Below are 72089 nucleotides of genomic sequence, written 5' to 3'. Positions count from 1 at the left end.
TCATTATGAATGAAAGAAATATTTTTGTGGAGGGAAAAGAAATTGACAAGAAAAATAAATAATCGTCGAGCACATTTCAAACAAGCCTCGACAAAGTAAGCACCACTCGTTTAACTTCAGCATAGGTCTGGTTGAACCGTGGCAATGGAGTCTCGCGAAGCCGGTAGCCACATTCCTGCAGTCAAAACCACCTTCACGAGGCATGATTTTGGCTTATGAATGCACAATCTACGCATGACCTAATTAGCATTGATGAATGACGAATTCGGGGAGTCTGTCAATAATCGCGCAGGGTAGAATTTCAGATCGCAATTTAAGGAGCCAATTTTTTATACTTAATTTTAAATATTAAGAAAAATGTTGCCGCAATTGTGCCAATCATTGAGCGATGTGTGCAGAGCAGAACCCTTTCCACGCACCTGAACCCGCAACCCAACGTGCCTCGGCTGAACGTGTGCCCAAGATCATTACAAATCTGCGCCTGTAGTTGTTGCATGCTTGCGAGGCTGAGAACGGCCAAACCAAGTTCCAACCGTAAGTCATCAACACATTAGTTATTATTTCATGCAGTCATGAGCCACCAGCTTCGAAGTTAGACCAAGCTACACTGAAGAACCTTTATGACCAAAGAGGCAAAGCCATTTTTCATTCGTGGGCACAAAACCAAGGATCTCAGAGATACTGGCTCAGTCTCCTCAGTAGCGCTCTACTCCCTGAGTTTCCAAGCCACCTCTAACTCAACAAACCCAAATGGGTTTTTCGTAAGATCTGGCATCGTGCGTTTGTATTGTGGAAAGTGAATAGTGGTTGTCCTATGTAGAGACTAGTCACCACAAGAGGAATATTACATTTCCACCACTGGGTTCGGATGCTTAACGGAGGTTTTCCCCACTCAGAACCAATGGATCATTGCTCATCAATATAGACAATAAAATCCTCACTCAAGGGTCATTTTGCGAAGGTCCTGGTTGAGATGTTGCCCATTTCTTTAAGGAGTGTTTTACATGCAGGAGAAAACCTTACCACAGACAAATACGAGGGGCATCAATCACAAATATGAGCACACAAATTGGACAACAGCCTACTTGCTGCACTACCATCTATTGGTCACATTGTGGCCCAACTGGTGAGCATCCCGGATTACAGCTACGCATCCCTCAACACCAGGCATGAACACGATTTCAAGGAAGGCAGTCCATTTTGCGCACAGACAAACTGGTGGGGAATGCATCTTTCAATTTGCGAAATGAAAACTCGTGCGATCAGCATGCCAAGTTCAGAGCCGCCTCTCCATCTTCAATCGCGCGTCGGGGTGGTTGCCCATCTCCATCGGGGTATCTCAAAGCAGCGGTGGACATTTGGGACGGCGTTAAATCTCCCGCGGCACGCGTTTGACGAACCCCGGAGAGGCGATGGGCAACGTCGTTCTTCAACCTCCAAGCCAGCGAGTCGAGCCGCCCTCCCTGCATCCCGCCCCCCCCACACACTTTTACATCGCAATTGGTAAAACCCAATACTGTGGGCACTCGTGCGCAGCCTTGCCATTAGGACTCGCTCGGGTGGAATTTTAACACGGAGGGTGATTGTCGGATGCTTTGGCCACCTCGCGTCAGCGTTTGCGACTGCCAAAGCGTGGCGAGCCCCTCGCCCCGCTTGCCGGCGCGGAGTTCAGCGACAAACAGCGGCGTGAGACGCGGAGCCGCGCGCCGTAGCTCCGAGCGGAGCAAACGCAATTTCCCCGGAGCGTCCCGTTCGTTTTTGTTGTTGTTGCGCCGAATGGCAGTTGCGGTCTGCGCTTGTCCCAGTGATGAATTAGTCGGTAATGAGCACGTGTAAACAGAACACGTGTGATGCATGTTATTTACGCTTCGACCGATTGCCTCTGGACTCTGCGTGTTTAACTGCGGGGATGCAAAGGTGGGGGGGGGGGGGGTGACGAAATGTGCGCGCGTGTTTCTTGTTTCTGTTTGCAAAATCGGAAAAAATGAAAATAAATGTTACTTTGGTCGGATTCATATAAAAACGGACTGTGTTGGTTGTGGTGTACAAACACAACTCGTCACTGACATCATCGGCACAGTCTTAGAACAGACGCGTATGAAACGTTCTAATGTTTGGGAAACTGATAATTCTGCGGATCTGGTTGACCACTGAACATTTGAACAGCGATTGCATCGGGCGATCTTAGTGTGGCTCTCTTACAGCATTAATGATCATGGGGCATTCCGTGTTGGATACTGCTGTTTGTGTGCTGATGTTTTCATCCGTATTCAAAGACAGTAATACTAATCATTACCTGCGTCTAATAATGAAAACAATCTTGGCTGAGTGTTTTAATCATGATTGGGGATGAGCTCAGTCCATTCTCTTTCTGGGTAGTTAAACATGTTCAGTTAAGCATGTAGATATGCATGTTGAATTTATTTCGCACCGTACGTAACCGACCGTGCTAATCGGAGATGAGGTTATCTGTTTGGAGAGAGTCGTTCCCATTATAGGAATGTGGAATTTCCACGGCTGGCACAATTCCACCACAAGTATTAAACACCGACCAATGACAGTTTTAACAAATTCACTTTTACAGGATTTAAAATATTCGAAATTATATGTTTTTGTTGAATGGTGAATTTAGACCCGAGTACTATTCACTAAAGTAAAGCGATTTCATTGCGCATAGCTTACCACACTGTGCCGGTTATAGCTCTTGAAATATATAACAAAGTAATTAAAAAATATTGACGCTAGTAATAACAATCGACTGCTTTCGGTTAATACCAGTTGCTAGCAAGCTGCCCGTGTGCTTGAGTGTTTAAAGTGACCACTTGGCACAGGCAGATCAGCTACAAATAAACGGTACTCTGAAGAGGAGTTTGTTTATGCAGGCCACTGTATTGAGAGTGTCATCCTCATCATCACGATCCATGGGGTAGGTGTCCACTGCACATTTCGTCATTTGTTTCCACTTTCATCTCTCTTGTACCAACATGCTCAAGTGGTGCCACGTCTTTCTGGCAGCGATTCTCTGTTAACTCTTCCCCTCTTTTCGGTTCCTTACATTTGTCCGAAGGGGAGATTGTGAGTGTGCCCTGTACAATTGCTGGATCTGTGTAATGCATTGCAGTTTTCCACAGGTATCTCCGTCGCAAGGGTAACGAAATGACATTTGTTTGTTCAAAACAAAATCCGGAATAATTGCAATGTTACCGCCGTGGTGTGATGGTTAGAATAGTTGACTCGCAATCCAGAGGTCACCGGTTCAATCTCCAGGCGCAGAAGTTCAAAAAAGAAGGTGTTCGCTTCTACCCCCCCCCCCCAATGCCTCTGTCCCCCCAGCAGGTTACGTGTGGTGGGAAAAAGTGTGAGATATAGATAGAGGTTATTTTTGTCCTATTCTTGCACGCTGGCCAGCAGTCTTGGAAGAGGTGGGAGTAGCCGCACTTTGCCCCACCGCACGCGACCTGCCGATCGATTGAATTCGGTGTATCCAGAAGCAGCGTGGGTTAAATAAACATTCGCTTTCTTTCGAATTTAATTGGGATACTTGCAAGAGCCGGCTCATTAAAGACCGTCTGACATGAGCCGACACGTGAGAACACCGCCGGTGACGTTAAACACAGCGATAAGCAGCACGTGGTGCCCCCCCCTCCCCAGCCCTCCACTAACGCCTCCTGCTCCTGACGTTGATGCAAGCCGAGCAGGCAGGTGGAAGTATTTGAAAGCAAAGCGCGCCATTCCTGGACTCCGTGCCCTCAAATTTATGAAAGGAGCCCTCGGGCCAGAGCCGGCAGCATATCTCTCCCCTTTCCTGTTTTTGCAGAATAAAAATAGCATTAAAATTCCATAGGGCCCTTGAAGTGTCACGTGTATCACAGAGGGCACATGATTTAAAAGGGAAGCTACTAATCTTTCCGCCCTGTGCAGGCCTTTCTAAACCTCCTGCGCGTGTCCTGCCAAGGGGAAAAAAAGGGCCGGGAGATGAATTTGCAGGAGACCTTGGAACCCAGACGAGGGCAAATGCCAAGCGTCTGCACTCCCTCTTGAAAAACGTCATCGCACGGCAATGGAAACACTATGCTTTCTTTACGTGGAATTCACCATTCATTCATTTGGTCATTCATTATCATGCGTGGGTTTTCTCTAGCTACTCCCAGTTTCCTCCCACGTGTATAAAGGCTCATGAATGGTGTTGGCCAGATATCCCAATGTAGGATCACAGAACTTGGACAAATATCCGTGCCATTCCGAGATGCCTTCCCACCTGTCTATGGTTTCCTGTGGCTCCATGCTTTTTAGTAGTCCTGTATGCTAGCAATGAGACGCTTGTGACTTTTAAATACCATTTCGGGTGTATATTCTGGCCATATTTTTTTCTCGAAGTCAATAATACTATTTGCACACCGCTTTGTGGTAAGGTAATATAATTTGTCAATTGGGAATGCTGTTCCTCGTCATTCACATGTGGAATTTCCGGCATCAGATCAGGGCCATCGATGTAGATATTTTTCCTTCTTGTTGTATTTGTAGACAACCACCCCCCAATAATATGTTCAACATTTTAAAATATATATATATTTGAGTTTAACACGTAGGCTTTGTGCGATTTAACCCAAATTAAACCTCTATTATGGATATATATATTTGACTTTCTTTTAATGCTATCAAATATGACTGTTATGGGTTTCCATGCCAGCTATTTCCCATGATCAACTCTTCCATGCTGGCCAGATGTGCTGGGATATGTGAGAGTTACTGAATCAAGTTATAAGGTGAATACATACCTTCAGAAAGCAGATTTCTATAGATATTATATGCAAAAACATTAGTCCAGCAGAACACTATATTGTATCATGAAATTGATTCAGAATATTACACCACGTAACGACCAAATGTAAATTCAAGAGGCTTCTGTCACCAGACACTAGAAACCGCAACTCGTTCAATACGTTATATTTCACCTTTTTTCACTCTCAATTGCATTCCAATCGTGTTATTAGTGTCACGGCATGAAGACAGAAACGATTCCAGTCAGAATGCTCTGGACGAGAAGTAGATCACCCCGTGTCAGACAAAGGCCTCAGAAGATGATGTCACAATTACTTTTGAGATCACTTCAATCGCCATTGCTCCCCACAATCGGATTTTTTTCAAAGCCGCAACTTCAGGCTCTGTTAACAGTGGAATTGCCACATTTCATTTACCCAATAAATTTCGTTTAAACTTTAGCCCCCGTAACTTGTACAGGCCAAATTAGATATGATAATTTTTAGATATCTAATTATATTCCTATGCACAGGGCTTCATTTCAATATACACTTGTGCAAATTATATGGTGATCACCCTCAAATCGTCAACTGCTGATCGTAGTTTAATCACAGTGTTGCTGTCCGGATTAAAACTGCCTCCAATGCTCAGATATGATCATTGCATTGAGAGCCCCACGAGGCATGGGCCATCTCTAATTACCATTATCATTAACAGCAAAGGGTCAAACGCAGCCCCACGTAGTCCGACAGGAACATACAACCAACCCCATTCAGATATCCCACCACACCCCGTCGCCTTGGAGGGGGCAGAATGAAAATAATTGCATAATAATCATTGCACCTCTTCTCAACTCTGATCTCATTTTCTTCTGATCTCATTGGTGTGTAAAACTTATTATTATTATTATCAAAATCTCTTTAAAGTTCCGCACATTTTTCACTCGGAGCTAAACCAGAGACAACCTCAGTGTGCCGACTCCCACATCTGAAGCCTCCCTTCTTCTGAAGGTTAGATTCTGTGGGTCAATGCTTCTTGTCTGCTACTGCTTGTTTTTAGCTCTACCTACCTACCTACCGTATTTGCTCATTCCTTTAAAATGCACTACATTGTAATGTTTGGCTTAGAGATGAAACAGCTCAGAAAATAACGAACCGGTGTGATGTGTTCCCTTTGTCAAACAATATCGTGCCATTGCAATGCAGCAGTTCAAGTCTTCATCTGTAAATAATAATTTAAAAAAAAAACACAACAGCAATTTAACGTATGAAATCCCAACTCCTCGTCATAGGGTGGTAAAGAGCTTTCATGAATTTTCCAACGTGCCGCTCGCTCGATGGGTTTCCGAAGACCAACGTGGGGTGGCTCCCTCCTTGCTCCGTATTTCACGTTGTCGCCAGAGTGGCTGCTGATTGCTGATATGTGCGTGTGTATGTTGAACATATTTCGCACCGTACGAAGCCAGCCGTGCTAATCCCGAGGTGCCGGGGAAGGACAACATAATAACACATGAAATGCAGTTTTAAAGAAATGAGTTTTCAATCTAGACGATTTTAAAGTACACAGCTTCGGTGGCTTCCTGCTATCGAAAGGAAGAGCGTTCCAGACGGCCGCAGAAGCGCATCCAAAAGCGCGCGATGCAGTGAGCACCTATGTTTGATGGCCAGCCATGGCTATCGAGTGTGCAGACGGTGCAATTCCACCGGGACTCTGAAAAATGAGTGGCCCGGGTGCTGAGCCATGGAGAGGCGGGGGAGTGTGGGGGGATATTGGACATAGGGATCCCATTTGTTTCCTTGCATATGGGCCGATAGCAACCACTCGACGCCACTGGGTGAGAGGACTTCAATGCACCTGTGATTTTACTAAATGGACACGATTATTATGGCGATGAAGCAACATACAGCCACGTGACTGTGACTTTCGGTAATATTTCATTGTCATCAATGAATCTGCAAACTTTTTCTTGGACAACCCCTTGTGATACGAGGTGTCTATTAAACATAACTGCACTGCTATTGCTGTTGGTGTTGTTGCTTTTCTTGGGTTACGTGTTCCAAACATTTTGTTTGTTCTCAAGCCAGCTGGATGGTGCCATGGTGGATCGCTTGACTCACAATTGAAAGGCTTCACATTCAAATCCTAGTCACAGTAACGCCGCCCATCATATGTTCAGTTTTGGGAAAAAGTGTACCACAAATAAACAGTGAACATCTTCTTGACTGTACGAGCATTGCCAACCATTAGTGTCAAAATAAAGTCACTGCAGTTTAGAGTGAACATCAACCCGAATTTAGCACCAGCGATACTGACTGTGACCATTCTGTGGTTAAGGGACATCCTGATTGCAAGGAAGCCTTTCGCGGTGACAAACAGCGAAGCATTGCGTTATCAACAAAGAGGTTTGCGGTTGAAACATAAAAGGGATTATTGGCTTCTGAATCCAAAGGTTATGTAGCCTGACTCCCAGCCCTTTTCTTGAGACAACACAACTTTGACGCTACTCCCGGGGTTTTGTTGATAAAGGGCAGCACTGTATGCCCGTCACCAGTCGCAAATGTAAACAGTTTAACTCGAGCCAGCGTTTCCAATTCACGGTCGCTTCTGCCTTGCGGAGTTATAATTCAGGGACATCGTGGAGTTAAGTTGTCAAAATTCAACGTCACGATTGTGCTCCTATTAAGACGTTATACGGCAAATGAATGTTCTCCCATTGCCAGGCATGTCAAAGCAAGCTGTTGCCCGTAGGACTGGCTCGCATTGGGGGAGTGAGTGATAGCAGACCCATAGGCATGCAACGAGGGCTCATAATATAGTCCTGGCTTGGAGCCAATGATAACCATAACCTCGGCCATTCTCTGGTTTATAAGGCACACGTTGATCCATTGCCGGGATTTTCAAATGTCCTGTTCCAGCTGTGGGAAATACAGTGATTGCTTGTGTAACTCGAGTCAAATTCAAAGTGTATACCGGCTCAAACAGTCATCGGGCTGTTCTTATCTCAATTGGTGGCAGCCGTGAGTTGCCGGTGTCAGTGTCTTTCTTACATTCGTTGGCATGGACCAATCTCTCCAAAACAAATGACAATGATGGCCAAATCTAGATTATGCCATCGCCAGGTGGTGCAAATATAAGGTGATGTCACACTCCAGGCTAAGGTTATTTAAAATGCAAATAACCTGCAAATACACACAGATAGATAATCAGGACGAAGGCAAGGTGTTTCCCTACTCAGGTGGCTCTTGTCTGTAGAGGACATTTCACATTTCAATGATGAGGGGAGGTTTAGTAGTAAGTTACGTGCTGTTGACTTCCCACTATTCGGTACTTATTTTATTGACCCCATAAGGAAGATGATGCGGGTTGAACACCGATTGGGATTGGAACTTGGAAGCTTCCCATTGTGAGTGAATCACGCTGTGACAGTGCCAACAATGACTTATGTGTATTCACGAGTTTAATATGTATAAATAATGTACATCCTAGTGTCAATCCACTGCTGGATGAAGGCTTCCCCATGCTGTTTGGGTCACAGAGACTGGCGACCATACTTCACCACGCTGGTCAATGTGGGTTAGTCAAGGAGGCGGGTGCAGTACTGGCTCAGATGTCACTCGCCACCGATGTTGGCCATGGCTGGGATTAGAACTGAGGTCACCGGGATAAGTCAACTAACCACTGGTTTAGATTTCAACTGCATTTGTTTAACCAATAGTGACATGTATCACCAAAATTACAAAACCACCACCACTCCACCACATTTACCAATACGTATATTTAATTAATCAATCAATTATACCTTGCTCCAAATGTAAAAATCTACATCCCCTATACCAGGCTTTTAAACTATTAATCTATTTAAATATATATATATTTTACCAGGTAAGGCCCACTGAGCTATATAGCTCTTTTTCAGAAGCAACTTGGCCACACGTAATAATAGCTCAATTGAATGGCATATCACGGGGGTATGTATAGCAGCCAAATACTCTAAACGCATGTTTCTAAATGTGGTGGGAAAAAATCAGAGGACCTGGAGAAAAATCCACACGACCACGGGAAGAACATGCAAACTCCAAATATAACGGCGTTAGGGTCGCGATCGAACCCACAACCTCCCAGTGCCCCATGGTCTATACTTTCATGATTATCATTCTTTTTTTATTCATAAGGAATTCACTGCCATGAGGCAGAGGACTAAATAAGTCAGTCAGTTTTAGTTTGACGTGAAACGAACACCGGAGTGGCACCAAGAGGTCACCAAGCAAGGGGATGGCTATCGATGAGTTGTGAAATCTGGCAGAAGGAAGGAAGTGATGGCCAAGGTGTGGCACCTCTAGTTGCATGGGCCACGGCGACTTTGCCTACAGATACTCCACGCGTCAATTTGAGGTTAGGCGGGCTTCAGATGTTTGCCACAGAGGTGAACGTGGCCATAAAAGGGTCCTGAGATAAGGTTCACTCGATGCCCCTTGAAATGAGGTTCACCAGATGTCCCCATAGGCAATAGATACAAAGATAAATATCGGGCATTTAATCAGGTAAGAGTCCACCGAGATACGGACGTCTCCCGAGATTGGCAATCTGGGGTCAGTGTACAGAAAATACGTGCGCCCGTTTGTGCGTTCGAAAGACAACTGGCATAAATGCAATAATAGTGATCACCTAACAGCTCTATCATTCCCCCCCACTCCCCCCCAAAAAGGCATGTAATTATGATGATACGAAACAAACGCCCGCGACATTTGTATTCAAATACTGATAAATGTTCATCATTCATTGTAAGAAATCAGAATTGTCATGGAAATAGCTTTCAGCTTACATTTTTGTTCCTCAAATTGAAGTGAAGTTAATTTACATTCGCTGTGAATAAGTAAAACCTGCAGGTAAGCATGTAAGGCGCACACTATACAGTGCACGCACTTTCTTACTTCTGCTGTTTGACGTGTTGTTTCGTCTTTCGATGTATCGGTCAAAACGGCAAAATTAACATCGTGATTAATGTCATTTTCACAGCGGATATGTGGCACAGGAGTTGAAGCGTTGGTGCAGGGATTAACCAACCGCAACGTGAACCCAAGCTACCCAAAGCTGACATGGATTGCTCGCGACATTTGAAAATCTTCCTTGGCTCCTCCCTGCTTTGCCAACTCGCACTGACCAGCGCGGTGAAGTCTGGTCAAACAATCTCCATGGCCAATAAGTCGTGGGGAGGCCTTCATCCATCAGTGGATTGACTAAATGCACTACATTATTATGATTATTACTACAGATGATTACTATTATTATTTGAAAGATGTGTGCCGATATATGTCGCCAACAATGGGGGAAATGATCGAAGTCACGTGTGTTTCACCCATTGTGTAAATCTGGGCCAAAATCTTCTGAAGCTCTCTTCACCAGTGCTGGACATTTCACAGTCTCAATATGAAAATAATTCAGATGATTTTATTATTTGACTGATATATATACATATTTTCCCCCCATAATTCAACGTGGTCTTATATGTTTAACATTTGACTTCACAACTCTTGGGTTAAAAGCACTTGACTCACAATTGGATACGTGTGAGTTTAATCTCTAGCTAGGGTTCGATCATTTGTTATTAGTCTCTCAACCCTCCAGGATCGATACAACATGTAGCATACTCTCTGGATGCACCAAGAGCAGTAGTCACATGGAGAGACTGACGCTTGCCATAGGAATGTGGAATTTTCACCACTTGCTCTGGCCTGTGAGTTAAGAAACGCACTGATCCTGCAATCACTTAAGCGGTTAGACACTGTGAGTTGCATGTAGTTTATTTCTTACTGGATAAAATAATAATAACGAATGCTGGTGTAGCGGTTAGCGCACCGCGCTACGAACCCGGCGACCCGAATTTGATTCCCACTCACGACCAACATCGGTGACGATTATCTGAGCCCGTCCTGTGCCTCTCCGAGGTCGACTCAGCCGCAGATGAGAACACGGTGCGGTGTGTAAACATCGCCATTGGGGAAACAAAGGCGGCCGGCCGTGTTGCTGGCCACCCACCCCTTCTTGTGCCGCGTTGACCTTTTATAGGTGCTCGCTAACAGCACTTGCCCCAACAGTCTGCTAAGGCTATGAGGGGGATCTTTGTGTTGTCTTTGTGTTCCACACGGGGCTTTCGCGACCAATATTATTCGTAATATAGATTTTTTTGGGGGGGGGAGTTAGATCGCGTACATATAGATGTGTCGTTAACCCATCACCACCCGACACAGACCTTATACATTGGCTGTGTCGGGTGGTGGTGGGTTTAACGACACGTGAATATTTACGCGATCTAATCGCCCCACCCTCCAAAAACAAAACTTTAATATTAACCACACGGGGGAGCTGTTTTCACGCGTAACGCCTCCACCCGCCTCTTTGCTCTGGGATCGACGAGAATCCACCATCCGGAGCGCCAGCCTCTCACCGTAGTGAACATTTGGCGTCGCAAACTTCCCGGGATGTCAAATTTCGCGGCATTTTTTGGGTATTTTCTCGAATAAATGTGGTAAATTTTTTGGGGGGACCGACTGTCGGAGTTTGATGAAACTTGCGTGTCCAGGTCGGAATGAGGTCTCCAAAAAGAGCCAATAATTTTTTTTTGCATGACTGCATTTGTTTTATTTTGTAAAATAGCAAAAACATTCATCCCCATAGGAATGCACGCGCGCGCGCCCGTGCCGACGCACCAGGGCACCCACCGCCCCCCCTCCTTCGCCGTCAACGTGACCCAAGCGGCGCGTTCACCCCTCTTGACCCTGGCCCCCACCCCGCGAGTCCTGTGGGGGCCCAGCGCTTGTTAAGCGATTGTAGGAAGAGACGAGGCGTCGCAAGTAACTGGCGGTGCTCAGGTAGCGTCCTCAACTCTCGCCCCGAACGGCAATCAACGCCCCCCCCCCCCCGTTTGCAACGTTCGTGCGGACACTTTTTCGCCCTGATGATACCTCCTCCTCGAGACGGCCCTTTGCGCTGAAACGTCGGACACATCTCTAATCGATGAAAGTAATGGCAAAGTATTTCATTTCGATTTAAAGCTTTCGTGACTGCAGGGATTAATATTCTAGGTTCTTTCGATAAAGTCACGTAGAAGGGAAATAATAAAATAATAAAAATAAGCATGATAAAATAATATTATTTTATTATGTTAAATTTTTTAAATATTAAAAATAATAAAAATATAAATAAAACATAATAAAATAATATTATTTTCAGTATTTTTCACGTGAAAGTACTGTGCGGTAGTCATGGCTAAGGCATGTGGCTCACAAGGGACGTATGTTTAGCTTCTTCTTCTTCTGTCGCACCGTGTGTAACCAACTAATCGGAGGTGCACGGAAATAACACCAAACTAAAGACAAAAATAAGTTTTCAACTTACATTTAAACGTTCATAGCTCCAGTGGCTTCCTAATATCGGGAGGAAGAGCGTTCCAGACGGCCGCGGAAGCGCAACTGAAAGCACGCAATGTAGTGACCGTCTTTGTTCGACATGCCAACCGAAAGCCGCTGCGATGGTGACACTTCGGTAGGCAAATACAGCGTGTTTTAAAGTCGAATTGAAGATCATTTATATTTTGAACCTATGCGATACAATGCAATCTTACTATATTGTCAAGCTCTGCGTCTACGTTAAAGGAAAGCAATATTTGCGAAGCCGAATGGGCGTCACGCGATTTCTCATTCATTGGCAGCTGTGAACCAGTGATGTAGTTTCCACTTTGCTATGGCGGGAGCTATATTTTCTTGCATAAGAAACCACTGTTAAATAAATCTTGACTTAAATACCTTATAATAGGAAGTAGTGTGTTCTTACGAGCGATGCACCAAAGTCGATATGCAGGATCTGAATTGGAATGTTCTTAATACAGTACTGGACGCCTCTGATCTTTAATGATTTAGTTTCGACGTCACCGTTATTGTCCTTAAGCAAAATGTTAATTCATATCAGCTTTTTTTTCCATCAAACACACGTGCGATTGAATTGAATTCGCCTCGCTGTGTTTTGTACGAGTGCACCGCCGGCAAAACACGCGATGAACATCGCCGTTTGAGCTGCTGCTGCGTTTGGACAAAGCATGCGAAATAGCCTCTCCCTGTTCAAAATAACTACCTGTGACTTGACTCGGAGTTGAACTCTGCGGGTCACAGGGGGTGCCACCACCCCCAGCACCCCAACCAACGGAGCTTGGTGAGTTTAGAGACAGCTGCGAATATATTCAAATTGAGCAGATATTAAGTATCAAGTGAACCTATAAACAGTAAAAAATAAACTAATAGAGATAGCTCGTTAACGTTATTAAAAACAACAATTAGAAGTGAAATTCGTTTTGTTTTTTTCAACGGGCGATCAATTCGCAGCACCTACTGTGAGTTGTCTGGGACTCCACTTGGTTTACTCGGCCTAAAGTGAGTTCCCTACCTGGGGCGGTGTTGTCAATATTCACACTTGGGAGAAGATGCGGTCGGGCATGCAGTAGGCAGGCCCTCTGCAGTTCTAGCCACTTCTTTCACCCATCGCGTGCGGTAAATAGGTGCTCGCTAACAGCGCTGGACCTTACACTTCGTAAGGCAAAATGGGGAGTGGGATGGGGGAGCGGTAACATAGCGGCGACGCACAGAAACTCGAATCCATCACGGTCATATGTGTTGTATGACACAGCGCTCACCGCGTGATGTTTTAAACGTGCACGAGCACGTGGCAAGCGGCAGCGCATGCCTCCCCCTTCTGCCCGAGAGCTCCGGGAAGAATGCACGAAGCCGCCACTTTGCCAACCTGGATCCCCGCGCTTAGAAGCCCACATCTGGTCCAAAGCCACTCTTCATACGAATATGTGAGGGCCCAGGCAGAAATTGTGTTTGTGGTTAGCAAAGTAAAAATGTTTTACGCTGACAAATGTATGAGGACTGGAGTGTCTTGTACGTGTCATTGCGAATTCACGTGCAGCGTGCACCGTGTGTGCGCGCGTAAATGCATGCGCTGGGGTATTAAAGTGGGTTTCTATGTTTTTAATGTACGTGTTGCATACCTGCTAATTTAAATCCATATGTACTTACGGACAGCCTTTCCATAGGCATAGAAGGTAAAACTAAATAAACACGCTACGTTTTATAATACAATACAATCTGGGCAAATTGCAATTATTGTGTATTAAAAATAAGAACTGGCAGAATAGAAAAAAAAAGACGTTTGCCAATATGAACAGATTTCTGATAACTTACTTTGAAAAGTATCCAGTACAGGTGTTTATATCTACTGCACAGGTCGTCCTTCCCGTGGGATGGACTGGCCACATTAATGTGTAATTACCACCGCTGGACCCATGTCTGCCAACAGAAATGCACATTCTATCCAACGATACTCTTAACTTTGGTGCATTACCCATTGTATAAGCATTTTTATTGCAGGATTATTATGATACACGACTGCTCAATTTAACTTACGATTCGTTTAATAAACTACAGGGCCGTGTGTTTTCTTCTCAATCGTTCCTCTTTCGTGACTATTAAATTAATAACGGTAAATACGTTACTTGTACGCCTGTTATGGTTATGCATCAATATTATTGCAAGCGTGATGCCAGACGTGGAACAGCTTGTGCTTGTGTCGGGCTACGGCAGCGCGGCGTTTATGTGCAGGAGGCTGCTCTCTCTCTCTCTGTGGGAGCAGCCACCGACTCCCAAATATCCCGGCTCGCTCGTCCAAACGAAGGTGCGCATGATCCCCCCCTTGACTACAGTCTACCGACACACAAACGTTGGCTCAGAGGTTACCCCCCCCCCCCCCACGGTGGCAAGTGCTACCAATTAGTGTATTGCCACGTGCTGTCTCCAGATGACAAATACGCATGGTAGCACGTTGGCCGTGGTAGGTTTCCAATGATAAAATTGGTGTCAAGGAAGAGTTATCGTAGTTTGAGAGGTGATATTCTTTGGGGGGGGGGGGGGGCGAACAAAAACTGAGCGTGATATGACACTTTTTACGGAAGTTTAAAATTAATAGGTGGTGTCATCTTCTTGGTTCTTTCGGTAAAGTCACGTAGAAGGGAAGTAATAAAATAATAAAAATAAAACATAATATAACAATTCTCACGACGTTTCGGCCACAACGCAAGCAGCCGTCCTCAGGCGAAGAATGAGAACATTATCAAGCTAGGAGCTTATATAGGTGTAGCGAGGAGGAGCGCCTTAACAAAAGAATGTGCATATGAAGAGGAATTTAGCATACCAATGGGCAATGAGTAGGAGGTGGGCGGAGGGGTTTCAAAGTCCCATTATGCCCATGCATTATGCAGGATCAACAGCACCACGGGGGGGCGCAAGGAACAGCGTTAATAAAGGAAAGGAATGTTAATGATATGTAGCTGCATTTACCAAACAACCACGTAGAAAACCAAAGTAAAAACTACATAAAAAACTAAAATATAAACTGATACTTACTATACTCTACAATAAGCTGAGTTACTAACAACAAATAATAAATTACAATTCTACGTCGTAAGAAGTATATAATATACTTCCATCTAAACTTTATTCTCTTAGCATATACAGTACTATATACTGCCATAGATAAACCCAACGTTAAATTATATACTGTATTGCTGTAAACCACCCTATACTTTATACATTTTAATATAACACTATGTATTATTCAACTCACCCTAATGTGTATCGAAATGGTTTATTACGTCCTTCCAATGATTGCTAAGCCTGAATCCATCTTCTCGGTTAAAATTGTCTCTGTGTTTGTATATGTGGATCGCCTCATGAACGAATCTCTCATGATAGCCAGATGGCTTGCAGAGAACCTCCGTCTTGGAGAAGTCAATGTCATGTGAGCCCACTGAGTTGTAACAGTGGTCTGCCACGGCTGAGGTGTTTGTCCTACCGTGTTTTAGATCAGCTTTATGTTCACGAATGCGGTCTGAGACGTGTCGTTTGGTTTCCCCAATGTAACTGCTACCACAGAGGCAACTTAGTTTGTAGACGCCAGGGTACTGTATGTCTGGAATCACATCTTTTACAGACGGTACCAGATCACGGATTTTATGTACTGTGTTGAATCGGACCTGGATCTTGTGTTTAATCAGGATTTTGGAGATCTTTTTTGTGACCCCAGCAATGTAGGGTAAGGTGATGGTCTTGAAAGGCTCCTCAACAGGATCTTTCTTGATGGTTGGAGTGATGGCTTTGCGGATTGTGTAGTCGGAGTAACCATTAGCCTTAAGAGCTTGGCGTACGTGTTTGAGTTCACTGGAAATGTGTTCATGGTCGGAGATGCATTGGGCTCTATGATATAGAGTCTTGATGAGGGAATTCTTCTGGGATGGATGGTGGTGGGAATCCGATTTTAGATAAGCATCCGTGTGGGTGGCTTTCCTGTAGACAGAGTGGCTCATTGAACCATCAGGTCTCCTTTTGATTAGGACATCCAAAAAGGGTAGCTTGCCATCATTTTCGACTTCCATGGTGAATCTGATGGCTGGGTGTATGGAATTGATGTGGCCGAGAAATTGGTCTAGAGCAGGCCGGCCATGTGGCCAGATGACAAAAGTATCGTCTACGTACCTCTTCCATAAGGTCGGGCGTAGAGTGGCAGTCTGGATGGCGTCCATCTCAAATTTTTCCATGAAGATGTTGGCTACAACCGGAGATAGGGGGGAGCCCATTGGGGTGCCCTCAATTTGCTTGTAGAAGGTTCCATTCCAGGTGAAGTATGTATTGGTTAAGCAGTGTCTCACCAGGGGGGGTACCCCAGCATTTAGTCCTTGATGAACCAAGTCTTCAATGATTGCGATGGTGTCAGGCACAGGCACCTTGGTGAACAAGGAAACCACATCAAAACTGACAAGCAGGTCGTCTGGGGACAGGGCAATCCCCTTGATTGTCGATACCAGGTCAGTAGGGTTTAGTACTGCAGAGGTGGTTTTTCCAGTGAAAGGCCGTAGGATTTCGGACAAAAAACGAGCCAGTTTGTAAGTGGGGGAGTTGATAGTAGAGACAATGGGACGAAGAGGTGTATCTTCTTTATGTATCTTTGGCAAGCCGTACAATCTTGGTGGCCTGGCTGCAGAAGGTTTCAACGAGAACTGTTTGGTCTGATCAATTAATGCGGTTGAAGCAGAAATGATGTTGTTGGTTTTGGAGACAAGGCTGTTGGTGGGGTCTCTTTTTATTTTTGTATAGCTGCCATCGTTGAGTAGTTCTTGAATTTTGTTGTTGTATTCTATTTTGTCCATGATGACAGTGGCATTGCCTTTGTCGGCTGAGAGGATGACAATGTCCTCCCTCTTTTTTAATTGAGCTAATTCAAAACGCTCATCTTTGCTGATGTTGCTAGCTGGCATCTTAGCGTTTTTGAGGGTTACAGAGATTTCAGATCTTGCTACGTCTGCAGCGATGTGACTCAAGCCCTTGAGAGCTACATCTACTCGAGCAATTATATTGCTCGAGTAGATGTAGCTAGGTGTGACTGCAAAGTCACTCCAACCATCAAGAAAGATCCTGTTGAGGAGCCTTTCAAGACCATCACCTTACCCTACATTGCTGGGGTCACAAAAAAGATCTCCAAAATCCTGATTAAACACAAGATCCAGGTCCGATTCAACACAGTACATAAAATCCGTGATCTGGTACCGTCTGTAAAAGATGTGATTCCAGACATACAGTACCCTGGCGTCTACAAACTAAGTTGCCTCTGTGGTAGCAGTTACATTGGGGAAACCAAACGACACGTCTCAGACCGCATTCGTGAACATAAAGCTGATCTAAAACACGGTAGGACAAACACCTCAGCCGTGGCAGACCACTGTTACAACTCAGTGGGCTCACATGACATTGACTTCTCCAAGACGGAGGTTCTCTGCAAGCCATCTGGCTATCATGAGAGATTCGTTCATGAGGCGATCCACATATACAAACACAGAGACAATTTTAACCGAGAAGATGGATTCAGGCTTAGCAATCATTGGAAGGACGTAATAAACCATTTCGATACACATTAGGGTGAGTTGAATAATACATAGTGTTATATTAAAATGTATAAAGTATAGGGTGGTTTACAGCAATACAGTATATAATTTAATGTTGGGTTTATCTATGGCAGTATATAGTACTGTATATGCTAAGAGAATAAAGTTTAGATGGAAGTATATTATATACTTCTTACGACGTAGAATTGTAATTTATTATTTGTTGTTAGTAACTCAGCTTATTGTAGAGTATAGTAAGTATCAGTTTATATTTTAGTTTTTTATGTAGTTTTTACTTTGGTTTTCTACGTGGTTGTTTGGTAAATGCAGCTACATATCATTAACATTCCTTTCCTTTATTAACGCTGTTCCTTGCGCCCCCCCGTGGTGCTGTTGATCCTGCATAATGCATGGGCATAATGGGACTTTGAAACCCCTCCGCCCACCTCCTACTCATTGCCCATTGGTATGCTAAATTCCTCTTCATATGCACATTCTTTTGTTAAGGCGCTCCTCCTCGCTACACCTATATAAGCTCCTAGCTTGATAATGTTCTCATTCTTCGCCTGAGGACGGCTGCTTGCGTTGTGGCCGAAACGTCGTGAGAATTGTTATATTATGTTTTATTTTTATTATTTTATTACTTCCCTTCTACGTGACTTTACCGAAAGAACCAAGAAGATGAATCCCTGCAGTCACGAAAGCTTTAAATCGAAATAGGTGGTGTGTCGATCAAACGAACAGTAGATACGCTGATATTTCTCCTCGTGGTGGATATTTCTCACGTTGCAACACTGATAGCATTTGTCACCCCAGGTGGTACCGACCAACCGCCTTGGCACACACACACACACGTGCGCGCTGCCTGTGACATATTTATGCAGGCAAACTGCGTTCAACACGTGTTTATTTAGGTGGCGGTATTTCCCAGAAACAATTCCAGAAATCAACGTAATGGCGAGTGGTGGCGCAGTGGTTAGGACACTGCCCAATGAACCTGACGACCTGAGTTCGATTTCCGGCCACGAGTTCGGTTGGAAATCTAAGCTTTGCATTTTCTTCAGTAATTATGCTCCGTATCTCTCTCTATGTATTGCAGTTTCACATCCATAGTATTTAGGTATAAGCTGTATCGCAAACAAAACCATTGTCATATATGATAATTGTTTTTTTACCCTTTTATCTGGCAACAAAACTGACACCTTTTTTTACAAGGAGTCATGTTTGCATAGACCACAATACCTGCAGTCGTAATGCAAACAAAAAACATAACTCTGATAATGTATGCACTGTCCTTGAAGTTGATTGGTCCACACCCGAGACAGCTTTCCTTAGAGCCTAGTTTCACATGGTGTTGGACCAAATGACACCATGTGAGACTAGGCTCTAAGGAAAGCTGTCTCGGGTGTGGACCAATCAACTTCAAGGACAGTGCATACATTATCAGAGTTATGTTTTTTGTTTGCATTACGACTGCAGGTATTGTGGTCTATGCAAACATGACTTCTTGTAAAAAAAAGGTGTCAGTTTTGTTGCCAGATAAAAGGGTAAAAAAACAATTATCATATTTTTTCTTCTGGCAAATGAGGTTCCAATGGTGCATTGTCATATAGTCCCTGGCACCTGGACTCTGGAACTCTCTGCTAAAGGCTGTTAAAGGATCCCGGCTCGGTTGGGACCTTCAAGCCCCGCATTAAAAGTATTACTCTTTCACAAAGCACACCTCCCATTGTCATTCATGTGAAACGCCATGAAATTGTCTGGTGCAAGGTGTCATTTAAGCTGTAATTAGTATTACTATTATATGAAAAGACGACTGTGCTCAGTAAAAACGCAAATGTTGGACCAACCTTGGTCCAGCATCAACCAACGTTCGACCAACGTTGCCTGTTTACCGGATAGAATGTGGAATTTACACCGGCTCAAGTTCGATCGCCAACCTGAAGCGATGAGCGCAACTCCACCGCTCATATATTAGCGAGGTAACACTCGACTCTGTGGCTGGAGCCTTCCTACAAGCCAGGGCCAGCATGTGGAACGGCAACTACGGCACGGCAAAGCGAGCAGCAGCAACGGAGTGCGAAAAATAATCTGAGGATTAACTTCATAACCGACGCTTGGAGAGCATCGGAGGTTGTTGCTGATTTAACTGAAATTGGTGAGCCTCCGTGCATTTCGATTTAAAGCTTTTCGTGACTGCAGGGATTCATCTTCTTGGTTCTTTCGGTAAAGTCACGTAGAAGGGAAGTAATAAAATTATAAAAATAATAAAATAATAAGATAATTCTCACGACGTTTCGGCCACAACGCAAGCAGCCGTCCTCAGGTGAAGACCAGGTCTGTCGGGGAGACAGCGTCTGAATGAAACACCACCACGCTTGGAGCGTATATTTAAGCTGGGTTGGAAGGGGGGAAAGGCGCCTTGACAAAATAATTTGCATATCAAGAGGAATTTAGCATATTTATGGCAAATGCAGGTATGTGATTAGTACTACTTGTGAAATGCGTAGGAGGTGGGCGGGGGGTTTCAAAGTCATATTATGCCCGTGCATTATGCAGGATTAGCAGCATCAAAGGGAGGGGATAGGGGTAGCATTGTCACGGAAAGCAGAAGTTGTGTTATTTCTTCTCGAAGCGTTACGGTCAAGCAAACGAGTGCACTGTCTTGTAACCTTTCGACTGTAATTTTGGTCGTAAAATAAACGACTTTGTTAATGGCTCGAGAATTTATGTAGCAGTAGAAGTCTGCACGTCGACACGTGCGTTTGTTTGTGTAGCCTACATACATATGTTCTCGTAATGTACTTCCTGTATGTTAGTTTGTAATATATAACATTATAAATCACGACTTGCCGAGGACAGACCCAGAGGCGCAGGACGCCCAGGGGCCAGTAACAAGCAGCACTCATTAAGATGTGAAATCTAAGAGTAAATGCATTGTTTTTGAATTGAGTAAGGTTATACGAATGTGGGAGAAGAGATCATTGGAATAAATTCCAAATTTACCTTGAAGACTGAGAGTCAGAGTGGAAATGTTAAAATAACATGATTATGAAAAAAAATGCACGTTTGAACAGAATCTGTTTTTGTGAGGAAGTTTCGCGCAGGTAATCCCAGCATGCTCTGCTGAAAAATAAAACGATTAACATGAGCAACGCGTGTGCCCTGTAATCCGATACGCGCCTTTAATGAGACGACTACCCCATCCTAACCCTGCCCCATCCTAACCCTGCCCCATCCTAACTCTGATGTTAAACTCCGCTGGGCACTTCCATTGAGCGGCGAGCGAACAGTTCTATGCGACGCGATGTACTACGAGACTCATACTATGACCAACTATGTGATTCATCCTTTGTACATACATATGTAAGGAATAATTTAATATGTATCCACATAATGCAGGTTTGGTCACATCTTCTACCGGCACTCTGATGTGTTTTTCAGGTCGTACCCCGTGTGTTTCGGCGTGATGTCCGACGTTTTGCTCCACGTTCTGGGAGTTTTCTTTCGAGAACCAAATACCAGTTTTCAGTTTTAAAAAAATGTCTCAGATGTCCGCGTGAGCTATCAAGACTTGTCATCACATCTCACGTTACCGTAAGCCATGTAGCGTGAGCGCGTGTCCTAATAAGCGGGCACTACGAAGAGCACGTGCTCCAAGTGTGTACGAGGAAGAACGGTAGATCCCTACGCCTGTCACACCCACAGCAGGTATTGACTTCATGCTATCACATCAACTGGTAGATTGAAAATACGTTTTAATTACAACAACCATCGCCCGGTAGGGCTCTATCACAATCCGTCTGTTCCACATTAACAATATATATATATAAATCATATTCGAATAGTGCACACCAACACTCCACACGATACACACTCGATTAGTATGACATTAAACGGCGAAATGTCCAAGTACACCACTGGTGGCAGAAGGGCTTCCACTCGGGAGCGATATACTCAACTTTAAACTCAACTTGTATTTACCAGGCAAAGCCCACTGAGCTATCATCTCTTTTGCAGAAGCGACCTGGCCACGCATGATAGCTCAACGAAGTTGCTTACCGTGTGGGCATTTATAGCCACCAAATACTCTCAACGCAAGGTGATTCAAAATGTGTGTGTGGTGGGAGGAGCATACAAACATGAAATTTACATAGGTCAGGGTTGGGATCGAACCCACGACATCCTGCATACCAGGTGAGGGAGATAACACCTCGCCATATACAGAGCCCCTTCCAGCCGCTGGTGTGGCCTACACTCTCCCACGCTGGCCGGACATCCTCATTAAGTACTCGACTTCAAATTGCTATCACCTCGTGTCAAATAAAACAACAGCAGCAACAGCAGCAACAGCAATAGCTGAACAAATCATTTCGTGATGATGCTGCTTTGGCGCAGTGATCCAGAATATAGGGGTGGGATCACGTAAATATAACAATGTAGTTGAACCCGCCACCATCAGAGACAGCCAATTAGTCAGGGTTGTAACGGTAACAAAACGTGCCAATTCGTTACTAGTACAGCAACACCGGTGTGTTGGAAAGTAAACCCACGACATTTACATTTCTAGCACGACGATTCGCCAGCAATTACAACCAACATCATCATGCGGCAGCCAGATTTGTGGAGAAATCCTCCTGTTTCGGTCTTAAATAGAGGTCTTAAGTACAATTAAAGCATATATAATATGCGACGTTTCAGACAATGCCCCTAGTTCACATTTTTACGTGCTCATTTTGTAGGATGATATGAAGAAGGAGTATTTCCCCTAAACGTCGCCTATTATAGATGAATACAGGACCCTTCAAGAAAATGTGAACACTTACATGGGACTATCGTTTTAAATGGAAAACGAACGGCTAATACACTCTGTAACATGATAACAAATCGTATGTTAATAGATTCAAAAAGTCAAAGAGTCTCCCACTTGTTCGCCATCATTGTCAACGCGTGCTGGAATCTTCTCCAGGTGGTCTCCAGAGCCCAGGGGCACATTTCACGTGGCATTGTTGCACATTCTCAGAAGTGTCAACATTGTTTTGAAGCGCCACCTATAAGTATGAGGCCGCGGTGCTATTGACGAGAAATAGTCGCAGCGAGCGCTTGAAGGTGACCCCCCCCCCCGCCCCCCGCGTGCTATGAGAAAGAGGCTCTCGGCTGCCTCGCTCAGGGCGCGCGACTTCGCGCGTCTCTCCGCTGTGCCTCGCCACGTTAATTTATGAACATTTGCTCCGCTGAATCGTGTAATACGCGTTTAATATAACGCATCAAGCTGTGCCGTGTACCGGCACGGCTTGTTATTTACGAGCACTGTAATAACCTCTTTTCACGCGCTCCGTATGCGTCTCACATCTGTAATTAATATGCACCCCTATTGATCACGTGCAATGCATTGCATCTCCTCGCTATGGATGTGCAAATAAACGCGCCACGATGGCGAGGCTTGGAGGAAACGCGTTGAAGAATAATGTGCGCGCGTGTGCGCGTGCGTCTATGCGTGTGTGTGGCGGCGGTGGCGGGTAAACATCAGCACTGGGGAGACAAAGACGGTCGGGCGTAGCTCAGGCCACCAGCTACCCCCACCCCCTCGTGTGCAGTGCCGGCTTTCATAGGTGGTCGCTAACAGCACTTGACCCAACAGTTCGTTAAATGTAGACGGGGGGCGCCGGGGGGGGGGTCTTTGTCTTTGGAGCGTTGGTGCAGTCAACGCAGTGCGTTCCGAGGCCGGCCACCAGAGTTCTATTCCCGGCAGCGGCGAGCGATATCTGAACCGGCCCTGGGCCACCCACTGGCCCAGCACAGCGTTGCTCTGCGTATCATCATCATCATCATCACCATTATCATCGCCATCGTCGTCATCATCACCATCATCATCGCCATCGCGCACGGACACGGGGACCCTGGTCGCCCTCATTTCGCTGCAGCATCCGTGGGGCCGTGAGTGACTCCGAGGTGAAAAGTTCACGGTGGGACACAACTGGCAGGCCGATGCTCCCTCCTCCCGGGTGATGAGGGGCTACTAGAAGCCAGCTCGGTTGGGGAGGGGGTGTGGGGGGTAGGAGAGGGGGAGGGCGGGGGAAGAGAGGGGGTTAGGGGTAGACTTCGATCTGTGTGGCAGCCATGCCGAGGGGACAACAAGCCGGTCACTGCTCGGGTCTCTCCGCGAATTAATGCCGTCACAGCTCATTAGTGTCAGCGGTCTATATTTCCCGCATGAGTCAGTGCGTGTGTGTGGGGAGCGGTTGTGTCGCGATTTGCTCGCTGCGCTACGAACCCGGAGACCCGAGTTAGATGAATTGCCGCTCACAGGCAAAACACCAGTGACGATTATCTAAACCGGTCCTGGGCCTCCCCTACGTCGACTCAGTCTCAAATTAGTTCCTGGAACGATGTATAAAACATTGCCACGAGGGAGACAAAGGCGGCCGGGCGTGGTGCTGGCCACCCACCCCGTCGTGTGCCGTGTCGACCTTGCTCCAAAAGTCTGTAATTGCTATGCGGGAGATATTTGTTTAGTGGTGTGTTTGTAAAACACATGTATGACGTGCTATGGGAGTCAGTGTATGCATGTCATGTGTATGTAAACACGTATGATGCATTGTGCAAAGGCTGAGTGTTTTGTTACTCGTATGTCTGCTATCGTATACTCATGTATGGCCCTTTCTCAACCCACTGTTGGATTTAAGGCCTCTCCACTGCCGTGTTGGTCACGAGAATTGTTTGACCATACTTCACCACCTTGGTTAGTGCGGTTTCATGTTGCTGGTCGCCCAGGGCACGGTTATGATGACACTTGCCACTAATGTCAGCCGTGGCCTGGAAACGAACTCAGATTCGCCAGCGCGATAACTATTGCCATTTCTGCATGTATCCACAGACGTCTTAAGAGTGAAAACTTTGATTGAAGAAAACCCACGCATGCGAGGCGATAACCACATCGACGCTCTCCACAAGTTGATAGGGAACAAAGAAAAAAAAACGATTTGCTATGCTGTCATCCCCGACCCATGTATGTCAAACATATGCAGTGTGTACATTACAACATACGCATAGTTGCAAAATTATATGTCCGCTGTAATGTTGAGGCTCATTAACAGGCTGCATGCATTATATATATTTTATTTTGAGCTATATAGATATTTTGAGAAGCGCCCTGGCCACACGAAGATGCTCATAACGTGGCAATGTATCGCAGCCACATACTCTGAACGCGTGTTTCTAAATGCAAGTAAATCCCGGAGTACCCAGACCAAAAATCCACACGACAACGAGGAGAACATGCACACTTCAAATATACACGTGTCAGGGTCGGGATCTGGATCAAACCCAAGATCCTCCTGCATACCAGGCGAGGTAGTTAACATCCATTATACTGGTAGGAACCTCCGGGTTACACCAGCCCACATGGGATTATTGTGTCCGTCTGTCTGTCGTGCATCCAAAAATGGGAGGGGTGGGGCTGGGTGGAGGGTGGAGAGGGGCTGGGTGGAGAGGGTGGGGAGGGTCTGGGTGGGGAGGGGAGGGTGGGGAGAGGCTGGGTGGAAAGGGTGGGGCTGGGTGGGGGGTGGGAGGGTTGGGGCTGGGTGGAAAGGGGCTGGTCACCCCGTGGTGCCCTTATAAAACTCAACGTTTAACCTACTCACGCCGGCTTGTGCCCGCCCTCACAGTCGGGCATATTTGCGGAATACACCACGCCGCTATTGACCCTGGCCATTGACCGAGCAACCCAACGTTCCTACCAGCTCCCTCCACAGGAATGTGTTAGAGTGTTGGGGGTATTGTTGCAATGTGACAATTGAGACCTTGTGCTTGCATGTATGTGTACATATCCAGAGTTTACGTGTATACACGTCAAATGTGCTGGCTAACAGTAGCACTTCCTCTGCCGTGACCGTATTTATGTTTGTGCTTGACAGAGACGAAATTACTTATTTGTATTAACAGGATACATTCGTTTCGGTAGTTTCGTATATACATAACACTCACGATGATGACAGCCCTTTAATCATTCAAGAAAGCTCCACTGAGTCTTAAAAGCTATTTTCGTGGGGGCTGTCCATTCACGAGTGCTTTGGTACGCGCGTAGGCTTGCGTATGTAATTACATATGGTTTGTGTTTGTGGCCATGGTCGCACGTACGCATGTACGCACGTTCGTATGTGTGTATGTGTCCACCTATGCATCTGTGCCCGTGTATTGCACCGCTTTGAGATAGTGTTGCGCCGTATTTACGAGCAAGTATTAGCATAACTCCATTCTAAACTGAACTATGATTTAGTTATTTTTACCAGGTAATGCCCATTGAGCTATATAGCTATTTTTCAGAAGCGACCTGGCCACAAATAAGAGCTCAACGAAGTGGCTCACCATGTGGAAATGCATAGCAGCCCAATACCCTAAACGCACGTTTCTAGGTGTGGAGGGAAAAGCCGGAGGACCCGGAGAAAAAAATCCACACGACCACGAGGAAAACACGCAAACTCCAAATATACAAGCGTCGTGGATCGAAACCACGACCTCCCGTATACCAGGAGAGGAAGTTAACATCTCACCACCGCGGCGCCCGATCTCTGCATACAACAACAACCGCCATTCGCCACTAAGTGGCGGTGACGTCACCACGACACTTGTGCCAGGCTATGTGCACCTTGAGGCCACGTGAAGTGTCGAACGCCCGCTAGCATGCATATATATGCATGCATGCATCTACATGTCCCTCCTGACCGACTTTACATTGCAATTCGACGATTAATGCACCGATGTACACGACTCTACAGCATTACATTGTCACGTGTGTAAATTAAAGGCAACGGTACTCTTCGCTTTGTGCAATCTCTGTTATTTTTCCTAAACGTGTTAAGGTAACTAACGTGGCGTTGCGTGACAGCCTCAGGATTGTACGCAAGTGAATATCCATACCCGTATCCAGACCACGGGATATGTACTAATAATATTAATAATTGCGACTATTTCTGTACTCCAGAGCTAGGCATTTGAGGTAAATGGAATAAATTCCAGCGTCAGCTCGGTGTATCGTTTACATTACAGTGACAATAATATCAACGACAAATTCCCTCTCGCTTGGCCATTCAATATAACAAAAATCATGATTGCTTTAATACGAAAAAATATCTCAAATCGTAAAACGAAATGAAAAATTATATGTATTTTTTTTAAAGTTTTTTTTTTTAAAGCTGCAGTACGATACACACGTGCACACATAAAATACAGCACCGACGCGCCACTTTACAAACACCTTTGTATTGTTAACATATCACCATCACACACAAAGGACTTACACATTTAATATGGCGCGTGATATCTAAACACACTACATAATGTTTTATTATTTGGAGCCTGTTTATCCTTCGCTACTGTCTCTACGTTTTAAACAAATACTCAATCGCCCAGGGAACAAAACAACATTAGTCCTGCAGGCCAGAGTCTGTGTCCGTGTGCATAAGTGTGTGTGTACGTGTGTACGTGCGTGTGTGTGCGTGGTGTTGGCCAATACACGCCCTAAGTGTGGCGTGTTGGCCTTCATCTGTGCTGTCTAACAGCACTTGCCACAAATGCATGTCTAGGCTATACGGGGGTTCTTTGTATATTTTTTGTGCGTGTGTGTGTCATGGGGAGCGGTAGTGCAGTGGTTCGTGCGCTGCGCTACGAACCCGGCGGTCCGAGTTCGATTTCCGCTTTCGGCCAACACCAGTGACGATTATCCGAATCGATCCTGGGCATCCACTAGGTCAACTCAGCCTCAAATGAGTACCTGGCGCGGTGTGTAAACATATTGCCACAAGGGAGACAAAGGCGGCCGGGCGTGGTGTTGGCCACGCACCCCATCGTGTGCTGTACCGGCCTGTATAGGTGCTCACTAACAGCACTTGCCCCAACAGTCTGCTCAGGCTATACAGGGGATCTTTGTCTTTGTGAATGCGTGGTGCTGGCCACCATATTCCCTCGTGTGCCGTGACGGCCTTCATAGGTGCTACTCGCTAACAGCACTTGCCCCAACAGTCTGTTAAGGCTACACGGGGGGTCTTTGTTACTGTGTGCGTGGTTGACGGCTGCGCGCTTATACGATCTATTACTATATTTTGCCAGTGGCAAAATATAGTAATAGGTTTTTACCCTTTCAACTGGTACAAATACCAACAAACAAAATCAAGCGCCTCTTTAACCCTCCGCATCTTGATAATGATGGTCCCCTGATGGCGAGGTTCGATGATAATGGTGATGGTGACGATGAGCGGTTATCTCTCTCAAGGCGGTGTTCAATAAAGATGTTCTCGTCGCGGAGGCGGATTTGATGAGTTTTGGGGGGGGGGGGGGTCGATAAAGCATGTACCACTTTGTGATATACGTCACTGGTTAGTATGCAATTCGTATGCACGTCTATTTTGAACGAACTCTTTCCCGACATATAAACACATTGTGAACTCTTCGTATCGAAGGAGATCGATATGAAACATGATACTTTTTTTTATCGTTTACCACGAGGTAAGGGGAAATAATGACGTCGTTGATAATGATGTAGTAGTCAACAACAACAACAACCACCAGGTGTTATCGGGGGTCGCGGGTGCTACGTAGTGGGCTGTTCCCCAACAAACTCGCACTGACCAGAGTGCTGAATTGTGGTCAAACAGCCCCCACAACCTGCGCGGCATCGTGGTTGTTTAATCAACCACTTGGTGAACTAAACAGTTTTTCATGGATATATATATGTGTGTGTGTGCAGGTGTATAGCAATTAAAACGCATCTTTAAATCGTGCATTCGGCGCGTCGATACAACTCCATCTGAACAGTGCGAACGCGACGTTGCTTGCCGTGGGCTAATCTTAAGAGATGAGGGAGATAGCGACGATGACCATTGCATGACGGAGAGAGCCAAGCACATATAATATCGGACTTAAATGTACCCGCGCGTGAACTGCGCTGCCTTTTATTGGCAGCAGAGTGCTCACAATCACACGACGCGCACCCGGGCAGTGCGTCTACAGCACCACGCGCAGGCTAAAGCCCCCCCCTCCCCCCCGTCCGTCGGAGCATGGCCCTCGTGTGGTGGGTGACAACGGCCCCATCCGAGTGACAATCGACGCCGCGAGTTTGTCGCCTGTCAGAAAAGGCAGAGAGGGACGAGGCGACACTTCGCGCTCAGCGCATGCGTGTCCGGGCCACCCGCTTGCCCACCCCATTCAAAACGCACAACCCCGCCTGGAGATACGGGCAGGCGGGGCGGAGCAGGGATTGAGGGTTGGGGGGGGGTGTGGAGGAGTGGGGGTGGTATCTGTAGAACAGCATAGGCGAGCGAGCGAACAGCGCCATTCACAATCACAAAGTGAAAGCCACGCGCGCATCGCTCCTCGTTAAACGAGACAGATCCGAAGCAGCACTTTGCAACAATAAAGGACGCCGATCGCTGCCTATACGTGCATTGCTCTGTAACACGCCTGCCTCTGAACCCACGGCTCTCCGCAGTGCGCCGAGCTTGCACACACCGCAACAGCCTCACGTTTGAACTCCGCGTGTTTCAGAGAGATCGTGCGCCCGCCCGCGCGAGTGCTGTGCTGCGCGCGCGCGCGCGCACATCCGCAGTGCGCGCGCGTGTGTTCCGCGCGTGCGTTTCGCTTCTTAATTAACGAAACAAACCTCGCTGGCTCGACTGGCCGGCTGGCTCGCAGCGCTCCCCGCCGATCGGAGCGGTGAGGAGGGCTCGCCCGGCCGAGGAGGAGCATGTCGAAGCCGTCCTCCCCGCTCCAGCTCAAGCGTCACGCGCCCGCAACGCAGTTGCCGCCCTGCGCCGCAGCCGCCCTGCAGGACGGCTCCGTCACTGCCTCCGGTGAGTTTCCACTGTTGATTTCCCCCACCCACCCACCTACTCCGCTTGTTGAGGTGCAGTCAACGCTGTGGTCTGTGTGAGTAGATTGTAACACAAGTCCCCAGCCCCCCCCCCCCCCGTCATTGTAATGTGGAATTGACACCACTTGCCCAGGGCCGCCAGTGGAGATGAATACCGCTTGAGAATGCGTGTTCGGCTTATGTGGACATGTTTTACTGAATGCGGTCCATTCGTCATCCCGAGCGTCAGGGTAATGTTTTGAAGATGATTGTCCATTGCAGCACGTAGGGGTGTTTTTGTTTCAATTCGCTGCCCGTTTATATCGCTGTTCATAGACATTACACATCGGCGTCCCTTCGCTCGTCTGAGTATGGGGACGCGGTGTGACTTTGACAAAGTACAGAGAGACGACAGGCGCATCGCATTTCCGAATGCGCGGTCGTTTATCATCCATCTACAACGCCTGCTTACCACGTGCGCGCATTTCATTTGCGCGGCCCATATGGGCCCAAGGTAGCATCCGGAAAGAGTGAGTCCGCTTAAGGGTGGAATCGATTAATGTTGCAGGTGTTATCGTTCATTTATGTGCTACGGAGAAGGGGCCTTTGCCCGAAACGTCGCCAATCATGCTCTTTCGTTTCGAGGCAACAGTGTTAATGTCGAGCGTGTTTAGCTTGTTATCGGCTATCAGATATGCTCTCTCGAATGATCGGATGATGATGGTGATGATGATGGATGGGGTCCTTTAGCCGCGTCGCAGTGGTCGATCAGACGCGCACTTTGCTCCGCTGGAGTGGTTTACAGCCTCCCGTGCTCCGGGCTAAGTTATCTCCGGCGGCGCTGTTTAAGGGGCCGCGGCTGTCGGCGGCTTTTTGCATGGAGCGCGCCGCCAACCGAGTCGTGAACTTTTGATCGTTGCCCCCGCAAACACACACGGCGCGAGCACGGTGCCCTTTATGATCCGCACGAACAAGCGACTCTCCGAGCTGCCGGGCTCCGAGCCGCCGTCGCGGCGCGGTTACGGGGTGCGGAGAGAGCCAGCGAGGAGAATGATTGCTCACCTTGTCCTGTGCACACACACACACACAAAACACACAGAGACAAAGATCCCCTCCCCCGTATAGCCTTAACAGACTGTTGGGTAAAGTGCTTTTGAGCGAGTATCACCTATGAAGGCCGGCACGGCACACGAGGGAGTGGGTGGCCAGCACAACGCCCGACCGCCTTTGTCTCCCCAGTGGCGGTGTTTACACATCGCGCCAGATAATCATTTGTGGCTGAGTCGACCTCGGAGAGGCACAGGACGGGTTCAGATAATTGTCTCCGATGTTGGCCGTGAGCGCGCTAACCGCTACACTACCGCTCCCCACACACACGCACACAGACACACACGCACACACACGCACACACACACATACACGCACGCACACGCAAGGACCGCCCTGTGTGTTCCGTCGTCTGATCGTGTCTCCGCTGTGTAAATTCTAGACGACTCACGCGACACCGGCAAACTGCCGTGGCTACCGAGACGCAGCCGATGCCGCGTGCACTTTAGCATGCTGCGGGTAATATGTCTCTAAGTAGCATAAACTTTATCTGGTTATCTTATCATTATGAAGCGAATCGTAAATACTTCGGCGGGCTTCAAACGTCGCTGAGGAAGCGACCTCCAATGCGAGTTGATTTTGCGCCCTCCTTTGATTTCGCACGCATCGCATTTTGCCGTGATGCTCCGTGCCTCGGGGTCTCGCCCGTGCTTGACATTGAGACGCCGTGGGTACAGCGATGCGACTCGGGCCGCTGCTGCGTTGCGCGTACAGCAGCCCGGCGTTTGTCATCAAGAGTTACGCAGCAGTACGAATGTTTAGTGGGGTAACTGCAGCGCGCACCGAACACAAACTCAACGCATTCGTCGGAGAGAAAGAAAATGGTCCTTAAAATCAAAATAATAATTATGTATATATATGGGGAAGTGTTATTGGCGGTGTGATTATTTACGAACGTGTTGAGTCGATTCTGTGTTGCCAATTGTGCTTGTGCACGACTGCCCAACGCAATAAATATAATCAGCAAGAGTTGGTTGTGACAGGGGCGGTATACGTTCGATTCCCCGTCGTGCCCGTGGACACGACTTTCATTCAACCGCGGAGCCGATGTGCCAAGGAGCTGTGATTTTGTGATTTCGCTCAGGGATAAAAAGCTGCCGCAGGGCAATGGAGGCACGCCGAGATCCCTGTGAAGACGTGTGCTAAGCCCTGGCTCTGCCACTGCGGCGCTGAGCGCTGTACATTGTATCGTGATGAGTAGCAGCATTGTCGCGGGCACCTCACGCAGGGGACGTGACTTTACCGAAAAAACCAAAGAGTATGAATACACGGGGCAAGCAGAAACGTCTCAGCACGGCACACTGTCGAATTGTTTCGCTCCAAACATAAGTTGGACGAGAGAAGGCAGCGCGAGACTGAGCGATGCATGCGTTGGCGTGCTTAGGAGAGCCAATGGCTTCGTGAGATATCTTGGGCGCGTGCTATATATATACGTGGTGTCTTCTGCGTAGGTAAGTTCTACACCTGTAGACTTATCGATATCATTTCTACCTAGGTTTGCTACGTACACGTGTCGCTAACGCGCAGCACGCAACGATTTCAATCGACACCATTGCAGGTCATACACAAGAAGACACATTTGCAGATTACACGTATAGACATATTTGTAAATTAGCCGCATTGAGATACTGTAGATACCTCTTTGATTCTTTCGGTAAAGTCACGCAGAAATAAAATAAAATAAATAATAGAATAAAGAAGTTTCGATTGCAACACAAGCAACCGTCATCAGGTAAATTTGAGAGAGAGACAAAACAAGTTCTACCTATTGACGCTTGCTTGTGTTGCAATCGAAACGTCGTATTCAATTATTTTACGTATTTTCTTTCGACGTGACTTTACCGAAAGAACCAAAGAGTAATTTCTGCAGTCACGAAAGCTTCAAATCACTGTAGATACCGTTTGTTTGCTATGCTCTGGGCTATGAAGAAAGGCCATTATCACAAAACGTCGCCGATTATATCCGTATATCCTGCATTTGTTCCCTTTAAGGCAGTGTTGTAGGCAAGTGTGTTGGACGTCGTCTTCATGGCGCGTGTGTGCATCACTGTCAACGCAGCGGCAGCAGATGACACGACGCCTGAGTGCGAGCTGCCGCTCTTAATAAGCGAGCCGCTGCAACGAATTAAAGAACAACAATTGCTTGCTGATCTAAGTCCCGTGTCGATCGCCGCGCACGCCTGAAGGTTTCTCAGTCATTATTTATAACGTGTTGATGTAGCGCGCGCGCGCCTTGTTGAGTGTGGTGTAGAAGCAGTCTACGCAACCAATGAGTGATAACTCATGATAGGCACTGTCAACAACGTTCGTTCAGCGAGGATTTACCCACGTGTTGAATTGGTATTAATCACCTACAGACTGGCTACATCTCTGTGTATACACTCTGTTTGCATATTGGATAGTTCTTTTTTTATGACACATTAATTAACAAGGGTTGTTTTTAGTGTGGGATATGTAATACGATATTGGAGCAGTGAAATGGGTAAAAATAAAATATTTGTCAAGTAAATTAATTCTATTTACATAGGAAATGACAGTTAAGGTATTTAAAATAATTTTAATTAATTGATAATTCAATGTATAATGCAGAGTATTTGCTCAACGCAGCATTATAAAACGAAATAATTAATGTGAACGAAATATGCTGTACACAACACGCAATGCGCTCATTTGATTTATCGGAATCAGAATATTTATTTAGACGGATATATACAGATACACCTACCGCTGAAACAAACATCTGTTAGAAAAAAAAAATTCCCTACAGAAAGTAGACACACACACACAACCCCTTGGCAAAATTTTTGTTATTTTAAAACATACCCCCAAAATATAAACATCCCTCCTTTAACTTCAAAGACCCTGGGGACGAGTGCCGTTTGCGAGCACCGACGGCCACGAGTCTGTGTGCGGGTGCTGACCACACACCGGTGAGGAGCGGTGGCGTAGTGGTTAGCGCGCTGCGCAACGAACACCGGGGAGCCACGATCCATTCTCGCTCGTGACCAACATCAGTGACGAATATCTAAAACCGGTCCCGGGGACTCCCGCTATGTCGACTCAGCCTTAAACGAGTACGCAATGTGATGTGTAAACATCAGCATTGGGGGAGACAAAGACGGACGGTCGTAGTGGTGGCCACCCTTGCACCCTCGTGTGCCGTGCCTTCATCGGTGCTGCACGGCTAACACCACTTGCTCCAACAGTCTGTTAAAGGCTACACGGGGGATCGTTGTCTTAGCCTTTGTGGTCTGCGCCACACACACACACGCGCGCGCGCTACGAGTGACGGAGATCTATTTTAGAACACGACCCGGCCTGGTGACCGCAAGGGGTGCAGGCCAAATCCCTGCGATATTCAGAGCTGAGGCCCCTGCGGCGCAAGGCGGTGGGCACGACGCGCGCGCGCGCGCTCGCTCGCTCGCCCGCACGATTGCGTGGCGCCGCCGCTAATCAACATCGACACCGCGTCCCTCGGGAGCGGCTTACGCACCCGCACCGCAGCGACGTAACGTGCACCTCAACCGCAAAGCCCGTTTAAGCGACGACTCAAAGCGCTGTCATCGTGTGGGTACACAACGATTATTACGCGCGACCTCAACATCTGCACGGCGAGCACACGATGATTGCCCTACCTGCCTGTGACGATTTAAACTTGCACGGCACGACACCGATGAGGATCGTGATAGCGCTCCCGTGCAGTCACACGCGCAGTGAGTAATCGGATCAGTCGCAGGCACGCGCCAATGCACTTGCTTCAGGAAGGCCGCACCACGTCGTGTGAAGCTTGTAGGTAGTTTGACCAATGCCGTAATTATAATATATATTGGGGGACACACACATACCCCCCCCAATATTCAAATATGCTCAAAATGTCCCCCCCCAATATATCGCTATAAAATATATTTCTGTTTGTATGATTGTGGTTATGGTTGTACTTTATTAATTCCTAATCTCTGCCATTTCATACAAGGAAACAAGAATAGGTAAAAAAGAAAAAAACAATGTAATACAATACACTATTAGACATTATTGTAAAAAATAAATAAAAAGTCCATCCCATGTGTTAGTGAATTTTTTAATATTTTAGGCAGGAAATTAGTTTCCAAATTTAGATATTTTTCTGGGGGATGGACCCCCCAGATCCCCTAGAAGATTTGGTCCCCCCCAAATGTTGACTCCATGGCTACAGCCTTGCGTTTGACCATGGTTACAGCTTGGTGGACGGGGTGTGAGCGGGAGGGGGACCGAGGTTCGGTTCAGATATCCTTCATCACTGACGTTACCAGGTTCAAAGCGTAATGCGCTAGCCACTGCACTACCGCTCGTGGCTGTTTAAATTGCGATTCACTCCCCACCCCCGTGTTCTACGTGCGCGCAGACCTGCGGGGTAATTTTTTTTTAAATAAATATGGCTGTAATACAAATCGACTTTGATTTTAAGAATAAGCCCATTGTCGGGGGCGCTTGTTTCAAAACATTTCTCCAGCAAGACAAATGGACCCGCGCGGGGCAAGGGAAACCCTTCGCCTATTTTTAACGCCTCCGCTCATTATATAACACGCACCGCCACGGGTAATACCTTACGATCGGTGCCGGCCTTCGAACACGAAAACATGCATGGGGGGGGGGTGGAGATGGGGGGGGGCAACACGTTATTTATCCGAGCGAGAGAGAGAAACTATTGACGCCGTACACAATTTAAACACGTGGCTCGCGCGCGCCGCGGCGGGCATAGCGCCCAGCAAATCATTGCGGGAGCAGAGCCGCGCATTGATATTCATCAGGGCGCATACACAAGTCTCCGCAGGTCCTAACTACCTTTTTTTTTTGGAGAACATAACAGAACGTCACGGCGCGGGTATGTTTGGGTTGGAGTTAACGCAAACATCGCGAGACGAAATGAGCAAAGACCCCGAGCGGCGGACGGCAAATGCGTCATTAATTACACTCGATGGGGGCAACCCCAACGAGCTCGATTGCTCTTTGGGCCAAAACATGAATATACAATATCACACACAACCGCAATCGACGCCGTTCCGTTTCCCAAGGTGGCGTAATTAATTCCGCTTTTGCAGAAGGACGGCTTGAGGCTCTTGCAAAGCGTCGTTTGGTCGATTTGAAAGAGAAGATTTGTGTTAAATCTTGACTTAAAGCTTCGTGACTGCAGGAATTCATATTCTTTGGGTCTTTTGGTAAAGCCACGTAGATAGAAAAAATAATAAAAAATAAATAACAATATCACGACGTTTCGATCGCAACACAAGCAATCGTCATCAGGCGACGTTCATGTCGCAACACAAGCAATCGTTGTTGAAAGAGTTTCACTTCAATGTATCATTCCTATGTCGTTTGCGTTGGGAAAAGAAAATGAAGGAATATTTTGAACAATTATTTGCGAACCCCAGAACCGATGGAAACGCAAATGAATCTCGCTCCAAAAAAAAGCCCTCTCCTCCGTTGCTTCGTGTTAATACGTATAATTGTGTTACGAATGTAAGGTTTATTGTTTTACACGCTTTCACGCAAATTTGCACTAGGAAAATAAAATTCCCGGCTGACAGCTGGATAAATGTCCCAGGAAACACTTTAACCTTATACTATTTCCTGCTGATAGATTTTTTTTTTTTACATTTTTTTCTTCGCTACGTTACTTTAAAATGCGCTCAGACCTCAAGGCCGCGTACAAGTTTGCACAGGCGCGTCGATCAAAATCGGCCACAACGCTACAACTAAGCCGTGTCCGGCGAGGCGAGTGGAGTTGGGGGTTCCTAGGGAGCCCCCCCCCTACCCTTCCTACCCCCCCCCCGCCCGGGAGGGAGCGCCACCTCCTCCTGTACCTCGCCCATCCCCCGCACCACCTAACATCGCTTGGCCTTGTTTGTTGCTCTTACGGATGAGAGGGCAGCGATGGATCGCCGCGCAAAGACTTCCCGGGATCCGGGATAGAGGGAGAGCTCGGTCGTCTCCCCCTCTCCCTCGGCTCGCCTTGTGTGTGAAGTGTGAAATTTTCCAGATGGCGTCCGCGATGCCGCTTATTTTATATTTATTCTCGTCTTTGTGTTTTTTTTTTACTTTAGGAAGTCGGTCCCACGACGGGAAAGAGTCAGCTCTAATGTAAACCGAGTGGCTAATTAACGTCTTACATTAGCGCTAATACGCTGATGGAGCTGCAGGTGGTAACCCCGTTGCGTGCGCCACAAGGACTTGTCTTTAACACCTTGAAGTCGCTCAACTCGACGCAGTTTCCTCTTTGCGTGTGTTCCTCGAATGCCTTTGATTCGCCAACCCGCGCCATTGCCCCTTATTTTTTGTTACGGTCATTCCGGTTCCAAAGAGACTCCGATTGTCACAATTGCGAGTGTGCAATGTAATGAAATGCGTACGCATGTTGACCTTCTTTCGCACCGTACGTAGCCAACTGTGCTAATCGGAGGTGCGGGTAGGTCGCTTGTGTAGGTTACTTGCAGTCCAATACGGAGTACAGCGTGATGTGTGCAAGTGTTGTGCATCTGTCCCCGTGTGTGTGTGTCAGAGGGCATAGCGGTTAGCGCACTACGCTACGAACCTTTCGACTCGCGTTCGATTCCAGCTCACGGCCAACACCAGTGACGATTATCTGAACTGGTCCTGTGCCTCCCCTAGATCGACTCAGCCTCAAATGAGTACCTGCTGTGATGTGTGAGCATTGCCATTAGGGAGACAAAGGCGGCCGGGCGTGGTGTTGGCCAACCACCCCCCTCGTGTGCCTTGCCGGCCTTCATAGGTGCTCGCTAACAGCACTTTCCCCAACAGTCTGTTAAGGCTAGACGTGAGTGTGTGTGTTAGATGCTCACTAACAGCGCTTGGCCCAACAGCCTCACGCCGGCTATTGGGGTCATCTTTGTACGTGTGGGGGCAGAATCGTCAGCACGGGTGGTGCATCTGACAATCATCGCAGTCTGTGCACCCATAACACCTGGGGTCCATCCCGTGACCTCCTGCCATCCAGCCTTCGACAATCCACGCAGCTTCAAAGTTGCATCCGCGACAATCGCCATCCGCCACTTAAGTGGGTGGTGACGCCACCACGGCGCTTGTGCCCAGGCTACGTGCACCTTGAGGGCACCATCGAGCTTGGCACACGCAACCGCGATGACCCTTTGGGAACGTCACTGGCTGCTGCTGTTGTTGTGTGAGATGACGTGCGTGGGTGTGAAGGGAGGGAGGGGAGGGATGGGGGAGGGATTGGGGGAGGGGCACTGCCGAAGTTGCCAGTGCTTGGCGATATGAACCCCCGTTATCTGGGTTCAATTCCATACACGTGGGGCAGAGCATCACTGGCGCCAAGTGGTATCATAATCACCTGCCCAGAGCCTCCCCTCTGTCCACTCTGCCGTTAACACAGGTGGTGGATGACTAGTTGTGCGTACATCACCCAGCACGAGACAAAGGTGGTGTAATTGCTAACCTAATTTAATATTGGTGTTTGCAAGTGCTGTACGTGGATTCCTTTTTACCGAGAAAAAAAAAACAACGTTCGTCTATTATTGTCAGTTTGTTATGTGTGTGTATATTGCACGTTCTAAAAATGATAAACTACATGACCGCATTCATGTATTATGAATTAATGACCATTGCTCTAAGCGAGAGGAAATAACTTAGTATGATATATCGGGATATATATAGAGAGAGTTCCGCTCTTTAAAACTATCACGTGGTGTATGTCATGGGGATTTAACATAATTTATGTTCGCAGGTATGTACGATCGTCACCGTGTGTTCGGATACGGCGGTTGTTGTGCTTCGTTATATCCTGTGATCCCGGCGATCTGAGTTAGAGTCCTCCCGCCACCGAGCATTAAACGAGAGGAAACTGGCGGTATGGTAACATCGATTGCGTGCGCTCGATTTTGGCCACACGAACCTCACCATGTGCCCGCCGTGTCGCCCTTAAACAGGTGCTCGCTAACATCACTTGCTCATACGGTTAGTGTCGTTTAAACGGGGGGAGAGTTGACTATGTATGCAATGATGTGTACGTACCACTTGACCTACCTTGTATAGCATTAGTTGTGCATTTACTGACAGTCGCGTAGCTTCATTAACTTGTCAATCCGGCCGAGTGGCGCTGTTAGCGTTAGGCTCGACTTCACAGTTGCAAGCCTGCGAGTTCGAATCCCATTCGGCGGGTCGTCTCAGCTCATCAGCCGTGCAGGAGGGGTCGATAAAATAACGGACCTACTTGTGAGCGCTCCAACAGCGGTTGACCTCCACGCCGTAGGAATGTGACAATTCCTCCGCTGGCCCAGGGCCACGATTCGCGTAGGAGCTGCCTTGAGCAATGGGGGTCTGGGTGCGGGGGGGGTGTGCAAGGTGGGTGGGGGTGCGCGTCCTGCCATCGTTAACTTGAACTAACGAGACCACCACCACCACACGTGCGTCTGTGCGTAGATCCGGGGTTCAGGGCCAGCTACAGCCAGCTGCCCACTCCGCCGCCCACGCCGCTCGGACCGTGCCCAGCCATGGGCAGCAAAGCTCTTCCGGCGCCCATTCCCATCCACCCGTCGCTGCAGATCACCAACTACTCCTTCATGCAGGCGGTGAACGCCTTCCCGTGCGCGCTCGACCAGCTGCAGGGCTTCTACGGCAGCTTCAGCGCCCTGCAGGCCATGCAGGTGAACCAGTGGACGCTGGGCTACCAGCAGCTCGCCGCTCTGCGCGGGGGCGACCTCCCGCCGTCGCCCGGCGGGTTCCTCGACGTGTGTCGCCTCCCGCTGCCGGGGATGCCTCTGTCGCCCCAGGCGTTCCACGGCTGCAAGGCGCTCGGCGTGAAGAAGGAGCGGCCCCGGTTCGACTTCGCGAACCTGGCACTCGCCGCCACGCAGGAAGACCCGTTCCCGAGCAAAGGAGTGCCGCGCGCCTCCGATCAGAGCCGCGGCGGGGGCGACCATGGGTACCCGCCCGCGGCCGCGGCTGGGGACGGCAGAGCCAGGCCGAGTCGAGGCCGCCTGCCCGTGAAGACGAGGAAGGAGTTTATCTGTAAATTCTGCGGCCGCCACTTCACCAAGTCGTACAATCTCCTTATACACGAGAGGACGCACACGGACGAGAGGCCGTACACGTGCGACATTTGCCACAAGGCGTTCAGGAGGCAAGACCATCTCAGGGACCACAGGTGCGCCAACACCACCACTGATTTGCAATTGCTGCTGTTGTTGTTGCTGTTGTTGTTAACAGTCGGTCCACTTCCATCTAAACGACGTAGACGTGAAACGCCGTAGCCGATTGTTAGACTGTGTGGCTTGCGCTCCTCTGTACTGAAGCGGCAATGCATTGGCACGTGCACGCGACGACTTTGTGAATCGACTGTGTCGTCTGGAGGAGGGTGTACGACACACGTTTTATTTACGCAATCTGACCCAACATATGATCAATAATGAGACAGTAACGGTTGCAAGAACAGATCTCCGTTCAAGAGTTGATTGATCTCTAATTCTTCCGGGGTCGATAAATCAGGTACCTCGCTGTGTGCGACGGATGTCAAACCGTGGTCGTCTCGGGAGTAAACTGACCCCTCGTCACAGCAATGGGGATATCTCAGCACTGACTTAGGGCCGTGCAACTGAGATGAGTTGCTGCCCGGTTCCTCGTTTGAGCAGGGAGACACGTTCCGTTTTGGCCAATGTGTACAGACATGAATCACTGCGTATCGTGCATTCCTAGAATGTACATTCTAAACCGCATTATAGCGTTGAGATAATAATAATAATGCAATTTATAACGCGCGCAAATTTGCGGACGTAACGGCCGCAACTCATAGTCTCATTGTGCCGCCCGTGCACGTGTACACTTGTGTTGATGCAATCCTAGGCACACCATACATTCTTCGTTATTTGCAACGTTTTTTTGCATGCTTAAATTGCATTAATGTGTCTTGTTTACACTTTAACGCACGGACACATTTATATAAAATATATTATTGATATGAGTTACGGCAATTGCTCCAGCAAGCACCTTATAAATATTCCCCCTTGTTGTTTCAACTGACAGGTACATACATTCTAAAGAAAAGCCTTTCAAGTGCCAAGAATGTGGCAAGGGGTTTTGCCAGTCTCGGACTCTGGCAGTCCATAAAACGTTGCACATGCAGGTAAAAGACTAAAGGAAGACGCTGTCATATGATTTCCCAGTAAGTTGTTGCAACAAAAAAAAAACAAAAATGTGTTTATTATGCCTTGCGAATCATTTATCTGCACGAACACATATTGGATTCATTCCCAAACGCTGCACACTTTGCCTAACGATCGCGATGCAACGCCATGCGTGAACACAACGCCATTTCCACTGATCCAGTTGCATTTAATGGCTAAGTGATTACAAATCCGTATAATGTAACTTCAATTTGCATATATTTTTTACACCTTATATATTAGACGGTGAACCACAATAGACGGGGGCTTTGAGTTAAAATACCGGTGGGTTGTCGACCAAGCACATCATCAACTTTCCAAGGTCGATAAAGCACATCCTAGTTTGTTGAACGTTATCAGTGTAGAAATCATTCTTTCCTGTTATAAAAAGATCCTCGTCGTGGGAATGTGGAATTTTACATCACATTATCCAGCCACCAATGGATTTCAGCACCGTACCGCATTCTATTTTGAACTTTGACATTGGATAGACACAATCTTAAATGTCAGACCCCGTTATCAATCTACTGCTCCGTTGGTAATGGGGTGGGGATGTTTGCCCATACTTCACCACGCTGGTCAGTGCGGGTTGGTGAAGTGGAGGAGGGAAAGAGGAGGATCGGTCCAGGTTTTACTCGCCCCTGATGTCAGCTGACAGCCGTTAATTGAACCTCAATCGCCGAGTTAATAGCCGCACTATGCCCAGCACTAAGCGACCGCTCGCCCATGAATAGCCTTTCCAGTATATACATAGTGTGGGACTTTATATAATATCTGGTTAATAAAAGTTTTGCAAACGTACCGCCACGCGCAGTTAATGTGTTTTTTTTTGCTCGTGTTAAATGTAGCTACCGATAGAACACAACTGTGAAACTTTAATTCAGCGTAGGCTTCGTTCGCGCTATATACATTCACATGAATATGCAGCTGTGCAGTGTATGTGGAGGCTATTAGTGTACGTACAGCAGTCGTGCGTTTGATGTTTGATTTACTATTATTAACACGACAGCATAGACACGCGCTTATTGTTGAGTTGAGTGCATTGCAATAATCTGTGCATATACATACACAGTAGCTGTTTTTTAACTGCTTTCGCATCCACAAACCATTTCACCGTGGATTGCGTTATGGGTTGATCTAGTTGCCTTTATTACGCAACCATAGCATGCGCATAGCCCATGCACCATTGTCATCCACATCAAACACACGTTAACTAGTTCAAGCGACTTGAGACACACGTTGTGCACATATTTGCTGTTCACGTGACAAACAAAAAGGCACGATTAGACGATAGGGAATCTGACACTGAACAAGTGGCATGCGCAAAGCACCGAATTAAGAACGCCACTGCACTGACGATGTCAACACATCGTAACAGTTACTCATTTGAGGCTGAGCCAACTTAGGGGAGGGCAGTGCAGCGTCACGTGCCACTTGCTTCGAATGTTTCGTATGGCCGGGAATAGAACACAGGTCGACAATGATCGGAGCGGAGTGACACAGACTCGATCGAACAAAACAAAACATCTCACGTTTAGACTGCTGGAGTGAGTGCAATTATTGAGCACCTATTAAAGCCTGCAACGACACACAAGACACGTATCTCGTGTTTAGCCTCGTGGACGTTAGTGCGAATTTATGTTTGCGCACACTTTGCTAAATACTAACACGACAATTACACACGTAAACGCGCGCTCATTTAAGAGCACAGTACATCTGGACAGCAATTGACTGACGTGTTGTCCTTCTGTTTGCACGTGCGGGTGGTGTGTTGCGAGTGTGTGTGCGTCTGCATGCGCTTGTGTACGTGCGTGCGCGTCCTACGCGTGTCTGTACGTGCGTGTGCGCGTGTGTGTGGCCGTGCGTGTGCGCGTGTGTGTGCGCGTGTGTGCGCGTGTGTGTGAGAATGTGCGTGTGCGCGTGTGTGTGTGTGTGCGCACGTGTGCGCGTGTGTTTGTGTGTGTGTGCACGTGTGTGCCGCGCGTTGCGTGGGGAGCGACAGTGTAGCAATTAGCCCGCTGCGCGATGAACCCAGCTGCCCGAGTTCGATTTATTTGAACCGGTCATGGGCTTCCCCTAGGTGGACTCAGCCTCAAATGAGTACCTGGTGTGGTTTGTAAATGTCATCACTGGGGAGACAAAGGCGTCCGGGGGTGGTTTTGGCCACCCACCCCCTCGTTTGCTGTGCCGGCCTTCACAAGTGCTCGCTAACAGCACTTGCCCCAAAGGTCTGTTCAGGCCATATGACTGGGGGGATCTTTGTCTTTGATCATTGTGGCGGTGTGCGCATGCGCAATCCCCCGCAGGAATCGCCACACAAGTGCCCCACGTGTGCGAGGACGTTCAACCAGCGCAGCAACCTGAAGACTCACCTTCTGACACACACGGACATCAAACCCTACAACTGCGAGCACTGCGGAAAGGTGTTTCGACGCAACTGCGACCTGCGGCGGCACAGTCTCACGCACAGCCTGCGAGACGTCTTCTGAAGAAGGTTGCAGACAGCAGCCTGGCATGCCCCCATCACCCCCCCCCCCCACCAGCTCGCGTGGCTCCTAACACCTTCACAACGCAACCACGATCAGGCCAAGCCCGCATTGGCGCCCGCCGTGCGACGCGGCTGTTTGTGCGCTCCCCGCTCGAAGCAAAGAGCACGGTGAGGAAGAAGTTGGAGGTACGTGGGTGCGTGCGTTCTCCCGCAGTGCCCCCTTGTCAGAGAGGGGCCTCGCCACTTTCTTTTTCGGGAAGGAGGATGATGATTATGATGATGATGACGACGAAGAAGAATCCAAGACGTTACATTCGTGGACGGTGCCAGACGGAAGAAGATTTGCGTCCATGGTAGACCTCTACAATGCAATGTGCCTTACCGCTCGCCGGTTTCCGAGTGCTTGCTCGTGGACTCCAAAGCCATCATCAGTGCTTCATCGCAAGCCATAGGTACCCTGGCACAGAGCCAGCGTGCATAAGCAGAAAAAATGTGCACTCAGCCACCGAAAGCGTCTTACAGCTAAATGCTACCTTTTTATACTAATTATATATATTTTTACAAAAAAATAGAAGCTAAACAAGCAGTTCCAAGGAATGTTTCCAAGTTCTGTTTTATATGCAAAAGGCGCTTATGGGAGAACGCCGCTGATGACGAGGACGATGTGTCAAAGAAGAGCTCGCAATTTTGACTTCGGGAACTGTGATCTCTCGTGCTTTTTTATTTTTGAAAGGCCTCACAATTATGGAACGAGGGGATTCAGTGCATCGTTGATTGATTTTTTTTTTCTACTGTATATTTTTTGTTGACTAAAATCTTGTCGATCAGATGCCGTCATTGAGTTTAAATTGTGAAGTGGCATTGTGAGTACTGTGTACCTGCACGCCCTGTTAAGACAAATTAACTTACATTTTGTTTTACTGTGCTACATATATATATACATCGCCAATACACATTTTTTTAATGTTAATTCTTTGGCAAACATTGTGAAATATTAAAAAGCAGATACAAATGAATGTTAAACTGTTTAGATCGGGTAAAGTGGGTTGTCACGATCGGTCTAATGAGTGTGTTGTGTGTATCATCACAGTGCCAATAACAAGTTTCCACTTGCCTTGTCAATCTTAACATCGGATATGCCTGCGTGCCACATGTCAACAATAATAACAAGAACAGCAGCGACGGATGATTGGTGACAGTGCTAACATGCAGTACTGCATTGCTAACAAACAAAAAAAAACAAGTGCCTTGCTCAATAATGGAAACAGTTGCATGATTTATCGAATGGACAACAGTCATCACGATACATGTTCCTGGCTGGGCCGTGGACCCAATACGAGGTTGGTGTTGACATCAAACGTGTGCGTGTGTGGATCTCGATTGGGAATTTGAACAGTTTGCATTTAAAATAATAACATATTTACGCATGCACACATACACACATACACAGACGCAGATCACTCGTATAGATTGAACTTGCGAGTTGAGTACTTTGTGCTGTAATTGGGCAAACCGAAATGCCATATTTACACGTAAACACGGAGATTTCCCTACAGCCTTAACAGACTGTGCAAGTGCTCTTAGCGAGCACATTTGGAGGCCAGCACGGTACACGTGGCGATCTTTATACACCGTACCAGGCACTCATTTGAGGCTGAGTCGACATCAGGGAGGCCCATGGACAAATTCAGATAATCGTCACTGGTTTTGGCCGTAAGCTGGAATCGAACTTGGGTCGCCGGGTTCGGCACACGAGGTGGTGGGTAATCATCACCACGCAAGGGCCTCGTTTGTCTCCCCAGTGGCGATGTTTACACACCGCACCAGGTACTCATTTGAGACTGAGTCGACCTACACAGCGAGACAAACACACACACATTCCCCAAGCGGTCGTGTAGGACTGTAGGAACTCTTGTACCGTTAGCGAACATTTATCGGGGTGTGACATTGCATGCGCAAAAAAAGTTCAACGTACATACATCACCTCGGCCACGTCTGTCTCTCCCACCTGTTTCTTCACCACACCCCGGGTACTTCATGTAAAGGTGTTGTTGACCAACAACAACAACAACAACCGCCGCAATTCGCCGCGAAATTGGCAGTGACGTCACCACGGCCCATGTTGTGCCAGGCTAGGTGCACGCCCAGGAAAAGTTCAGGTACCGCGTGCCGCCGGTGCTGTGCGTGGCCGGGAACAGAGAACCCCAGGTTGCCGCTGAACACGCAAGGACGAACACTGCAAGCGCATCGTCAAACGCGTGTCTCGGTGACGATTTGTGCCAATGCAACACGCGTGCCTTGTTCGAGTTTTTTTTCGCGCAGCTCTAAGAACTGTGCACAGCTGTGCCAGACGGTTTTTGTTTTGATATCGTGAACGGCGACTGTGGCTATTTCCCTCTACAGCAAAGCCTATCTTTGACTCGGGACATCTCTTTCTTAATAAACTTCCTGCCAAGCAGGGTGCCAAAGTCCAGCTGTCCGGGTCGTTCGGGCTTATCGAGAGCCTCGTATGCAAAGCGAGCTGCAATCAACTGACGCACGAATGATTGTGACTGCAATACATCGTTGTTTGTTGTGTATATATGTTTTATATCAAAGGGAAGGCACGGGCATACGTGTATATGGCAATAAAGAATAATCTACACACGCGAAGTTAACCATTTCATCCATCGATTATTACTATTATTACGGTTAATTATTCGTGTAATTTTTTTTATTGTGGTGATGCTGCTGCTGTTGCATTGACAGTGGTGCACAAGCACAATTAAACAAATAAAAACATATCCATGCATTCGTCAATAACACTGTCTTTGAATTCAAATGTACGTAATCGGCGATGATTTGGGTAATGGCCCTTCTTCATGGGAACCTAAATCAATAAAGAAGGACCATTGCCTGAAACGTCACCTATTATTATTGTTTGTGTTTTTTTTTTACGTCCACTGTATTATTGACGAACGTGTTGAGGTTTATTTTTTTTATTTTTGGTGTAAATGTTCTTTCGGCAGTTAAACCGCAGATATTAGTTGAAAATGTTTCATGTGATTTGCATGAGAGGATTAATATCATCCTCGCAGTCACACTGGCTATTTAGCGTCGCAGAACACACAGCGCATACTTGAGTGCAATAACAGACGGGCGATATATGAAGGTCTACTTGCCAATTGATTCGTGGTGTTGTTATGGGCAAGAGATTGGGTTGACCCAAGCGTCTGTGCATGATGGATGGGTATACATACGAGCAAATGGACGTGTAATTTGCTGCGGTTAATATTTTATGACGATCGAATAAACTATTGCATAACCGAGCACACGGGACGCGGCTGGGTTACTCTGATCCATTTGTACCCACGCACGCGCTGTTGAAAAGGTGGATGACCTGCTTTATGGGTGGAGGGGGGGGATCCTGATCATACTTCACCACGCTGGTCAGTGCGGGTTGGTGTTAGGTAGTAGGCGATGACAGGACCGGTTATGATATGTTGACCGTTCCTCACGATGCAACTCCGGTGGTTTGCCGGGTTTCATAGCGCAACGCGCTGACCATTGCGCCACCGATCGTGCACCCACGTGGTGCGCGTGCACCCACCGTCTGTCGGGCTATATCGTTACAACGCAGGAACGCACACGTGGGAGACGTGACGCACTGAGGTGCCTGTGTCTCTTGACATTCTCGCAGCGGCGATGAGCGTCACTGCATGGCGCGGCGATGTAAAACGGCGTGTTCCTCCAGATTCCTGCTACGTCGATGCGTGCGGAAATCGCTACGTGAGTGCAGGGATGACAAGCGGCGGGTTGAGTCACGGCAAGAACACAAGCGCGTGGAGTTTAATATTCAACTCTTACTCGAAAATCACATCGCCGCACACAGCAAATTGTGGAATGCAAATGTGACGATCGTGACTGATTTGAAGCGAATACGAGTTTCAGAAAGGCTGTATCGATCGTTCTTGAATTTGGAGCTTTCGTGACTGCAGGAATTACTCTATGGTTCTTTCGGTAAAGTCACGTCTAAAGATAAAATAATTAATTAAATAAGAACATACGACGTTTTGATTGCAACACAAGCAATCATCATCAGGTATAAATGAAATAGATATATAAGCAGACATTGCATGTTAATTTTTTCTCTAACCCCTCCAACTCTCTCTGACACCGCCCCCTCTGTCTATTTAAGGCCTCGCTACAGAGACAATCTCCCTCTCTGTGCCTGTGTTACTCTCTCTCTCTATGTATCTTGGTGATATCTGTCTGCTTATATGTCTGTCTATAGTTTTCTGGTTAAAATTTGTGTTGCTATTTCATTTATACCTGATGATGATTGCTTGTGTTGCAATCGAAACGTCGTATGTTATTATTTAATTTATTATTTTATCTTTAGATATGTATCGATCGTATTTGCCACGAATATAGACAGACGATTCATAATCAACGTTTTTGGGGTTTAGATCGCGTTATTTATAAATGTGTCGTAACCCTCCACCACCCGACACGGCCAATCAGTAAAAATGTGTCACGTTGACAAAGGACAAATAGTTCACTGCTTTAGCCCACCGGTGTGTTGAAGCCACAACATTTACAATTTGATTACTTATGAATAACATTGGTCGCGAAAGCCTACGTGTTAAATAGACAGACGAGTATGCGCTTATAAGTAGACCAATAAGAACACTCTTACTTCTTCTCATTTGGGAGCCCTCATGCGTTACGGCGCGGAGATTGATTGATTCGTTTCTCACGAGGTAAGATCACGCAGCCTAAAGGTCAACATCGCATGACGTTTCGTGGGAAACGATTACAAACATCGATCGATGCTCCTAATCAGTGACGCAAGTAATGGCATTTGATGTTTTTTTAATGCTAAAGGACTGCGCTTTTATCTCGATAATAACGTTAATTAAATTACGCTGGAGTCAAAATATGATAAATGTATGCAGCGCCTTGGCGAAAGGCGCTTTAGTAATCCAAAATGTAACATAATATAACTTATTTCGCAACCGTGCTTATCTGATTTGGACATTTTGAAAAGGATGAAAATCCACGGAATGACGATTGTCACAGCCATCCGTATAAATTGTCTTAATTTGCCAGTGGATGTTGCTCACGTTATATGCGTGCGCAGTGAGTGGAGGTGGGAGAGGGAGATGGGGTGATAATAGCGCTTACGAAGATTTATGATATAGTTATCATTATCGTCAGCCATGGTCAATCCACTGCTGCATCATGAGCCCACACTCATTCATAGAGAGCCAACCGCTCTCGCGATTAATGAGAGGTCCAATGCAACATGTAGAGACTGTTGGGAGGCAAGTACTGATGGAAAAAAATATACATTTGTGAATAAAAATACATTTGTTGCTCATCGGATTCCTCCGGTATAAATCAAATAGCATCGTTCTTAGCGAGCAACTATTCAGGAAGGCGTGTTCCGATCAGCACGGTTGGCTCCGTATGGTGCAAACAAGTTCCACACGCATACAGACAAAGGATGACATGTCTAGCACCACGCCCCACGGTATTCGTCTGCCCAGCGCCGATGGTCTACCCCTTGGCATTACGGTCTCCCCATTTAAGGTTGAGCCAACCTAGGGGAGGCACAAATGAGGTATAATAACACCACTGGCCACTGACGTTCTGCTGTATGGTCGGGGTGCAAAGACATAGAACAAGGTTACCCGTATAGCCTTCACAGACCGTTGGGACAAGTGCCATTAGGGAGCACCTATGAAGGCCGGCACGAAGAGGTGGGTGGCCAACACCACGCCCGACCGCCTTTGTCTCCCCGGTCCTGCTGTTTATATAACGCGTCAGTTGTTCATGCGAGGTTGAGCCGTCCTAAGGGGGACCACACAGGCAATAGTCTTCAGGTGGGACGACAAATGCAGACGATTGCTTGTGTGGCAATCGATTTTTTCTACCTATACGTAACTTTACCGAAAGAACCAAAGAGTATGCATACAACACACACACGTACAACACACACAAACATACAACACAAACACTTACAACACACACATACAATACACCAGAGGTGGGACAAAGTCATTGTTATGCAAGTCCAAGTCGAGTCGCAAGTCATCAAATTCATGACTCGAGTCTGACTCGAGTCCAAGTCACATGACTCGAATCCACATCTCATAGGTGGGACAAAGTCATTGTTATGCAAGTCCAAGTCGAGTCGCAAGTCATCAAATTCATGACTCGAGTCTGACTCGAGTCCAAGTCACATGACTCGAGTCCACACCTCTGCAATACACACACACATACAACACACACACACATACAACACACACACACAACACACATACATACAACACACAACACACACACACAACACACACATACAACACACACATACAACACACACATACAACACACGCACACACACAGAAACTATCACAGCGTGCAGTACCAAAAACGCCAAGTGAATGCAGCACTCTGCCCATCACAGGCGGGTACAAGAGGGAAAAAAAAGAGATTCTGTTCACCTGTCAGACCGGTTATTTAGTGCCGACTGTGGAAACAGTCAACGCGTGCGTGTGCCAGAACGCACAAACCCACCCCCCGCAAAACCTGCCAAAGCATTGCCTTCAATCACCGCTCAACAGCGCGTGAGAAACAACGGAGACGTCTCTGTGTCGCTCGCCCACCTCACTCAACGACCGTACAGCCCGACACGCCGCCCTTCGCCACTTGGGTGACGGCGACGTCACCACGGGGCCTGTGCCAGGCCAGGTGCACTTTGAGGTCACGTGAAGTGCGAAGGCTCGCTGACACGAGGTCTCGGGACAGACCCCACAACATATGTATATGTGACAATCTAGCCCGTGGCTGTCACGGAACTAAAACACGAGCACGTGCGCGCGCGCGTGTGTGCGTGTGTGTGCGCGCGTGTGCGTGTGTGTGTGCGCATGTTTGTGCGCGTGTGTGCGCGCGTGTGCGTGTGTATGTGTGTGTGTGCGCGCGCGTGTGTGTGTGTGTGTGCGTGTGTGTGTGCGCGTGTGTGTGCGCGCTTGTGTGTTTGTGTGTGTGCGCGTGTGTGCGTGTGTGTATGCGTGTGTGTGCGTGTGTGTGTGCGCCTGTGTGCGCGTGTGCGTGTTTGTGCGCGCGTGTGCGCGTGTGCGCGTGTGTGTGTGCGCGTGTGTGTGCGTGTGTGTGTGCGCGTGTGTGTGCGCGTATGTGTGCGCGTGTGTGTTTGAGCGTGTGTGTGCGAGCGTGTGTGTGTGCGCGTGTGTGTGTGAGCGTGTGTGTGTGAGCGTGTGTGTGTGCGCGTGTGTGTGTGAGCGTGTGTGTGTGAGCGTGTGTGTGCACACGAATGGGTCGTTTTCTGTGGACGCATCTCATTGCGGGGAGAGCGCACAGTCGAGCCGCGGCCGCCTGTCATTGTTGCTTTTCGCGTGCCATTTGATTTAATAAAAATAGTAGTGTAAACAGTAATGCAAAAATGAAACACGTGCGCGTACGAAGTCTGTGTTTTAATTGTAATCAATAACTCGCAAATTGCCACTCATCTGCCGGGACACGGGCTAAGCACACGCTCCGGTATTGATGTATTGATGTGCAAGTGCCCGCTCTGCGCCTGCCCTGTTGTTGTACCGCGAGGGAGCCGCGTGCAAGACATTGTCTGTAGTACCCCCATCGCTCCGTGCAGGTGACCCCGACATCAGAGCGTCGCTTAAGGCGCAGCTTAGCGGGAAAGCACGCGCGCCTCATCATCCCCTCCCTCCCCTCTCAGCCACCGCCTCGGAATCTCTCACAAGTAAGCAAAGCGAGCAGGATTCGTTCGGAGGCGCAATGGTTCAAAGCGCCGGAGCTGCGTGCGTCGCGGGTTATGCGGACGCCACCAGCGGTTTGTAGATATGGCTCCGAGACGGCAACGCACCTTTTTTTTGACAAATTGGTCTTTTTTTTGGTATCCGCGTTTTGTCACCCTTCATCATAATCATTGTCAGCCCAAGGTCAATGCACACGTGGATGATGGCCTCCCCAAGCCGCCGTCAACTGTCACGATCCTGCGATCCGTTTTGCTGCTTCCACCCCGGCGATATTTGAGATCTGTATTATTGTCTAGAACTCCTAGAACGTCTGGAATTATTCTCGACCATCAACCATCGTCCACTTTAGCCGTGGCGTGTTCTGCCCAAGCCAATCAACTTTTCCTCGTAGTTCGGAGGATGATGTCATTTGAACCCTCCGTGTGTCGTCTCATCAACGTGTTCCTCTTTCGTGTCCTCCGAATGTAATTCCAAGCATTCATCTCCCCATGCTCCGGTGTGCACTGTTCAGTCGGTGAATCACCATGTTTCTGCTGAACCACGTGTCACACGGCTGGTATTACACGCCGATTGGAACCTGCATTCTGTTGGAGCTGGCGACGGAAACCTTTACATGCGGAGCGAGGCACGGGCTCGGCTAAAGAGTCCGGAGTTGCATCTGTTCAATATAATTATTGCTCGTGACGAAGTTTCTGGGGGAGAACTTTGCCGATACGATCGGTAATCTGGCCAGGTTTGAATACGTCAGGTGCGAAAGAAGTTCAACAACACGCAGCGTTCGTAGGAACCAGCAGCAGGACAACCTCGGCTTCTGTAGTGTATTCGGGGCGCAGGGGAGCGCAGATGACACCCGGTGTTAATCAACGCGAGTTGGTCGAATATGAGTGTGAACGATACGGTCTGTCTATATTCTTTGGGTCTTGAGTTTTTCGGTAAAGTCACGTAGAACAAAAAATTTTTTAGAAAAACTGCGACGTTTCGATCGCAACATCATAATCTTTTCCTCCTGATGATGATTGGTAACGCGTTTAGAGAGTATTTGGCTGCTATACATTTCCACATCGTTCGCCAATTCGTTGAACTATCATTTGTGGCTAGTTGGCTAATAACAAAGCGCTATATATCTCGATGGGCCTTACCTGGTAAAATAGAAATAGTTTGCAGTTTACTTTAATTGTAGGGGCAAAACATGGTACAGTACTTGTAAAAAAAAACATTTAATCAGCCGTACAGGTCATCTTTTTTTTTTTATTTCGTTTATAATAAGGATGAAAAAAATCATACACACCCGCGATTCCTAATGTGAGGGACAAAGCGAACCCCTGCCCCCCCCCCCCAAATATAGAAGTCAAACTCCCCCTATGGTTCGCACTGTCTCTTGATTCGGGCCCCTAAAGTGCACACGAGTAGAAAAATCAACATAGCGTGAAACGCACTCGTTCAACGTTTCGGTCAATAGGGCAGTATCATTGGCGATTGTGGTAGGGTGTTGTTGTTTGTGCGTGTGGATCACTGCCAAAGTGGTAACCACACCCCCCTACCCGCCCCTCACCAAAAATATAAAGTGTCAGCGAGCAGAGCATAATTGGAGAGCAGCAGATATGTACTTTCGACAGCGCTAATTGCAATGACCCTTCGCGTGTAACAGATGTCCGGCTTCCGTGATGTCCTCGCGACGAGAGGCTGGGAGGCTCCTCATTGTCTGTGAGCGGTTATCAAAAATAGCAACGCTAAAAGTAATGCGCGGCGCACCCACACGTTGGAAGGATGCAAGCGCCTATTAATAATAATGATGATGAGGGTACCACCCGCAATGCTTGCCTACTGCTGCTGCTTATCTACTGCTGCTGCTTGCCTACTGCTGCTGCTTGTCTACTGCTGCTGCTTGCTACTGCTGCTGCTACTGTTGCTGCTTGCCTACTGCTGCTGCTTGCCTACTGCTGCTGCTTGTCTACTGCTGCTGCTTGCTACTGCTGCTGCTACTACTGCTGCTTGCTACTGCTGCTGCTTGTCTACTGCTGCTGCTTGTTTACTGCTGCTGCCTGCTACTGCTGCTGGTACTGCTGCTGCTGCTGCTTGTTACTGCTGCTGCTTGCTACTGCTGCTGCTTGTCTACTGCTGCTGCTTGCTACTGCTGCTGCTTGTCAACTGCTGCTGCTTGCTACTGCTGCTGCTTGTCAACTGCTGCTGCTTGTTACTGCTGCTGCTTGCTACTGCTGCTGCTTGTCTACTGCTGCTGCTTGCTACTGCTGCTGCTTGCCTACTGCTGCTGCTTGTTACTGTTGCTGCTTGCTACTGCTGCTGCTTGCCTACTGCTGCTGCTTGTCAACTGCTGCTGCTTGCTACTGCTGCTGCTTGCCTACTGCTGCTGCTTGTTACTGTTGCTGCTTGCTGCTGCTGCTGCTTGCCTACTGCTGCTGCTTGTCAACTGCTGCTGCTTGCTACTGCTGCTGCTTGCCTACTGCTGCTGCTTGTTACTGTTGCTGCTTGTCAACTGCTGCTGCTTGCTACTGCTGCTGCTTGCCTACTGCTGCTGCTTGTTACTGCTGCTTGCTACTGTTGCTGCTTGTTACTGCTGCTGCTGCTTGTCTACTGCTGCTGCTTGTCTACTGCTGCTGCTTGTTTTCTGCTGCTGCTTGCTACTGCTGCTGCTACTGCTGCTGCTGCTTGTCTACTGCTGCTGCTTGCTACTGCTTCTGCTTGTCTACTGCTGCAGCTTGTTGCTGTTGCTGCGTGTTACTGCTGCTGCTTGTCTATTGCTGCGTGTTACTGCTGCTGCTTGTCTATTGCTGCGTGTTACTGCTGCTGCTTGTCTATTGTTGCTTGCTACTGCTGCTGCTACTGCTGCTTCTGCTTGTCTACTGCTGCTGCTTGTTACTGTTGCTGCTTGTTACTGCTACTGCTGCTTGTTACTGCTGCTGCTTGTCTACTGCTGCTTGCTACTGCTGCTGCTTGTCTACTGCTGCTTGTTTCTGCTGCTTGTTACTGCTACTGCTGCTTGTTACTGCTGCTGCTTGTCTACTGCTGCTTGTCTACTGCTGCTTGTTACTGCTGCTGCTTGTCTACTGCTGCTGCTTGCTACTGCTGCTGCTTGTCTACTGCTGCTTGCTACTGCTGCGTCTTTGGATGGAGGCGCTGGCGCCACTTCGGGGGGATTTGAGCGCTACCGGTTGACGAGGGAGTCGCAGCTTGAGCCACCGTCTGAGACGTGGTCGCTTCATCACCTCCCCTAACTATTGTGCCCCCGTCGCAGGTTCTGTAGTCGCCGTCGGTCACGCTCTACGCACTGCTGGATGAAACCCCTTCCCAAGCCCGCGCCGTGTCTCGCACGGCCGCACGAGACGTAGTTGACACGCATCCGTCACCTTGCACGTGAGAAGACCGCGTGTCATCGCGTAGCTCCTCGAATGCGCGAGTTTCCCTCGTTTAGCTGCCACTCAGTCATTAGTCTTGGCCGCCGGACCATCATACGCATTGCGCAAATGTCCTTCTTTAGGAAATCGCCCGAAACTTTGAATCGGTTCTAAGGCCTGCACGTTGTCGAGCAGCAGCGATAGAATGTGGCCACGTTATTTGCGTGCCGCATGTCCATGCATCAAGACGTTAATGTTTGCCATGCATTCGTTAATCGCGGTGTACATCTTTTATGGACCAAATATCTATTACAAATATTGATATACGTGGTGTAAATGGGCTCTGACCTGGTGATAAAGGCGATCCTACAGCGAAAGACAAACATCCCCTGTACATCCTTGAACAAACTATTGAGGAACGTGATGTTGGTATACTCTTTGGTTTTTTTCGGTAAAGTCACGTAGGTAAAACAATAAATAAAATAAATGTAAACAACTAAGTTGTATTTAATTTAGTTGTTTTCATTAATTTTATTTTATTTATTGTTTTACCTACGTTACTTTACCGAAAAAAACAAAGAGTATTAATCCTTGCAGTCACAAAAGCTGCAAATCTAGAACGTGATGTTAGTGCGCACGTGTTAATGCCGTCACGGCAGGTCGAGGGAGAGGGGATGGAGTAGCCAGCACCACACCCGGACGCTTTTGTCTCCCCAATGTTAATGTTTACAAGCCACCCTGGGAGAGGCACAGGACAGATTTAGATATCACTCGTCAACACCGCAACTGCTCACAATCGAAGCTAGGTTTGTTAGCGTCGTGCGATAACCACTACGTTACCGCCCCCAAATTATAAATATATATAGAGCGGGTGGTCGTGCCATGGCGATACTGGCTTATAGATGGTAATGTTTGTGTGTTGATCTTCTTTCGCACCGTACGTAGCCAATCATGCTCGTCGCAGGTGCGGGGGAAGGACCACAAACTAAACACAAAAAAACAGTTCCAAAAACATTAATTTTCCATCAACAAAACTAATAACCATCGAAGAAAATCGGTAACCGCATCGCGCGCTTTCAGATATGCTTTTGTGGCCATCTGGAACGCTCTTCCTTCCGATATTCCGAAGCTACTGGAGCCAGTGCCGGATTATCCTCGTAGCAAAAGTAGCTACATATGCTACGGGCCCGTCACTTTCAAGGGCGCCGCGCAAAATGCTTTCAAGCTATCAATTCCGGTTCAGTGACTCTGCACTTGCTCTATTACTATAGTACTATACCGCCTTCGACTTTTACGAACGACTGCGTGTTTAAGGTTAGCGATTTGTCGTATTATCTGGCTGTATAGCAAATAAAAAAAAATACAATTACTTTACTATGCAAGTTAAAAAATTGTATTTTAATATTTACGTGTTTTTTAATATTTAGCGTCCCTTTTAAACATATGCTACAGGCCCCGCACTAGCTTAATCCGGCACTGACTTTTACATCACCTAGCTTGACGCACTCTTTTCTTTGGAACTACTAATTGTGTTCAGTTGTACGGTCGGCTACGTGCGGTGCGAAAGAAGTCCAACATGCATTCATGCAATGCGGGATGGAGCCCGTGGCGCATTCCTGGTATTGCCCGCTGGGTACAGGCACTGCAGCCTGCCGCCCCCTGTGGCAGGCGCTGGGGGCACTGCCGCCAAGTACTGCGTGTGCCCATCGAGGTCATTATGACGAAGACGTTCTCAAGGAAGTTTGTAGGGCACACGTGCCCGATACTTCTCTACAATGGTCAATTGCACTGCCCCGAGTAGGAAAACAAAACGGAATGTAATCGACAGAGATATCTCCTATGAAGAAGGTCCATTGCCCGAAACGTCGCCGATTATTATATTGTTCTCTTGTGAGAGGCACATGTTGATGATTTTTTTTTCTGTGCTTGTGATGAGACGAATGGGCCTCGGATTTTGCCTCTGTTGGTGTACTTGTAGCGCTGGTGTTACCGCAGCAACACAATGTTTCTCACACAAAAGTTTTGTCGCATTGGTCCTCCTTCTTTACTGGAGTTCTATTTACGATAAAAACTCTGTGGTTTATATTAATATTAGCTGGTCAGGCCCACTGAGCCATATAGTTATTTTTCAGAAGCGACCTGGACAAAAATGATAGCTCGACGAAGTTGGCTTATCACGTGGTAATTTATAGCAGCTAAATACTCTAAACGCGTGTTTCTAAACGTGGAGGGGAAAAACCGGTGGACCCAGAGAAAAACCCACGCCACATGCAAACTCCAAACATACAGCAGGCGCCAGGGTCGGGATCAACCCACGACCTCCTGCATACAAGGCGCGGTAGTTAACATCTCGCCACCACAGCCTCTATGTATCATGCCCTCTACCCTCGGCAAACACACACAAAAAAAACACCTTTCGAGTTGCTTCAGCCTTGGAAAGCATTAACAACTGAGAGAAAATGCCCGGTAGCGCGGGTATATTAACCCACAGAACGAGAGGCAATTGCATTCCGTTGCGTGGCAATGCGACCTTGAAGTTCACGGCGACTCGAGGGTGGTGGGGAGTGCGACCCTCGGCAGTTGCAAGGAACTCGGCTCCGGGTTCTATGGCCCTAACATTCAATGCACGGCAAGACGCGCACAGACGGTCTAATCGTAGCCACCTGGTTATTATGAGACGTTCCGGAAAAAAAATCTGCATCCCCCCCCCACAACAAACTTCATTACTTGTCAACCCATGCGGTTTACCCCGTATTCTTGCACAATGAAATTGAGTTTTCAGGTCCATAAGGCGTACAGACGTTTGAATACGGGCAAGTTTTTGTTGTTGTCTATTTGTTTGTGTTTCTGCCCTTGTGATGGCACTTTGCAGGGTAAACGTTGAGATTTATAAGGGCACGGGGTGACCAATACGGTCTGAGTTGGTATGCAATAAGGTTAGCACTGATAAGGGGTTGACATGTATGAACCTAGCTCTCGCACGCAGCTTTTGGACTATAAGACGCACCCCTTACAACCGTTGCTTTGAATTGCGGGGGGGGGGGGGGGGGGGCGTGCGTCTTATTATCCGGATAATTTTGTATTGGGGTATTCACTGATGCTAATGCTCGAGGCACCACTGGAAATGTGTTCAAGAGTGCCGCGCGACGTCACGAACAATTAGAGGGAAATGAATGTCCCTGGGACTGTGAGTTGACAAAGTGCTTGACTCGGGGCGTTGGTTTAGGCAGTACAGAGACTCGGGAGTCTGATTCCTCGCGGTGGTTTAGCCTTTGCGTATTCGTGACACGTTGCCACGTGTCAGCACTGGACGCGTAAAAAAGAGTACAGGTAGTCCCCGAGTTACGATGGTCCGACTTACGATATTTCGATCTTACGATGGCGATACGACAAAATTGCCATCAACAACCTAACATCGTTCAAGTATGCAGACGATGGACAGAATCTTGGTGAGTACAATACAATATGATACTTTGCGACACGATCAATGCATGTTAAAAGTTTTTATAGCAGATAGGATTGTTTCCTGAAAAATATTTCTATTTCTATTAAATTGCAGTTCATATAGGTAGGCTAAGAATTGACCTTGGTTTTTTTTACTTTACATTTTCCCGTGCAATACAGTATTGTAATTAATAAATACATCGTTTATACAGTACGGTACTGTAAATTGCTCTGTTTTCCTAAATTATCACCATTTTTTAAGACTCCTGGGTAGGCTAGGCCATCTTCGACTTACGATATTTTTGACTTACGATGGGGATGTCGTAACGCATCTCCATCGTAAGTAGAGGACTACCTAGTTCATTTTATAAATGTCACTAAGTCGATTCAATGCGGTCCACAGCCTTTACAATACGAGGCGTCCGATATACTTTGCATTCTGTGATGAAGCAAGCAAAACCGAAATGATTCGTTTGCCATTCAAAGCCTATACGACGTTAGTTTGGGTAGTAAAATGTATGATATATGTGTGTGTACACACACGAACATTGAGTTCTGCTGATGCACCTTGTTTCACAGTAACGCCTGACACCTGTAGTACTACACCCGATAACTGAAGTAAAAAAAATACACCCTCGTGTGTTTTTATATTCGTGTCATTGATTGTACTGAATATAGCAGAATTTAGGCTGAGTCAATTGTCTATTGGTTCACACTAGATGCCTAGATAATGAGGTATCCAATGATAAGTGTCTTGTAGTCAGTGCCTATCGCTGCAGGGGTACCCCAATTGTCAAAATCTAATTTGTAATGGACACGGCTTTTTATCAAGTTGTTCCTTTTCGGAGGAAATACGCAATAGGTTTAAGTTATGGGTTAATCTTACTCTCTCATAGCTTCTGCTATCTGTTACCCGGATCTTAATAAGGGAACCTTTGATTGTATTTTGCTTCGACTCTCTCTCTGGCGTGTAGATATGTATGTGTGTAATAGCTGTGTGTATGATTGTGTGGGTTGAGCTGTGTGTGTTCTCGTGCGGACGTGGTGGTTTTCTAACCACAGCTGTAACCGACCTCTATTATTCTCCGAGCTGGCTCTGTGCCCAGGGCTTACGATTCTTAGAATTCAATGGAAATCGCCTAAGGCCTTTTGAGGGCCAATGTAAGCTATACCCCAATGGGACAACCGAACGGAGAATTGACAAAAAGATGGAGTTGCCATACAAAACAACACAGAGACAGAAGTGAGACAGGTTTGTGTAAACACCAAATACCAAGAAAGTTAGCAGGAGATATAGAAGCACATTTTTTTTTCATGTCCGCAAATCGCTGCGTGCAGGGAAGTGTGCTTTTGTTATTTTGAGAAGCTTTCCCACATTGAATTCTTGATGGATATCACTTTTTTTTTGACACATTGTTCGGGCGAAGGTCTTCGTCTCGGCGTTTCGCAGTGAATTGTTAGAACACGATGACACTGTGTGTCAGTGTGAAAAAAAACACCCCTGGAGTTAAATGGCACAAACGTTGCCTTTATTTTGTTCGTTGACAGTAAATCGCGTGTAAATTGCACTGGCATTTTGAGCGAGTTGCTATTGATTTTTTTACCTCACTGCTGGTGGTAAAATAATGTCCGTTAATGCTAAAATTATACCATCTTAGTATGAATGCATTTTAAGGATTAATACTTCGTATATGCGATGATCAACGAGCGCGTGCCTTATTACTGCTTTATTACTCCTCTGCAATATTTTTCGTGAAATCTCGCTGCCTGGTGCAGTCGAGTTTAACTGTAGTCCATAGCCCATTTATTCAGGCTGCAAGAGGATGATAAGTTTAGAAAGTTAATTAAAAAAAAAATCTTGGCACAATTAGGCACTTTAAAAAAACAATGCACATCTGATGTGTAGCTGTAGAGTGATGGACAATAAAGTTTGGCATTGTTCACATTCTCTTCATTCTCAGTGCTTCGTGGCTACCCTTTATGTCAACGAATGTTTGTCCATTTTTTTGTTTGTATATTTTAAAGGGAACCACATCGGCTACGTTATTACTTTGCAGGATCGTGAGAGATGGCGGCTGCTTGGAGGGCTTAGTCCAGCAGTGGATTCAACATTGATGCGGATTATCGGCTACTTAATAGCTATGCCCATTCATTAGCTTGTCATTTTGTCTGTCATTATCATGTCCGTCTAGTGGGGAGCGGCAGTGTAGTGATTAGCTCACTGCGCTATGAACCCGGCGACCCGAGCTTGATTCTTGCTTGCGACCGATATCAGTGATGAATGTCTGAACTGGCCTATAGGTTGACTTGGCCTTAAATGATTACCGGGTGCGGTGTGTGAACATCAGCACTGGGGATACAAAGGCGGCCGGGCGTGGTTATGTCCGCCCAACCCATCGTGTGCCGTGCCAGCCTTCATAGGGGCACATGCTGCACTTGGCTCAACAGTCTAAAGGCTATATGGGCGATCTATGTCTTTCTCTGTTAAAGGAGACTTAACGTTGTAATGATAAAAAAGAGAGAATCTAATAGAAAAAAATGCTTATTTGCTACTCGTACCCAGATCGGTATAGTTTGAGAAAGACCGGCAACGAAATGATTTCAAACAAGTATTTATATACGTAGCGACAACATTGCTCGGTTGCGCTGTATGCCAACACAATGGGCACGTGTGCATCTGTCACTCTCTCCAACGCCAGGATCGTACATTGGTCGGTCGGTGCGTTTGCGTTCTTCTGTGCGGACATTTCATTGCTCAGCAGATTTTGCGGCTGACCGCAATGGGACGGTCTTCTCCGGCCTCGTTTTTAATTAACCGTCAACTATTGTTGTTGGTCACACAAAGAAAATCAGCGTAATAAAAACGACGACATCTTCGTTTTGGGTTGTGTGTGGATCTGTAGGCACGGTTTAACACGGAGTTGGTGCAGTGCCGGATTATACTTAGTAGCAAAAGTATCAAATGCTACGGGCCCCGCACTTTCAAGGGCCCCGCGCTAAATGCGTTCAAGCTATAAATTCCGGTTCAGTGATTCTGCATTTGCTCTATTACTATAGTACTATACTGCCTTCAACTTTTATGAACGACTGGTTGTTTACGGCTAGCGATTTGTCGTATTATCTGGCTGTATAGCATTTTTAAAAAAATACAATCTTCTTACTATGCAAGTAAAACATTAGGGTTTTAATATTTACGTGTTTTATTTATTTATTTAGGGCCCATTTATAACATATGCTACAGGCCCCGCACTCGCTTAATCCGGCACTGAGTGGGTGGCTGCATAGCCCCGAGCAGTGGGTGGGTGGGAAGGACATTAGCACTGTCAGCCTTCATCATCAACATGTCATGCAGACGAGTGTCAGCCCATCCTCTCTCCTTCGAGAGCACGGTTTGTTTTCAGCTCTTTGAGAAAGGCTGTGGACAAAGTTTCGTGCTTTACACGGCGTGACCGGTCTTGCTCACGTGTAATTGTTTTCCTCTTTAAAGTAAATTAATTCATTTATCGCCCGTGAGTCAATTCTTAAAACACAGCTGTTAAACGGCTAAAATCAATTACGGTACATTTTGTTCGAGATTTTATTTTGTTTACTAGGTAAGGCCCACTGAGCTAAACAGCTCTTTTTCAGAAGCGACCTGGCCACAAATGATAACCCAATGAAGTGGCTTATCGCGTGGAAATTTATAGCGGCCAAATACTCAAATGCTATTTTTTTTATGTGGAGGGAAACCCGGAAAACCCGGAGGAAAATTCACGCGACCACGGGGAAAACGTGCAAACTACAAATATACAGCAGCAGGCGTCAGGGTCGGGATCGCACCCACGACCTCTTGTAGACAAGGCGAGGTAGTTCACATCTCGCAACCGTGGTGCCCGTTTCATCAATAGATGAAAAGAGCAACGCGTTGGAAGGTTGACAATGGTTGTCTCAATGTAGATATAAATAGACCCTACCAAAGGATATGTGGGATTTGTCACAGGCGCATGGCCACAAATGAGCTTGAAGAAATAGAGTTTATTTAGACTTTGGTGTTTATTTGTTTTGTTTTGGGTCCCCCCCCCAGGAAGGATTCATTGAGTCTTGAGATGGATTCTCTCGTGGACCGTATTGTTTGCCAAATACCTTTTTTTTTATTCGGGCTTTACATTTAGGGGGGGGGGGGTCGAGGGGGGGGGCAAAACCATGTACACACAGAAAGATGACCAACCCGCTTGCTCTCCTCCCGACTGGAAGCGCACATCAATAGCTAGCCACTGCGTGTCTTGTGCACCTGATGTCTCCTCTGAGTACGATCCACCACCACCCCCCGCCCCCCATGTGCTGATGTGTGTGGGTGTGCAGTCGTGGGGAGCGGTGGTGTAGCGGTTAGCGCGCTGCGCTACGATCCCGGCGGCCCGAGTTCGATTCCCGCTCACGGCCAACACCCAGTGACGATTATCTGAACCGGTCCCGGGCCTCCCCTAGGTCGACTCAGCCTCAAATATGGAGACAAAGGCGCCTGGGCGTGGTGTTGGTCCCCACCCTCCCCTCTCGTGTGCCGTTCCGGCCTTTATAGGTGCTCGCTAAGGGCACTTGCCCCAACAGTCTGTTCAGGCTATACAGGGGATCTTTGTTTTTGTTTGTGAGTCACCACGCCTGGCGGTGGAAACTGCGCTCTCTCAGCAAGAGAAACCTGTCTCGGCAGAGAAGCTTCGTGCTCTGGCGCACAACAACGAGGGAGGCGTCATTATTATTATGGTTTGAGGCTTAGCCACTGGAGACAAATTAAAAAAGGCCCTTTTATGCAATCATTTTACAAGTGTCTTTTAGACTTCCATTCTTACAGTTAACCGCAGATGTCTCCTTTTGATAGCCAAACAAAGTCTTCCTGCTTTATTTGTTTTTATTCCCATGAATGGGGGCGGGGAAAGTGTGGGATGGAGACTTTTTATTCACGTTTCGGGAGTTTTTTTTCCATCCGTTTAGTTACTGATGAAGCACCCAGCGCATGCTGCGAAACGTCGGACATCGTGCCAATCAACACGCGGTACAACCCGAAAACTCACCGGAAGAGAGCGACACGGCACGACGGTGAAAACCTACGATGCGGTGCACACGATTATGCCATTGCTCATTTAAAAATTGGGGTGTCATTCCAAGTTTACTCTTGTTTAAAAAAAAAGCAATGCTATTGATAAATTGTTTTGTTTAAATGTAGTGGTGGGGTGTGGGGGATTAGTGTGCCCTTGGTCAAGCGAGTGCTGGGAACTTTTCCTTTCAATCGGTGGCCCTAAGCCAGTGCTATACATTCCACATTTCTATGGAGGGGGACGGTCTATTCCATAGAGCAACCCCTTTTAACATCCCGCAGTCGTCCTGTATACATTATAATGTCTATTTTCCGCAATAATTTTCAATCCACCAAATAGACGAAAGGCCTCCTCAATCCATCACCGTGTCGGCCAGGGGGTTCTTTAGCCGTGCGTTGCCACGCTGGTCAGCCCAGGGGCATGGAGGGGAGGGCAAGACCGATTGTGCACTCGTCACGTTACCAACCGCTCCACCCCAATGTCATATTTACACGAAAGTATTTCGCCAATCGTTATATATGATCAATCGTTATATGTGTCAAGTACATCGTAGAGCACGATGTGTCCCACCTCCACCCCCCACAACGTATTTAACTCATCTAGGCGAAAAGTCGATGGCAGCAGCAGTCGACCCAACCCCCCCATCCCCCGACTTTGCAATTGAACTCGCGACCTTGGAGCGCTCTGCCGCGGATCCAATCTCAATGGGACGGCCGCGTTCGAGTCGCTGTCAGGGTGGCCGCGTCAAGAGCGGTCGCGTGCGGCCCCCTGCGGGGTGGCACTCTCCACCCACCCACCAACCCCCGCCTCGACCCGTGAGTAAACAACTCCGCGGGCAGCCACGGCGGACGGGCGCGCTCACCACGACCGCTTGACCAAAACACGGACAGCTTGTGAAGATGACGAAGTGGCACCGAAATAAAGTTCAAACTTTGATTTGAAGCTTTCGTGACTGCAGGAATGACTCTTTTGTTTTTTTCGGTAAAGTCACGTAGAAATAAAATAAAATAAATAATAGAGTACGGCGTTTCGATTGCAACTCATGCAATTGTCATCAGGTAGAACTACGTTTGAGAGAGAGACAAAACACAGACACAGAGACACACAGACAAGCAGAGAAAGAGAGAGACAACACAGAGGCACACAGAGAGAGACACAACATAGACACACAGAGACCCAAATGTTGTTCTACCTGATGATGGTTGCTTGTGTTGCAATCGAAACGTCGTATTCTATTATTTAATTTATTTTCGAAAAAACGTTGTTTTCTCCCCCTCTCTCTCTCAAAAAGTTATTACTTTAAAGATCCACTCCCAAATAAATTGTTACCTGCAGATCTTTCAAGTTTCTCTCTATCCATTGCCCTTGGATTTTGCTATTTCCCAGAAAATGTTGTTTTAAGGTTGAAGATATTCCAGGGCGTTTTCAGAGGGATTCGTTGTCATGTTTTGAAGAGGGAGTTCGTTGATAGAAACAAGGTCCTCCGTTGCACGAATGTGGATATTTTCGTCACTGCTTCAGGAAAGCCAGGAGAGGGTTATTACCAATCGTGCCACCCTCTCGTTTAGACATCGAGACACGCTTACTTCATGCAAGCCGATTATTATTGTGGTTCGCGTGAGATCACAGTTGTCACACCCAGGCAATGCAAACAAAAGCTTTATGTGAGCACGTTATGTAACATCGAATCACATGTACAACGCACATTTAGAGGGAGAATGCAAATGTGTAACGTGTGGATTGCAAGTCCAGCGTGCAGGGGCATTTGCAAGCAAGAGCGTGTTGGAAAAGTAGGGGGGAGGCTTTGGTGCTGTTAGTGGAGGACCTTCTGTCAGCTGTGGTGTGAGCAAGTATTTTCAGGACTGAACCTTTAACTGCTAGGTTCAAGGTAAAGGCGCTCTCAAGGTGTAATGCCCATTCTTCGTGTATCTCTCACGACTGCCGGTGATGCAAATTCATCACAGGCGCCGTGTTCATCCACGAACCGCACACAAACCCCACCCATACACATTTCTCATGAATTTGATCTCTGATTGAAAAAAAACATCGCCCATAAATGAGCCACGTTTTGATGTTTGACTCGAAACGAGGCTTTGGTGGCGCATTACGGAGGACCTTTTTTCGCGTGTGTAATACTCGTGGGCGTGTGTGGTGCCCCTGTTTTAAAGTGGGTTTGTTACCAGTTGTGTTTTCATCGTTGCTTAAAACGACAGCGCATAAAGCAGTGGAGCGTTGCAATGCTGTCCGAGCATTCGCTAGAACGTCTCTGACTACTCATCAATGATACTCTGTAGTTACCCCACCGATAGTTTGCCATGTGCAATCATTTCTTCAGACGTGTAATTATGAAAGCCTGTAAAGGAATTGAGGGGGCAGATGGCATTTAAAAGTCCCCAAACTTTGGGTGGGATACCTTGCATAATGTTTGCGTAGCTCTGCCACAATTTCATGTGTTTATGTGTTCGACCACCAACCAAAAAAAAAACATTCATGACAGACTTTGAAGACGAACGCAAAGCAAGCTCCTTTTTGAAGTTCAGAGCAGAAGTGCAACGCGGATAACGAGGCAGCCCGCTCTTGCGAGAATGAACTCTTGTTAATTCGTACGTCGCGAGTGAAACTCATATGAGGGATAATCGCACGCTGTCATATGTCATCATGCGATCGATCTGCTAGGTTGTCGGATGCGTACAGCGACGATGACGATGTAAGGTGCTTGAAGGAGCGTTTGATTGTGCCAATTGTTTGTATGCAAATAGCTGCGGTGTAGAAACTTTCTGCCACAGCCAACTTGCCCAATGAATACTGAAACAGGTTTTTTTTAACGCACTGAAGAAAGCTAATGGACCAAAAACTCTATCTTCCCATTGTCAGTAAAAAAACACAGTTGTTTTTATTTTACTTGGTGTTTATCATAACTGGGTATGCGTGTATGTATGCGTGTCGATGTGGGTAGCGGTAGTGTCATGGTTAGCGCACTGTGCTACGAATCTGGCGACCCGAGTTCGATTCCCGCTCACAACCAACACCATTGCCGATAATCTGAACCGGTCCTGGTTCTCACCTCGTTCGACTCAGCCTCAAATTAGTACCTGGTGTGATGTGTAAACATCACCACTGGGGAGACAAAGGCAGGCCAGGCGTGGTGTTGGCCACCCATCCTTCTCGTGTGTCGTTCCGGCCTTCATAAGTGCTCGCGAACAGCACATGCCCCAACAGTCTGTTATAGGCTATAGGGGGATCTTTGTCTTAGTGTCGATGGTGGGGAGCGGTGGCGCAGCGGTTAGCACACTAAGTTACAAGCCCGGCAACCTAAGTTTGATTCCTACTCACAGCTAACATCAGTGACTCGTTTTGGGCCTCCCCTAGGTCAGCTCCGCCTCAAACGAGTACCTGGCGCGGTGTGCAAACATTGCCACTAGGGAGACAAAGGTGGCCAGGCGTGGTGCTGACCACTCACGCCCTCGCGTGCCACGCTGGCCTTCATAGGTGCTACCCGTAAGAATTCCAGTCACAAGTTGAATCAACCAATCGTCCTTGATTTATCCGAAAATGTTACTATCGATTTGTAGACACGGATATTTATGTTAATTGTAACCTGTGCATCTGCAAAAAAAGGTATTGGACCAATTCTACTTCATTGATGGCTAGCAAAGTCCAATGGTTACGTATTTATGGTAAGTATTTAATTTTTATTGTTCTTGGAATTGAGTGGAAATGCCCAAGACTTGGAAAACTTTCATCATGCAATAAAAAAAGATAATATGATTATTAACAAGACATGAACCCGATTGTTTCACTGCCAGGTCCAATAAACACACGTTAACAGCATCAATAGACGCGCACGACGTACGGAAATACACGCTTCAAACACTCGTGACCATTTTTTGCCATTACATAATCAAGTGTGTGCGTGAAATACAATGCTTGCTAGAAGTGGTACTGATTAACAGCCGCGCAGTGGTTTTGTATTGCAGCGGTTAGCGCAGTACAACACTATACTCCTCAATGACCAATAACAGTGGCACATATTTTAACCAGTGCTGGACTTCAGCTCGGTCGAATCGGCCTTAAGTGAGTACCTGATGCGGTGTATGAACATCAGCACCGGGGAGGTAAGTGCAGCCGTGCCGTGGTGTTGAACACCCACCCCGCTCATGTGCCGTGCCGGCCTTTAATGGTGCTTGCTCATAGCACTTGCCCCAATAGTCTGTTAAAGGCTACGCGGGGAACAATCTCTGTAATTTGAGAAGTGGCGCACAAGTTGTTATACCCCACAAATGAATTACAATTGCTTCCAAACGATGAATGGAGGTGGGTTTTTTTTCCGTCCACGTTTGCAAAGCGTCTGTGTGCACGTTTGTTCTCTAACAAAAAAAGGCCAACATGTTTACGAATGCAATCTTAAAGGCATCAGAACTGCTGGCCGGAAGGCTATGGGATTTGGTTGACTTTAGACCTCCGAGGGGTGACTGGTTGGGGTTATCTTTCCAACTCTTGAGGATTACAACAAAGCCCCTTGTGTATGTTGAACTTCTTCTGCACCGTACGTAGCCAACCGTGCTAATCGGAGGTGCGGGGACGCGAGCCCACCGCGATCCTCTGGGTCAGAAGACGTCCAGCCTATTCGAAGAGTCACGCACAGAGTTAAAAAAATAAAACGATTAAAATGAGATGTATTTTAACGGTGGTGGTGGTGATGTTACAAATATCCTTCATTTTTAGAGGATACACCCGCAGAGTCAGAGGATCCTCATCGAAGTGTGCGGGAGGAGGGGCACTCTTGAACTCCCCCTAGTGTAGGCCCTTCCACCAGCAGTGCTGTGGGCAAACTATTGGAGGGCTGCACTTTTGTTACCTCTCTGTCTGGCCGCTCAGGGCTGCCGCAGCCCACGAGGTTGTGGCGAGCGTGGCCAAGCCGCCTCTGTCTCCTCCAAGTGCATCATACCTACCCGCCCGCCGGCTCAAATAATCGCCAAGCGTTAACAATGTCTAGATTGGAAGTTTTCGTGACTGCAGGGATCCATACTCTTTGGTTCTTTCGGTAAAGTCACGTAGGTATAAAATATAAAATAAATTAAATAACGACGTTTCGATTGCAGCACAAGCAATCGTCATCAGGTGTGAAAACTACGGCTAATAAAAAAAAATACCGTAGTTTTCACACCTGATGTGTTGCAATCGAAACGTCGTGATTAGATAATTTTGAATGTTCTACCTTCGTGACTTTGCCGAAAGAACCAAAGAGTTTGTTAACAATGTCGTACCTTAGGAGGCGGTTGTATTTGAGGCCGAGTGGCCCTAGCTGGGGTGGGCGGGAGGTCCTGGACAGTTTCAGAGACCACTTGCCACCGAAGCTGTGCGTGGTCGAGAGTTGAACCCAGCTCCTACATCACACGGATGTGTACACTGGACAGCAATATAACAAACCATTACAATTCACACAGCTAGAACATAACAAGTGCTCTTTTAACGCAGCATTAATAATAGTGACTGATTAGAACTGAATGGTCAATTCTACTCCACGTGTCTCAGCGCTTTTTGAGTGAGCGTGTGTTCGATTCCCGCTCACGGCCACCATCAGTGATGATTATCTGAACCGGTCCTCGGCCTCCCAGAGGTCGAATCAGCTTCACACGAGTACTTGCGGTGGCCTGTAAGCATTGCTACTGACGACACAAATGCGGCCCGGCGTGGTGCAGTCTTTCATAGGTGCTCGCCAACAGCACTTGCCCCAACAGTCGGTTAAAGGCTACACGGGGGATCTTTGTCTTTGATAGAAGTGCAGCCCTGCAATTCCTTGATCACACCACTTTGCATGATGTTGACTCAACCAATCATACGTGTGGCGTTGTTGATATCAAATACAGTGTGCAATTGTTCCGGCAGCTAACTGTAATTGTCCAATAGTTAAATCATCTTTGCCATATGAATGTGTTAATGCCAATCGCATGCTACAAGCCACCAATGGAGCACACTCATTGCTTCAACTGCCGTGGCTGGAGATCGAACCAGCCACTTTTAGGTTATATTCCCCGCAAACGAAGCTAAATTGCCATTTTGAGTCTAGATTCGGAGTGTGGCTGCTCTATATTTGTTCTACAAAGCGCTCAATGAAAATGCCGCTTTTGATTTATCCATCAACGAACTGTCGCTTCCAGCAAAGTAATTTGCGAGCAGACAAACTGTTTATGTTCCATTTTGGAGGCATATATTCACCGTGATTAACGACAAACGTGTTTATTCAAAGTCACCATTAGTACAGTTCAATTATGAGGAATTGAAAGCATTCCAGCGGCGTGCAGTGTGGCGAAATATAAACTAAAACACAAAGCGTTTGACAACGTGCTTTTATTTACGTCTTTGCCAGAAGCCATCTTTGTGCGCATAGCGTTGTTCAGTTGTAAAGACGGTGAACTCACCTGAACACTTGTTTCAAACGGTTAAAGTTTTGAGTTGACAAGGAAGAAACAATGTGTACTCGGAGAACGTCTCGATTTCCTCAACCAACGATTCAAATACACACTTTTTTGTAATGTTTCTAAATGAGCACTTTGTTAACGTTAAACACATGTAACATGTTTCTTCTCGAGACACACTGAAAGAGTAGGAATGTTGTAGACAATTTTGCATGATTATTGATGCGTTTTACGGGGATTATAAAAACTTTGGAATGTAATAAAAATGGAATAATTGCATAATGACCCCTGTTAAATTCAGCAGCTTGATTAACAACATTTTCTCTCTTAAATCGTCATGTTTCTTTCAAAGGTTTTATATGTTTTGTGTTTCTTTAATCAACCAATTGCTCGTTTGTTTTACAACATTTGAACTTTACAACGAGTGTACAATAAAATTGCTTTTGGGATAAAAAAAAAACTTTGAAGATCCTTTATGACTGAGAGTCCAGAGAGACAAGTCTTTGCAAGTTTATTATGAATATTATGAAGTCTTTGCAAATGAGTTATGGGTTTCACACGCAAATGGAATATTGCAGTAGAGTCATAAACCAAACCAACCATAATCGTACTTCCCATCAGAATTTGACTTGCCAGTATGGATAGAATGCCCCCTAACCACTCCAGGGAACTTGGTAGTTGTTAGAAATGCCCTGGCCACGAGAACGCGGAATCTTCAACCGTTGCATTAAGACCAGCAATGGTGACGAATACTGTCAGAATGCTCAACAAAGGGACACCGGTGTTTTTGACTTCTTACAGGAGAGCGTTAGCAGGAAGGAATCTCTTAGTCCCACCTCCTCCAAGACATCTGGCCAGTGTGGAGGCGTAGTGGCATGAGAAGGAAAATGCAGGGCAGCACCTGTACCACTTACTGTAGTGTGAAACGTGGGTTGTTGAATACAATGAATATGCAGTCGTTACTTCCGCATTCTATTGTTGGATATGGCAATATGGGGCCGTCCATAAATGACGTCACGCGATTTTGGACGATTTTTGACCCCGCCCCCCCCCCCCCCCTAGTCACACGGCGTCACGAAAATGCAGACCCCCCCCTCAAATATGACGTCATAAAGCTCTGCCCCCCCCAACAAATAAAGAGACAAGTCTTTGCACTATTGTCATTGTAGTGCGTATGTAATGTGGCGCTGCACTCTGATGTTGTAGGAGAAAACATTTATTAAAAAGTCTATTTAATTAAGTAGAACGTGTTGTCTATATTTATTAAAAGGCGCGCATTTTTACGTAACGTCACATTTCGCAACCCCCCACCCTCCCGTCGTCACACATCGTCACAAATGTCTGACCCCCCGCTCCCATAGGTGCGTGACGTAATTTATGGAGGGCCCATTTGTTCAAGAGTTAAATGCGAATGGTGAGGTCTGCTCGCCACTTTGAGATAGGAGTTTCAGGAGAGACTTTTGACTTTTAAACAACCTTTATTGCCGCCAGCAGCAAAAACATTGCAGGCGATTTCGATATGAAATACAGTCACCAGCAAAGAAATGAAAATGAACGACACAAATCCACTTGCTGTGGCACTAAAAGCACCGCGCAACAACACGAAAGAAAAGTCACGTGGTGGTGGTGGTCAGCAGAAAGATCGTGGTGTGTCGCTACTCTGTTGATTATGTCCCATAGTTTGGGGCTTGCATGGTCACAATCGCACTGTGGCTTGTCTTTAATTTTCCAATTATTAAAGGCAACGTGTGCGTCGGCTTGTTGATGCGCTGACGCAATTGTTGATGAGAAACCAGAGTATTTTAGGAATTCCAAAAGAGGGAGGTGCGATGTTTTTGATTGGCTCCCGAATGAGCTGGGGTTTTTTTTTCTTCTGAACGTCCGCATCGTTCCACTCTGTTCACCAGCGTTCTGCCGAAATGTGGGTGCGATTCTGGTATGGTGACAACGCGATTCTAGAAGGGGGATCCGGGCTTGCGTTGGCATCGACGAACATTGTTGATGTCTTGGTTGACGATTGTGGTTGTTGTCATGAACAATTTGTAAACTCCTCTACAGCATGCATGCCTCTGCAGTTATTTGCTGGCAGAATGTTCACCACATCAGGGAGCTTGTTTTCACGGGCCGGGATGTAACCGAGGGAGAATCTGCAGCTAACCAGGGCAGCTTCCCCCCTGCGCTGAGGTGTCACTCTCACACAACCCCCTGGGGTAATAAACCCATGTCATCATGCTCCACGGTCCAGCGAGTCTGAAGCCACATCCTCGCAGCAAGCGCAAGCGAGGAGACTCGCAAACAGAGGTCGTCTCCGCGACGTGCCTTGTGTTTTTTATTTGTTTGTTTGATTGTCTTGGGCTTGGCAGTTTCCCTCTGCAAGTGGTGGCGGCGGGGTGGGGGAGGTCGCAGAGAGGTGGGAGGTGGCGGCGAGGCAGGGCGGGTGCCAGGGATGTCTGTGGAGGCAGCAGGATGGTTTGGACGCTTGTTTTTCTTAGCTCGGGTCACAGCAGTGTCTGGCGCGCCGCGCATTGCACGAGAGGCAACAGGAGGAGCCCAGGCCAAGCCAAGGGTTAGACAATATTTTCCTAGCGGAGCGGTGAGTAACTGGGGTGGGAGGATGCCACGTCTTCAGGCATCGCAGCTCGGCTTCCCTCCCCCGTGTCCTGGCCAGCCC

General features: G+C 47.2%; 1 protein-coding gene across 2 annotated transcripts; it reads left to right on the top strand.

The window, feature by feature from the left end:
- The first annotated feature begins 29087 nt into the window (after positions 1–29087).
- Positions 29088–46617, top strand: OSR2 (odd-skipped related transciption factor 2). 2 transcript variants are annotated; one of them, XM_078862656.1, is made up of 4 exons: positions 29088–29592; positions 39132–39855; positions 40731–40830; positions 43177–46617. In XM_078862656.1, exons 1-4 carry the CDS (start codon positions 29487–29489, stop codon positions 43357–43359), a joined length of 1113 nt encoding a protein of 370 aa, XP_078718782.1. In that variant the 5' UTR covers positions 29088–29486; the 3' UTR covers positions 43360–46617. The 2 variants fall into 2 exon arrangements, with proteins under 2 accessions (XP_078718782.1, XP_078718784.1); XM_078862658.1 differs by having other exon boundaries at positions 40731–40869; positions 43177–43314.
- The last annotated feature ends 25472 nt before the right edge of the window (positions 46618–72089 follow it).

Source organism: Lampetra fluviatilis, chromosome 14 (genome assembly GCF_964198595.1).
Source record: "Lampetra fluviatilis chromosome 14, kcLamFluv1.1, whole genome shotgun sequence".
Classification (NCBI taxonomy): Eukaryota; Metazoa; Chordata; class Hyperoartia; order Petromyzontiformes; family Petromyzontidae; genus Lampetra; species Lampetra fluviatilis.
This window is presented reverse-complemented; position numbering and strand designations above follow the sequence as displayed.

Excerpts from the sequence above, each read along its gene's own strand:
- OSR2 (XM_078862656.1), top strand. The coding sequence starts at position 29,487 with ATGTCGAAGCCGTCCTCCCCGCTCCAGCTCAAGCGTCACGCGCCCGCA. Across the intron at positions 29,593-39,131 it reads CGGCTCCGTCACTGCCTCCG|ATCCGGGGTTCAGGGCCAGC; the intron begins GTGAGTTTCCAC and ends GTCTGTGCGTAG. Across the intron at positions 40,831-43,176 it reads ATAAAACGTTGCACATGCAG|GAATCGCCACACAAGTGCCC; the intron begins GTAAAAGACTAA and ends AATCCCCCGCAG.